General features: G+C 43.4%; 1 protein-coding gene and 1 long non-coding RNA gene across 2 annotated transcripts; one reads left to right on the forward strand and one right to left on the reverse strand.

Annotated features, from left to right (window-relative positions):
* Positions 1-8,732: 8,732 nt before the first annotated feature.
* LOC142771406 (uncharacterized) lies at positions 8,733-32,291 on the reverse strand. The gene is made up of 5 exons (XR_012885897.1): positions 32,219-32,291; positions 11,218-11,322; positions 10,479-10,630; positions 10,112-10,322; positions 8,733-8,999 (listed from the first exon to the last, which is right to left on the reverse strand). It is a non-coding gene; the product is annotated as an uncharacterized LOC142771406 (long non-coding RNA).
* Positions 20,497-53,699, forward strand: LOC142771405 (uncharacterized). The gene is made up of 5 exons (XM_075872888.1): positions 20,497-20,645; positions 35,241-35,377; positions 35,436-35,503; positions 40,203-40,286; positions 53,438-53,699. The coding sequence occupies exons 1-5, from the start codon at positions 20,562-20,564 to the stop codon at positions 53,593-53,595; spliced, it is 531 nt and encodes a 176-aa protein (XP_075729003.1). The 5' UTR covers positions 20,497-20,561; the 3' UTR covers positions 53,596-53,699.
* The last annotated feature ends 18,390 nt before the right edge of the window (positions 53,700-72,089 follow it).

Consider the following 72,089-nt stretch of genomic DNA (forward strand, 5'->3'; position numbering starts at 1 on the left):
CACCACATTGTAGTCGAAGAACACGTGAGACCAGTATGTCAGCATCCATACCGAGTAGCTCCGAAAAAAAAAGGAAGGTGATAAAGCAGCAGGTACAGTAGATGCTCGATGATGATGTCATACAGCCCTCCAAAAGCCCATGGGCATCGCCGGTAGTACTTGTGAAGAAAAAGGAGAACAGCATGCGGTTCTCTGTTGACTACAGAAAACTCAACATCGTCCCGAAGTGGGACGTGTACCCGCTCCATGAGTCGACGATACGTTAGATAAACTGCGCAATGCTCTCTTGTTTTCATCGTTGGACCTAAAAAGTGGTTACTGGCAAATAGATGTCGACGAAAGAGATCGTGGGAAGACGGAGTTTGTGACACCCGATGGACACTTTGAGCTGAAAGTACTCTAATTTGGTTTTTATTCTGCTCCCGCTACCTTCCAGAAGATGATGAACCCTGTGTTCTCCGGCCTCAAACGGCAGTGATGCCTTGTCTATCATGATGACGTAGTAATTTTTCCACAACGTTCGACCAGCGCGTAGAGAGATTGAGAACGGTACTGGACGCTATTCGCACGGCTGCACTTACGATCAAACCTGAAAAGTGCCACTTTGTATTCCGGGAGCTTCTGTCCCTCGCGCACATTGTCAGTTTTCATGGTGTCCGGCCAGACCCGGATATGATCACTGCAGTTGAAAATTTTCCAAGGCCAAGAGACAAAAAGGCTATGCGACGTTTCCTGGGGCTTTGTGCTTACTATAGGCGCTTCGTTGAAAACTTCTCCCAGATTGCCGAACCACTGGCACGGCTTACGAAGGAAGGTGTACCATTCATCTGGCAGCAAGAGCAAGACGCCTTCTTTGGGTTACGATGGCGTTTGCAGTCACCTCCCACACTCGCTTATTTTGATGAAGATGCCAAAAACACACATTCATACGGACGCCATCAACATTGGCCTTGGTGATATTCTTGTTCAGTGGCAAAAAGGGGAAAAAAGGTATTGCTTACTCAAGCCGCTTTCTGCCGACAGCTGAGTGTAACTATTCAGCTACAGAAAAGTAATTTCTCGCAGTTATATGTCCATCAGTAAGGTCCGTTAATATTTACATGGGGGACCATTCCGAAACATTAATGACCATCATTCATTGTGTTGGCTTGCGAACCTCAAGGATCCTTCTGGAAGACTTGCTAGATGTTCCCTGCGTCTACAGGAATATGACATATCCGTAGTCTACAAGTCTGGCCACAAACACAATGACGCGAATTGCTTGTCACGAGCACCAGTCCAGACCTCGTCTCCTCAGCATGAACAAGTTTCCGCATTTATTGGAGCTGTGCATGTGCCAAAGATGGCTCATGATTAGCGAATTGACCCAGAGTTACTTTGGCCTTTGAACACTTAGAGGGGAAGCAAGTCAAAGTACCGCGAGTTTTCGTTCGTCGACTACGTTCCCCCGTCCTCCGCAACAATGTTCTCTACAAGAGAAACTTCGAAAACATCAGTGAAACGTTCCTACTTCTGATACTATCGTCACTGCGAGCGGAAATTCTAGAAGCGTGTCATGATGACCCATAAGCAGGTCACTTGGGCATTAGTAGGACTTGTGCAAGAATCCAGCAGAGATATTACGGGCCAAAACTGATGGATTCCGTAAAGCACTATGTCAGATCATGCCGAGAATGTCAAAGAAGCGAAGTACCGCCCCTAAAGCCAGCAGGTCTTTTGAAACCGATATAGCCATCGAAAGTCCCATTTGAGCAGGTTGGAATAGATTTGCTCGGACCATTTCCTATGTCATCGTTTGGAAAGCGCTGAATAGTTGTAACAACCGACTACATGACTTGGTATGCCGAGACGGCATCTCTCACAAAAGGAACGGCAAATGGCGTGGCTCAGTTTTTTGTGACCCAGATAGTGCTGCGACATGGCGCACGTAAAGTTCTTATAACTGACAAAGGAACTGCGTTCACTGCCAGGTTAGTCCAGTCTGTTATGAAACACCGACCACAGAAGAGCTACAGCGTACCATGCGCAAACTATCGGTTTAACTGAAATGCTGAGCAGGACGCTTGCTGACATGATCGCGATGTATGTGGATGTCGAGCATCGGACTTGGGACACCATATTACCGTATGCTACATTTGCATGACAATACCGCAGTACAAGAGACAACCCACTTCACGCCATTTCAACTTGTTTATTGTCGAACAGTAATAACGACATTAAACGTGATGCTGCCTGGCAAGAGCACAAATGAAGAGGACCCTAAAATCAGCGAATATGTAGGAAGGGCAGAAAGGGCGCGACAACTAGCACGGAACCACGTCATTGAACAGCAGGACCTCGACGCGCACCGTTACAATCTAAGACGAAGGAACGTTCAGTACTCCCCTGGAGACCAAGTGTGGGTCCGGATGCCTGTACGTGCACGTGGCCTATCAGAAAAGCTTATGCGCGCTATTTAGGCCCTTACAGGGTTCTTCGTCAGATACGCCCATTAAACTATGCAGTGATCGCTGAAGGTCAAGTATGCACAACACGACGCAAGAATCTCACGGAAGATGTACTCGTAGTACAGAAGAAACCGTACTGCGACAGAAACTGAACAAGCGAACTGACTCACGTCGTCTAACGCAAGTACGGGTCATACTGTTTAGAAACTGTCAGCCGGCTGTACGCATTGGGGCGATGCGTGCTAGGAGGGAGACTAATGCCACAGTTCAACACTCGCTGAAGACGCGTGCAACAATTAGCGTTCGTAAAAGTCGCCACACAAATAGCAAGATAGCCGCGCCATGGAACGCCATCCTGCACGCGCCACGATGCTACGCCACGGGACCCGCACGAGACTCGAGGCGAAAAGGAAGAGACCGACGACTTTGAAGTCAGCGAGCAAGAGACATTTTGGCTGACCATTTTAGTTTTGAGTTCATGGGCACAGGTTTGCCTTAAATAAATTGTTTGTATGGTACCCGTTTTTATATTTATTGGTAACAGTATTATCAACGATGCAAAAAAAGCTTTTCACGAAATTTCCAATAGTGGCTATATGATATACACTGTTTCGGGAAGTCACATTAAAACAGTATGAACAGACAGAGATGCAATGATGTTACGAGTAACTTGTTTAATGATCTATTTGCAGCGCACAGAACTCGACGAGTAAGATGGCGCCAGACCAGCATCCAACGGAAAAACCCACTTCGTCCTCCTCTTTCATGCAGCCGTGTTTAGCGGCTGTTTTGTATCATAACCCCCGGCGGTAGAAGCACCGTCACGGTGCTAAATTTACGCAGATGATGTCGAAGGGGGGTAATAGGGCTTTAGCCGAGCCACGTGAACAATGTCGCTCGGAGCTGACGATGACTTTGTTGGATCAGTTGGAACAATCTCGTACGTGACGTCTGTCACTTGGCGAACGATACGGAATGGTCCAGTGTAGGGCAACAACAGTTTTTCCGACAGTCCCACACGCCGAGTAGGTGACCAGAGGAGCACGAGAGAACCCGGAGAAAAGTGCACGTCCCTATGGTGAGAATTGTAGAGCTGTTGTTGGCGCGCCTGTGAAGCCTGTAGACGGTTACGGGCGACTTGGCGCGCGTGGTCGGCGCGGGCCATGGCTTCACCAGCATATTCCGTGGCCGAAGGTAGTAACGTGTCTAAAGGTAGAGTTGGGTCCCGGCCATATAGTAGATAGAAGGGCGAATATCCGGCAGTGTTGTGACGAGATGAGTTGTAGGCGAACGTCACATACGGCAAATGAATGTCCCAATCGTGGTGGTCTGGCCCAACGTAATGGCAAGCATATCGGTTAGGGTCCTGTTAAGGCGCTCCGTGAGGCCATTTGACTGGGGATGGTACGACGTAGTAAATTTGTGCTTGGTATGACAAGACCTCAGGGTATCTCCCTGGCAAAAATTACTGCTCTCCAAGATGACCATGTCGAGCCCTTCAGAGTTGGCGATTGCTGCAGCTCAGTCAGTGGTTCCACTCCATCACGTTCTTGGGGTGCCGACATTGAGCGAATGGTGTCATCGGACCTCACGTCTGAGCAAGCTTCAGCGCTTTGCCACGTTCTTGAGGGCTATCGTAGCATTTTCGACTTTGCCAGCAACTCCTTAGGCCAAACTACCATTGTCACCCATCGCATAAATACTGGCCATGCAACCCCCATTCACCGACGCCCCTACCGTGTGTCGGCGTCGGAGCGTGCAATATTACAACATGAAGTCGGCAAAATGCTTGCGAAAAACATTATCGAGCCTTCATGCAGCCCCTGGGCTTCTCCAGTCGTCCTTGTTAAAAAGAAAGTTGGAACATGGCGCATTTGTGTCGATTACCGTCACCTTAACGAAATTACCAAAAAAGACGTTTCTCCTTTACCCCGCACCTCCACCAATAATGTTACGAGTAACTTGTTTAATGTTCTATTTACAGCGCACAGAACTCGACGAGTAAGATGGCGCCAGACCAGCATCCAACGGAAAAACCCACTTCGTCCTCCTGTTTCATGCAGCCGTGTTTAGCGGCTGTTTTGTATCAATATTACACATACAGCTACCCAAAGACATACTTGTGTAACACAACACATCAAAACGCATTCATAGTGCAAACAAACGGGCACTTATGACCCAGCACCATTTTACTATGAGCTACCGCTGCCTTAAAATATCATAAAATAAAAATTCTAAATATTACAAAAGGTTAGCGACAAGAAGAGATAGCACAAAAACACAAAATAAATTGCATGCGAAGAGCAGCCTTTTAACTTTTCTGCACTGTGCCAGATCAGAACTGCAGGAGCTAGCTTTTCGTGTTTCAGAGCAGCCTTTGAAGTAGAAAAAAAAAACGAAAGTTCTGAACACTAAGCTGTTCTGAAGCGTGAAGCGCTCTCTCTGAAAAGCGCTAGTTCAGTCCATTGCTGTAAATGTCGCTCGTTGCGTGTGCTAAAGTTTACAACACAGATAAAACTAGGCGACTTATAAGAAAATTTACAATTCACTAAATTGGAATCTTGCATGCACGGAATTCAACAACACTCAAACTTCTCAGGAGGGCCTTTTTTCATCTGACAAACTAATCATTGCCTACCGAGGTACTACGATTTTAAACCAGCGAACTGCCCCGCCGCGTTGCAGTGGCTAAGGTACTTGGCTGCTGACGCACACGTCGTGGGATCGAATCCCGGCTGTGGCGGCTGCATTCCCGATGAAAGGGAAATGTTGTAGGCCCATGTACTCATATATGGGTGCACGTTAAAGAACCTCAGGTGGTCGAAATATCTGGAGCCCTCCACTACGGCGTCTCTCATATTCATATGGTAGTTTTGGGACGTGAAACCCCACAAATCAATCAAATCAAAAAAATCAGTGAACTGTCACAGATGTATTTGAAATAAAAAAATGGCTTTAGCAAGTAGAAAATATTATAAGGATCACTGACACTAAAGTTTTAACTGTTTTATCTATCACAATAGATATATCTAAGTAGCTTGAAACTCACTTATCACGTCTGGAAATCTGATTTGCTGTAGTACACGATGGTTTAATAATTGGAGACATGTTTCATGCAGCCAGTTACTCTTTCAGGAAACATCGAAGAGGTGTCACCTAGTAAGAGCGTGTTTAAAAATACATTTTGGCAATGTGAGTACACTGAACACTGATCCACTCATGACACATGTCATGCGTAGGATCGTGTGCTTGTGAGCAACGAGAGAGAGGGAGCAAGCAAGCATCGCAATAGCACACACAAAGTAGGTTGCTGATTGTTTACGCAAACAAGGTGGATAGTGACTTGAGCAAGTACTCTGTTTAGAAAGAAGTTGTATAACATATGCAATAAAGTCCATTTTAAGGCTATAATACCCTTCATATTTGTGGATGATAAGTGTTCGTTCAGCTTATTCTACCTAAGAAGTATCTTGCCTCGCAAATGTTTGTCAGAACTCCTTTGACTAAACACTTCGGTGAGTAGAATAAATCTCCTAAAGCCGCAAATAAAGTAACAAATACTACTGAACAATACGTGAAACTGACAGAAAACAATTGTATATAAAGCATTTGCACTGCGAAGCTATGTTTGCACAACTCAATAGGAATGATTTTTACAAACACAGAGGCTTCAAAGTTTTTTTGTTCAAACCATCTGTGCTGAATTTCACAGCATGAAAAACACTCCTTGTATCAAAGTGAGCAACAATGGAGACGGAAATGTTGTAGACCCGTGTTCTCAGATCTGGGTGCACGTGAAAAAGCCCGAGGTGGCCGAAATTTTCGGAGCCCTCCACTGCGGCGTCTCTCATAATCATATGGTGGTTTTGCGATGTTAAACCTCACTTATCAAATTAACAAAGTGAGCAATACTAACCAATTGAATAGAGTATATGGGAATGATGTGGCACTAACCTGGCCAGATGACTTGAAAAATAATTCCACACCTGCTTTTCAGCTCCCTGAAATATGTAGTGCACCAAATATTCGGCTCTACTGCAATGACTAGCGGTGCTCCACTCACGACTGAACAGTCACACGCTATTTCAGTTGCATTTATATTGTAACTTTCGGACGTTATACACCATGAATCATAAGAAAAAGTTTATGTTGGGGAATATACTACATGCTGATGTGTCTTCCTTTCCTCTGTACAATCTCTGCATTTGTAGCATCCATGTTCTTTATTCAAATGAAACAACAGAAAATCTCAGTAGCATCACAACTACCAGTATTCTAGAAATTTTGAGGCAATAAACACCAGGAGAGACAAAAGTTATATTTGCCAAACTTATTTCGGTAAACCAGTTTTTTATGAAATGAGGGTAAATATTTTATCCATCAAAACCAAAAATTGTAACATAGCGGAACCCCAATGCTGCTAAAGTGCTTTATTGGCCGCTCACACATGTCTTCTGCGTGTCTAGAATGTCACCAAGGGGATTTAGACATGCTGCTTTCAATCATAAACATGTGAAGGGGGGTAGAAATACACTAAATGTGTGAACAGGCTAAGAAAAAAGCTATGAGGAGACTATCGGTGTGAAATCTTGCATAAGCTACCTTAATACAAAAGGGAGATATTCTGTTCTTGTGGGAGCACTTACACGATCAACGAACAGCCACCACCCTTTGTGCCAGCTGGTGTGCTGAAAATTATCGACTGTTAGGTGCACTATTCCTTGCACTTGCACAATATGAAGCCTCATAAAGCGAAGCAATGGCTGTAACGAAAGGCTAGATGTTTTAACATAGCAGTGTTGTTCCACATATTCCAAACTCCTCTGCATTATAAACGTATAACTGCATTTTGCAATTTAATCCTCCAAATTGGGTAGGGTCTTGATAGGTTCAGGATTTCGGGTAGATTAAATCATTCAACGCTGCGAGTACCTGACCAAAAATAGAAATTAATTGAAGTTGGGAAAATTCGTAACATTATTGCCTGTCAGACCGATTTTTACTTCTGGGTAAATCATTCAAGGATTACTTGTAAATGTTGAGAGTGTGAACGTATGGTACAGAGAATAGATTGAAAAAAAATCGCGTAATGCCGCAATAAGTCAGACTATATTTTAGAAGAACGAGCTAATATTACGCCATGTAACACAAATGGCCCCGCCACGGTGGTCTAAGGGTTAAGGTACTCGGCTGCTAACCCACAGGTCGCGGGAGCATATCTCGGCTACGGCGGCTGCAATTCTGATGGAGGGGCAAATGGTGTAGGCCCACGTACTCATATTTGCATGCACGTTAAAAAACCCAAGGTGGTCAAATTTTCGGGATCCCTTCACTACGACGTCTCTTATATTTATAGCGTGGTTTTGGGACATTAGACCCCGTATAAAAGTACAATAAATCAACACGATCTAAAGAGACCATGGCTGCTGAGCCCAAGGTGCCTATGTTTCAATCCGTAAGGTTTTTACAATTGCTACATTCATCGCTACAACTGTTTATCAACAAGTATTGGTGCTGACAAATTGACGATTCCAGCAATAAGGTAACTATTTGAATGACAGTGGCAAGAATGTTTAAAGCAAAGGTCCTTTCACAATCTTAAACAGCTTCAATCACTGCATGGCTCTTTCAGCGTGAACTCTGGCTCTAGCTGCCTCCAATGTCTTTGCCACATCTGATGCTGAAAACTGTGTCCGCTTGCAGACAAATGGCAGCTGTACCTTACCAATCGCCATGGCGGTACCTTTGCTAACAATGTTGAAGCCCTTGTCTACCAAGATGTTATCCTAAAGCGGTTCAAACTTACTAATTATGTTTGAATGGTCAATGCAGGCTTTGTCAGATACGTATACACCAAAGCCATCACTAACAAATGGTATTATCCCACGAGGGGCAACCCCAACTAATACCTTTATGGTATGAATGCCTCTGTAGTATAAGTCCGGATGTGGCATGATGCACACTAGAATTTTTTAAACTCTTCTTCAGTGCAGTCAAGCACGATCCTGACGTCGCTGTAGGCCACAAAGCGTTTGGGCCCATTATTTTGCAGTTCAGCCTTACTTCGCCAGGGTATAGCTGCTTTGAGAACAGCTGTCATGAGGTCTAAGTTCCCTAAAAGTAATGATGAACAATACTTTTGGACAGCAAAAACTTTTCTGCCAAGCATCTAAAGGAAAGAAATGTTTTTAGATGAACAAGGAACAGGATCACTCGTTCCAGAACACTTCTCCCCCCTTTCAAAGTTCCTTGTTGAGCCACACTCTCCAAGATGTACACAAGTAGTTCAATTTATTCGACACCCGTAAATGCTTTATTGGCCGAGTCACCGCCCATGAGATCAATTAAACCTAATTTAAAAGACGCTAAAGAATATGTGGAGACTTGCACTTCCTTGTCTTTGGAATCACTATCGTTCTCACGGAGATGCAAGAGAACTTCAACCGCAATGTGCTCATCTAGAACGCTTGCGTGGTAAAACGTGGATGCACTCTCAGCAGCGCACGGCTCCACAGCACGCTCAGCCTCACCAGATTCCAGTACCGGCATTTCCTGGCAGCAAACATAGATAATAGGTAGTAGGCATTGATTTGCAATAGGCAAGATTACAGTAAATTTCATGATTTTGATACAGTGCCACATTACGTCAACAAACGACACAGAACGTGTGGTATCTGTTTATTTAAATTAAAGTCTGCAGCGATAAAACACGAAACATTATGAATATATAGAAGAAAATACATAAAGCTGTCATATTCACGGTGAAAAGTCTCATCTTCACAGTTATTAAAGAATTATGAGCTCCATACTTTGCGATAAAACACAGCGACAAAACAGATAAAGCATTCAATCTGTTTTGTTTGTGTTTTTAAGGAGTTTCTTTTTGTATGAAGTTCCCAATTGCTTACTAAAATTACCAAACTAGTCCTCCAAGACAGCTTTAGTCATAAACGCTGCAGGACACGAGGTTTTTTTTCAGCTCATCAAGCGCACAAAATCTTGCTAACACCATCATAGAGCTCAGATATCTAATTTTCGATTTGTCTTCTTTCTTGGAAAATATCAACCACTCACTGAATCGTATCAATTACAGCCACATAGAGCAATAACATCTCATATAAACATTATCATCGATTAGTGATACCAAAATTTTCTGAAAACTTTTAGCACTACCTACAACTATAGCATTTCCCTGTCAACACTGCAAGGGTAGAATTCACTGCAATGGAAGTCTTATAACTGGTGACAGCATTAAAACCTAGCAATAGCTACATTGTTCTTATGTTTCTAAAGCTCTCAGTTTTTTACTTAGCACGAAAGTGAATAGCTTATTAGTAATAATCTTAGAGCCACATATTTTGAGCTTACGTTATCCTGCTTCTACCAAAGTGCTTGTCTGTAGTATATAGAAGTACATACAAACAAAAGCTTTTCAATAATGAAGGTTTTTTAGATGCTCACCGTATTATATGAGGTGCTGTCTATGTTTACACTATGTGCAGAAATGAAAAACCAAACTATATACAAGCAAAATTTCTTTCAGTGGTGACAATTCATTAGATGCTCATTTTAGGTTTTGAGGTACTGTTGATACTTACTTCATGTGAAAAACTACTTGTGCAATCATTACTTGTTTATTGTACCAAATTTGATTTGACACTTACCAAGTTTATGCTCCTGCTTTGCGATTCATCCAAAGGCATTGCAGTTGACAGTTACGGTGCACTGTTGAGGCTAGAGCTCACTAGCTTGGCAGCAGGTAATTGTAAATTCATACACACACATAAAAAAGTGTAGCTGTGATGATGCATCATCTCCTTGCGTGCACACAGCAATCCAGTCTGCCTAGGAGTAGTTCCATGTGAAAATAATGCCCTTTAAGCAAAACAAAAACACATGCTAATACAACTGAGCATTTATTGAAGTGTCTTAATATTATACGTACCAAAACATGCACAAAACAGCTCCCCCTAGAATCGAAATAATGCTATGAAAAGCCCTAAAGCCAATGGTTATCACACATGAACCTACTTGCTGCCTTTCGTGCCAATGTTCACGAAGCTCTCTCGAGTGATGACTGCTTCGGCTTCAAATCTTCTTTCTCGTGACTTCGTACAGGCAGGCATTCAGAGGGCACCGCCAATTTTTTTAGCATTCTTGTTGAAGGCGTACACTTTCTGGTGCTTGAATATTATGAAAAAGTAGAAATGTTACACTTGAAAAATGTGCCAAAGTATACGTACGTTCTTTTGAATAAAAAAGACTAACAGAAGCGAAATACTGGAAAACGAACCCACTTTTATATTTTCCGTTGTGAATGCTTTTGCTTTTTTTGTTTATACCTGCTTCTTGGCAAAAACAATGCTATGAACAGCAGTGCATAAGTTGGCCCATTGATCACAAGGAGGAGTCTGCGAATGCACAACGAAACGCATGTGCGTACGAGCATTGGATCAAGAGCAGCTGAGAAAAGCACGGGAGCCGGGGTCATTTACAATTCGTGCGAAAATCATGGGCAATCCCGAGCTTAGCTACCAGTATTACTTGCACACTAAGAGGACTCGGAATTCGCTTCTACACATGCAATAAACATCACTGCTACTCTCATCTCCACTTATTGTAATCCGATGAATGCTTCTATATAGTCGCAGTAGTCTCATGGTGCGACAGTACTGTGTTGAGAATTACCTTCGACCTATGTATCTGCTAGCTGTACACTTACCTGTCGTACTGCAAAGAAGTTTTCGTGCTTGAAATGGGCAATGCATACCTTCATAGGCTTCGTAACCGGCTTGTCTTTAGGGAGTTTAGTCATCCACGCCCATTTTGAGACGCTCATCTGAGGTACACGAGTAGAGGCTCACTTCGCCTCGGACTGCACGGTGTAAGCAATAAGGCACACAACACAAACGGTTACTTTTGTGCTTCATAATTTCTGAGATATCAAAGTGTCGTGGACGCCCTAAAACAGTGCCCTGCAGTCGCCTAAATGACTGCGAACACGATTGTACAAGCAAATGCACTGTAATTTCCTACAGCGCGGGACATTTTGGTCATCTCGACAGTGCCTCTAGGTATCGCCGCAAGGCGTCACAACCATCCGTGGAAGTAACGAATATGTAGTCGAGTTTACTGCAATTTCGTGATTGTGTGAAAAGTGCAGTTATGCTTACTCTTGTTATTTGGGGTGGGCGCAAATTGCTTAAAGATTTTGTGACAAGGCCAATAAGAAGTGTTGTAGACATAAATGTTTTATAAATAAAGGTACGTCAGAATTTCGCGTGTACACACTCCTACCTCGTTAACTCTTTTGTTACCATGCCTATTCAAATTGACCACCGGCGATCGACCCTTTGAATCGTCAATTTTGACAAATTTGGTTCACATGCATGCAGCACTTTTTAGTAGTTAGTACAACCACTCTACCTTCGAAATCAAATTGAATTTCGCCGTCTCGACTACCTAATGGTTTTTACAGACCTTTACGCGAACTAATGTGAGTGCGTTTTCGGGGAAAACTTCTTGACTGTTGAACTTGACAGACATTCATGCCCCTCGTGATTACCCTACAGTAATATCAAACTTCTGTAATGAAAAGAACGTTTACAGACCAAATATATAAAGAAAGTGCCAGCTTCGTCAGTTAACACTGTTGAACCTCATAATTGCCATACATTTATGCAGCTATACAATAGAGAGCTGTTGCTAGTAGTCACTTGAAATTTATTCCGCAAAAAATTTTCGAAGGTTCGCTGCATGTTTAAAGTGTCAGGGTGGCCTTCTCTGCCAATTTCCAGCAGCTTTGGTTTTGCCTGTATTGTTATATCAGACACACTTGGGGTCGCATATAGTGTCACTATTCTCTCTTATGGTCTTGTCGTCATGTGAGCATGGATACGCACCAGCACTGCAAAACACACGTGGTGCTTGAAACAGTCTTGAAACCGCACTAGAATTCAATAGGAACAGGTGTAGAGTTTGAGGTTGACACCACCTCAGCCTCAAGGTTTGTGGCGACAATGTTTTGCGTCAGTCCGAGACATCCGCAGTGATTCATGGCTTTGTTTTTTTTCACAGCGTCAAGTTGTCTTCTTCACCGCAAGTGTGTAGCTGCTGATGTTTGTGTACAATGTTAGGCAAGTCTGGCTATGTGCGACGTCCACACGTAACTGGGGTGCAGTGTGCTAGAGCCGGCTGCAGGGGTTCTCCTAAATGCAAGAAGACCACTTGAGTACGTATTGGGCCTGATTACGGAGCAGCACAAAGTGTTTAAGAACTGCTTCGGATATACATTTTCAGATACGATGTGCAAAATGCTAAGAATTATGCTTCGACCTATATATTGGAACGCCAACCTATGCGGAGTGCCGTGGCCCATGAAAAGACATTACGCAAGACGAACAGTGAAGTTCAATAGACATCTGATTTATAGAGGGACTATTCACACCACTGGAATACAACTTTACTAAAACATCTGGAAGCTCTTCTCGCAAGAAATAAATTAGTGAGAAAATTCAACAAGTTCCGCTGTGTCTAACGAAAAACTAAGCAATGCTTCACCGATTGGCACAGGCAACAAAACATCACCTTGGTCCCATTTTTTTGTCTATACATATTTGGTACACCATTTATCATTTTTCATATTGTTCCTTGGTCATTTGCGTTAAAAATGTATAATGATTGTTTATTTGCCTAGAATAATTATGCGTATATAGTGTTCTTACTGTGCTGTTTACCAGCTGGTAACCAAAAGTTACACACGTTTCACATTTTTATTCATTCCAACATATGTTTGATCTACTACGAAGAAGCTCAAAAAAAGTATTTATTTGTGTAAATTGGGTATGCGGCAAAGCGTGCTGAAGTTGTTTACAAACTGGCAAGAGTGCTCTTCCCCAGGCATATGAAAAATAACCATTCTTGCATGATAACGAAGGAGTTAACAGCTTTATGACTCCTAAAATTGCTTTGTTTTATCTGCGGCGACTGCCAGTCACTGTTTTTCGCAAAAGAGTGATATAATGTGAGTAGCATTTAATTTGTATGACAGCGGAAAATAAAACGTGGTCATTCCTTGAATCTCTTTTTTTTCGGCTCATGCTGTCCGGAATCAACTGCTGCGGTAACTACGCCGTGTTACGTTGTGGACTGTTGTGTTGTATGTGTTTATTGCATTTTTATTCTGCTGCAATTTTTATATTGTCACCTATATGTTTATTCTGTGTGACAAGTACTCATGATATGGCAACTGTATTGCCTCGTCTTGCGGTGCAATGAACCTATTTCTTCATGCCCGCGTTCATCAACAGTTAAGAAAGTGGGCATGTGCTTAACAAGAATGTCACATGAAAATGAAAGTTGTTGCTCTTCCAACGATTCAGTCGTTTTATTTGGCTTGTGTGCGTAGACACACAGTGGCACCGTTTGCTTGCCGCTCTGGTGGTCCATCTTACACGAAGCTAATCAGTACAAGAAAACGACGTGTTAAATAAAATAAAAAATATGTGTTGCTTCAGAGACGAGCACGCACATGAAACTGGTCTTAGAGGCTGTATCATTTTTAACCGCAATAAAAGGGCTTTGAAGATCAGCATTTGTTCAGTCACCATTTCTGAGGCATGTTTTCCACAAGCATTTGGTGCGCTGTGAACTAGAATCAACTGCTGGGGCCTATAGGGCTGTCCTTTCTAAACTTTTTATATATTGCTCTATGCTAGCCCGGCGTGAGACACCCACTTGCTGCAACACGCCTGCGATAAAGGACAGCGCCACCACAGCGTTACTGGAGGTTAACGTCATCGACGGTGGCTATAAAACCAAAGTGCCAGCTTGTAAGAACAATTCATTCTGTAATAGTTGGAGCGCATCTTCGGTATGCTTACGCAGTGGCGGCTAAAATGCTGATAAACAGTTATACGTTGGAGTGGGCCCTTCAGTTGGCCAAATTTGGCATATCAGCATCGACACCAAAACGAGGTTACTGGGCTGGTACTTTGCGAAGCGTCGTTGAAGGTTGGAACGGCGGCTGTCTACCACTTGCTGCTTCTTGCTGCATAGCCGTGCGAGTTCTTTGGTTTCCTCAGCGCACTGGAGGTACACAGTCACGTTATGGTTTTTTCTTCGTAGCTGACGTTCGGTAGCATGGCTTCGGGCGTTGTCCCCAGGTTTATTTCGTAGAGCGTCTTGTACGACGTGATCTGTGTGGTTTCTTGAATGGCTGCGACGTATGGGAACGTCCATTACCAAAGCATAATAGTATCTCACATCTGATGATCGACGTCGACACATAGCCAGCATTTCAGTGATAGTTTCATTTACACGCTCGGTGAGGTCGTTTATCTGTGACTGGCAGGCAGTCTTGCAACGGTGAATGGACTGGCTCCACCAGAGGATTGCGTGAGTAATCTCCGCAGTAAAGGCCCCGCCTATGTCGGTAATTGAAGCTTATGGGATGCCATGACGCAGTACGATGTTCGCGTTGAAATGCTTTACAACATCGGCGGCATGTCCTTTGGGCCACGCGCTTGTGTGGTGTAGCGTGTGATTTACTCGGTACATACGATGGTCCGTTTGTTTTCGGAATTGGGAATCTTTGACGCCCGCGATAACCCCATGATGAGTTTCTGGGACGACTGGTGTGGTGGCTTGAAAGGCAGCAGAAAGGTTCGGCTGGCTTAATCAGCCGTTGCGTACGTATTCGACTATTTCAGCTAGTAATCGACTATTTCAGCGTACGTACTCGACTATGTCAGCTAATTTCAGCTAGTTTTTGACGTCATCGGTGACGTCGAAAACGAAGTTTTGCGTTGATAGTAGGGTTTTGCGTCGAAGGCAGGGTCTCGCGACGCGAGATACTTCCGCGGCATCGATAGTTTCGCGTCGCTCTCAGTAAATTTTGTTAGTGGCTCCGCGATGGGTTGAAATGCTAAAATCTGGGATAAGCGTGCAGTCCAAGAAGTCCGCCTTCGGCCTTCTTGTCAGTAGCTGATGCGAGGGCCGCCATGACAGCTCTTTTTTGTGGCTTGGATCGAACTCCATATTTGTTTTCGGGTCAAGTAACTAGCATGATCTCCCACTTCACGATGCGGTACATTCCTGGCTTCAGAGTTACTAAAGAGCTATTGATTACTTCATGTACAACTTCAACGCACCACAGCTGTTCATTCAGGTTCGAGGCAAACACAACGATGACGTCCATGTACACAAGGCAAGGGAGTCTGCAGTTGAAGCTAGTCAGCACTGTATCTTTGATATGATACTTCTGAAAGTCGCAGCCATTCATGCGTTGTTGAGCAAAGAATGAAGCACATAACCTTGAACTCAAAGAGACCATTTGGTAATATTAATCTAGTATTCTCTCTGTCTTTCTCAATGAATTTGATTCGGAAGAAACTGGTCTTCAGTTTCACTGACGAAAATACTTCGCGTTCCGGAGTCTATCATAGAGCCTTGTCTATGTGCACGGGATGGTACACCTCCTTTTTTTTTGTCAAACGGCGATAATCGACCCATTTTAATAAATATAAAAGAAGTGATTCTCCGTCAGGTATCATGGCACTCAATAAAATCCAACCACTACACATTAGACGCCAAATTGCCCGCTTAGCTTTTATGGAATCTCTAATTAAGTGTAAGAATGGATTATCACCCACTCCATTCATTAGTCCGTCCACACGAGGAAAACACGACACACACATAGCCACAGTTTATCCCCATTCTTTGCCCGAACAAATACCTTTAAGTTTTCATATTTTCCACGCACGGTAGATGACTGGAATAAATTGCCAGAAAGAATTTTTAGTGGAAATTTTATGACAGCCCTACAAGATCATTTTAGAAATTTTTAATTACTGACGTTCGGGTTTTAAGCAATGTTTTTTGAAGTTGTGCGTGATTTTCTAGTTTCATTTGAATTGGAAACCCTGCTATGTTTGTGCGAAAAGTCGGTTTCACCGTGGCTTGTTTATTTTGTAGTTCCAAGTGAATTCTGCGTTTTGTTGCTTCATTGTTTTTGTTACATTGCATTGCATTGTATGTGCGTGAACATTCTTTTTTCTGCCCGTCCTGCTTGGACCATTAAATTTGTCTGCAGTATTGTATAAATACAAAAAATAAAAAAACATGATTTTTTATTCGGCGCAATGGCCATTTGATGGCCAAAGAGCGCCAGTTCATAGGACGAGGTGTCATCAATGACTGTGTTTGGTGGCTCTATAAGGGTCTAGGGGTCTTAACATTCCTCGCGCTGCAGCGGGTGAAACATAGAAGTAGTGAAGCCATGACAGTGACGTGAAATACGTAGAAAGAATTCATTGTGGAAGCTTCTGTAAATTAAGCACAGTGGAGATATTTGGCACTAGCAGAGGTGCCTCATCTCTGCGCTTGTACCCAAGGGGTGCGGTGAAGGAGCTTTTCAATGAAGCTACCGCAGCTGCAACCTCTCTTGAGAGGTTGCGCTACGCGATGCCTTGGTATATAACATCACAAGTGTGGACATCTCTTAAAAAAGTCAACAAATATTTATGAGTGAAAAGTTGTTCCCTACCGACAAACATACCTGGGTGGAGTGGTATCTGTTATCGGTAGGGTAATGAAAAGTGTTGCTTTCTTTGAGTGTCTAAGTGTTCACACTGGATTATTATGTTAAGCACTCTTAGTACATCCCCACATCTGTAACACAATGATAGATCCCCACAGGAAAAAAAGGTATGAGTTTATCATGTATGTGTGTCCTATCTTGAGCCTTGTTAGTGTTACCTCTGTAGTACGCGATTTCGATACTGGCTGCCAATTACCAAGGTGTGCCTTAATAACAAGTAGCTTGTTCTGTGTGTTCCTATTGCACATGCTTTATCAATAATCCCTGACCTTTCGTTTGATAGACGGTTTAAGATCAAGGGCCGGGATCGATCTGGGTTTAGTGGCAGTGCTTTCGTGAACAGATGCAGCAAGCTGATCCACCATGACATTGCATTAGTTCTTACCCTGCGCCGGCACCCACCACACTACGACATGTTGTTTGAGTGTGTAGAGTGTGCACAAGATAGAGTTAAGTGAGACAAGTAAAAAGTTTTTGTTTGTTTTTAGGAGTTTGCAGAACCTTTAACACACAGAGAGAGTCCTCTTATATAACTGCTTTTTGTTGTATTTGTTTACTGTCTTTAGTGGCCGCAAGTTTCGCGTGAGCTTCCGCTGTGAATACACTTGTTTCTGGATGTAGATGGCCAGCATCTGAAAATAATGGCCCGACAGCAGCGTGGGACACGGAATATTTAGACTTCGAGGCATCTGTAGAAAACTCAGGACTCGTGTATTCGTGAAGTTTCAGGAAGTATGTGCGGATGTGGGCAATGGGCGCGTGTTTTGTAACTTTTGGGAATGACACATCGCAATCTTGGATCGTCCAATGCCTGAGTGGCATGTTTGCCGCAGGAGCCATGAAGCTGTGTTCAAGTGACATACCAGTCTCCTCAGCGAGACACCACAGGCGAACAGGGCTGCGTCACCGAAGGTATGTTTTGAAACTAAACAGAGTTCGACAAATTATTATAAGTGGAATATGAGGGGTGCTTCCTGTCTGCGTTTACCTTCAATAAATATACCAAGGACATCTGTGTTCTCTGCAGGTTAAATGACCACTCATTTGACTCAATGCAGAGGATTTACACGGGGCTGGGGCAAAAAGATCCGCAGAAAGTAGGATGCCCAGTTGGTGGACAGGTTCAAGCATTTGCAAGGCCACGACCAAACCTTAGTAACATTACTTGCTTTCAGGCACTTGTTATTGAGATGTTTATTGTGAGGAATTAATGTTAGTATCTTGTCAAAAATAATGCCTAAACATTTAGAAGCTTAGAGTACCGTACCAACTAACTTCCTCAGTAGCGCAACTGCTTACAGCCGCGTATTCCTTGAAAGGTCGATGAGGTCGTTGCGTAGCTTTCTCTTCGCTTGTGTATTAATGGCCTCGCGTTGTCACGACTAAACTCAATACGAGCTCGGACGTGAGGACTCGGCACTCTCCTCAGTTATAAAGATATATTTTGCGACGGGTGCGTGTCGAAATCTTGCTCACGACGAAAAGCAGTTCTCGTTGTATTGCCGCAGCAGGGTTTTTTTCTGTTCGTATTTTAAAATACTTAGAATGACGTCAAAACATGGACAGAGAGCATGTTCTTTTCAAGGAAGCTTTGAAGAATTGCTCGTGGCGAAACCATTGGTAACTTGTACAATTTCTTCGATTCAAGTAACTGTCGTACACTTTCTTCACTTGCTTGTACTCGTTACTAAAATTTGTGAGTGACAGTCGTTTTTTCTCTCCGCAGCTCTGCTATTCCTCTTGAGACAGAAATCTCCCGTTTAATGAACTGGCAGGCGAAGTGTTTGTTGCCTTGGTATATCGAGATTAATTGTGGTTTGACAAAGTTCTCACCCTGCTTTCCTTCAAGTTCACTTTCACGGAGTTCAAGAAGAGACAACGTCACGCACAGTATTCATAGATCAGTTGGGCCAACGGACACTTGGTCGTCCCAAAAAGCAACACGTTTTCACAGCTCCTTTTACTGGTGGCTCTCGCTAACTTCCAGGATACGATTGCCGCTTCCCACTTTGTTACTTTGTAGACAGGGTCACTGCCTAGTTGGTGGATCTTGGTACAACGAAAGGGGGAAATTTTTCGGACCGTTTTTTTATGTTTACTGTGTATTACTTGGTATCTGGGAAACGACTCTTAGACTAGGGCAAACGTAAAGATTTATCAGTGCGTCACGTTTTTAGGCGGTAATGAGGCAGTAAAGTTAAGGTGTTTGCCACAATATAAAATAAAACTCAGCCGTGATGGTGGCCCCTCACCAACGAGCCAACAATACAACACTATGAGATAAATCTCACAGCGTCCCCATTCCGGCTTTTACCAATAATATCTACCCAAGGTTGAGGAGCTACTCAAGGTTTGCGCCTGATGCAAGGAAAACTATCGGCAAGTTAAATTAGTGAGAGACGGAACAGAATAGAAGTGAGAGAGAAAAACGAAGATGAGGGGAGAGAGAAACAGGAAAAGACGACTGCCAAATAGCACGTGGCGGTGTAGCCCAGGAGTGCTATTGCGTGAGGCCAGGGCCAAAAGGATGTGTGCAACACCTAGCGCTGGCTCAACGCCGCGGATCCCGCTTTCCCCGAACACGAATCATGCGTGCACGGCTAGGCGTGGAAAGAGACCGACCCCCCCCCCCCCCCCCACCCCCACCTGTCCCCCAATCTTCGTTAGCGCGGGTCCGTGGTGTCACAAAACACATAACGCCTGCTCGCCCAGATGCCCTTTCTTGGTTCTCTTTGTGCTTTCGTTCACGCAGCTGTAATGATAGATTCGTTGAATGCGGCTTAATAGCGGTATCCTTTATGCCTTAAAGGACAGATGTGGCACATTTTCAACACTCAGTTAAGCTAAATTCATGCGCCAATTATGCACCAACCTGTAATCGAGCACTTTATTGATATTTAAAAGACAAAGAATTGTAGTGCAGAGAAGGCTAATTTTACAGTAATTGCTACAGCGCCGAAAGGTCCTAATGTATTGTTAGTGAGTTCTGAGGAATGCGGTAGAGTGTCATTAATGTAACGATCGATAAAATTATCAACCATAGCTTGGTCGAACAATCCTTCTACAGTGATCACACGTACCTAAAAGATGCGGAAGCATTTTAAATGAAGTGATGTCCCTCTGGTTGGGATTGAAGAACGAATCAATATATTTCAAAAACATGTGCTTCACCGTTATCCCTTCTCAAAAGTTTTAGGCATTTTTAGGGTGTTGTGCTAAAAGCATATCGCGCCCATTTTTTTCGGTGTGTTTCCTTTACCACAATGATGTCGAAAGTTTGGTGACGTGCCATTGATTCTGCGGTGGAATCATAATGTAACACATGCAGTGCTGGATATAAATGACATTCAGTGAAAAGAACACAAACAGCGACTCAATGAGATACATCAACGTCACGGAATTGTATAAACGTCAGTAAATTACCTTGCACCCGTTCTGCGCTCTGGTAACTGTCGATCAGGGGAAGCTTCCCATTTGGAGGTGCGCGAGTATTACGAACACTGAGCTAAACCGCCATGCAAACACAGTTCCTCGCAGTCATAGTCGTCCTTATTTCTACTGATGTTGCCCTTCATACGACTGCTAGAGACGTCAAGCAGGTTAGTTATTCAACTGTGCTTCAATGTCTGGTTAATTTTCGACGCCAAAAAGGTCATAAATGTTATCATAAATATGCTCTTCCATATTCACGGTACGTCACCTTTTACTGGTCAATGTCGCCTTTAAGTGGCGTGCAAACATAGACCTTCATAAGCATGAATCACCGAATTTATGACAACGTATACACATGAACTACATGAGGAAAACAAAATATTTATTGCGGTATTTATTCTTATACACATAAGTGAGTAGAGTTGTGAATATTTAGTAATTTAGGCGCGCTGAGCGCTACACAGTGCCCAGACTATTGAGAAGTCTTCATGTGCAGACCAAGGCAGTGTGGTGCTGATATAACTTTGCAGATGGCGACCGTAGAGCAAAAAACTGGCGCATACTCAGTGAATTTATGCTTCGCTGTATTGTAAGCATATGTAACACACAGCACAATAGAGTACGAATTTTCCTAAATATTGTGCCCATTCACAGCAAGCACCTAGGTCAATTCATACATTCAGTGAGGCATTCGTTTTAGGGTGGTAAGCAGATCAGTGACGATAATTAGATCCACAGAAATGTAAGAGTTCGTCCATACCATTCGATGTAAACTGCCCTGCGCGGTCACTAGCCACAGTACGCGAAGTTCCATGCTGGAGATCAACGGAGTGTAGGACGAACATGAAGTCGTCAGCTGCTGTGGCCGAAATGTCTGCCGTGGTTTCGGTGTATCAGGCCATGTAATCAACACACACTCTAATGGAGAGCGAAACCCAGTAAATGAGTCTCAATAGATAAAATTGCAAGACAGGTCAACGCCTATCTTTTTAAAGGGAAGAATTTGCGGTTTAACTGGCTGCAATATACCTGCTGAAGGCATCTTTGGTTTTTCATGACCTTGGCAGACAGCACAGCTGGCAACATCTTGTTCGTTCACCCCGCCGCGGTGGTCTAGTGGCTAAGGGACAAGGCTGCTGACCCGCAGGCCACGGGATCGAATCCCGGCTGCGGCGCCTGCATTTCTGATTGAAGTGGAAATGTTGTAGGCCCATGTGCTCAGATTTGCGTGCACGTTAAAGAACCTCAGGTGGTCAATATTTTCGGAGCCCTCCACTACACCGTCTCTTATAATCACATGGGGGTTTTCGGACGTTAAACACCACATATCAATCAAACCAATCAGCGTACTGTTAGGTCGTCTTCCAGAGCTTAGGCAGTGTAAACGCTGACGTACTTGGTGCAGCGTCCGAGTAAAGCCAAGGTTTGCTGATGTGTTTGAATAGAACACCTGTTTGAACCTGTTTGAATAGACGGCTCAATAAATGCACATGCCATGCGCTCACGGGGGTTAGATGAAATCACTCGAACAAACGCTCCTCTTTTATAAGGCAAACGCACATTATCCAATGGGGAAAATACCTCCTCTTGCGTGGATGGCACATTATAGGATGCATGTGGTATTGTATCAGCTCTCGTGAAAATTTCACCTGCTCTGCATTTCAGCGTCACTGCAGAGGCGCGCAAAAATAAATGCCAAGAATGACGTCATGATTACCACTTACTTGTACGATAAATTCATTTTGAAACGTTTTTTTACCCACTGTACCCATAAGTCAATGCAAACCAACAAGTTTCAACAGCTCGCCGCCAACATCTGAAACGTAGTGTACCCACTTCTTGCAAACATCATTTTCCGTCTGAGACGATTCTTGACCGAAAGAGACATTTCAGACACGGAAGCACCAGTATATATCTACCAAGGCTATAGTGCTAACGCCACCCACACAAGCAATTTGTTTATTGTCCTAATGTCAGATGGAATAATTGAGAAGATGACCGCCTTTCAATCTCACCTCCATCGGTATCACCAGCTAGTTTTGCAGCTGGGGCAGTGTACGTGGGCGGTTATAGAAAGTAATTTCGAGGTTGAGAATAAAAAAGGGCAGATGGAGCACACGGTCGCCAGGGTGCTGTGGCATTCATGCGAGGCGGGCCGCACCATCTCTTGCTTAGCATTGCCGATGACGTCTGCAGTACCTGGAGAAGTGCCCCGGAATTCCGCAGTTGAAGCAAAAAGGTGAGTTGCTGTAGATTTTATAGCTTTAGGACACAGGCCTGCGCGCCATTGCGTATTTTTCAGGCACTCTCCAAGTCGGCACATCCGAACAAGCAAATTTCATTGCTCGAGGCTGTGGCTTGTTGTGACGTTGCGGTTGTGACGTTGCGTAGTTCACCAAACGGTTGTGACGTTGCGTAGTTCACCAAACTTCGGAAGTAGCCACTTTGTTTTGAGTGCTTCAAATGCGCCATAGTTACATGAGAAGTGAAGTCAAGTGGCGTCTTAATGTCTCTCTTGAAGATAAAAAAATTATAGACAACTGAAGCAATTCTCTTGAGCAAATGACCTAACTTATCTTGGTCTATCAAGTTTGGGTCTACTATTCCAAAGAACGTCAAGATCTCTTCCATATAAGTCTCAAATGTCTCTCAAGGCAACTGAGTCTGGTACGAAAGTATTTGCTCAGCCTTTTGTTTCGAAAGTGAGTCACCGAACCACTTTTTATCTCGGCGACAAAGTTTTGCCAAGTTATAATACATTCTCATTGTTGTCCAACTACAGATGTGCCGTTCCAGTGAGGTACAGTACAATGTGAGCGTGTTGTGCTGAGACATTCAATTCATTGAGGCACCTGACCCTGTGATAGTGCTTCAGCCAGTCTTCGACGTGCTCATCCTCTCTTCCTGAGAATGCGTGGGGCTCGCAATAAGTTGTACAGCACACCTCTCTTGTGCGTCCATCCATCACGTCTATCCGTGTCGTTCATGACAACATCTTCCTGTGGTAGACCCGCCAACCGTTTACTGCGTCTAAGAGGTGGTAGATCTCAGTAACCCAGGATGACGTACCCAGCACGTCCACCATAACTGTAACAATTCAATGGGTTTATTTACAAGAAAAGAACTACATGTTCATTCATTGCAGGAAAGGACAGCCAACCCCACTATAACTCTCTCCAAGTGCCCCCTCCTTCCTTTTTCTCTTCATGGCTTCAGCAAATGTATACCACGTGGCAGTACTTTACATATCAGTGGCAGAACACGTAGGCCTAATTAGGCACCTTTCTTATTCATTATTGTGTTGGCAGCCAGCACTGAGATCAGGCAACAGCCCAAGACAGAACGCCTAGAGGTTTGTCGCTTGATCAATTGTTCATCTACTGATGCATAAAGACGCTAAAACTATCCTTAATGGGAGTTGCAGATAACATTCTTTCTGTCATACTAAATGCTTATGGTAGTGTATTTACCCAGTACGAGCTACGATATTTAATTACTGTTTAAACACTACTATTCGAACATAAAAAACTGCGCGCGTACATTTATTTTACAAAATTTAAGCCAGTCTTATGGCCATAGCTTATGTTGCTAACGATAACCCGACTCCTCTACACGACTCTTCAGAGATGTCTGAGCTGGCTTTTCACAACATATTGCATTCTAGCGAGAAGGATTCGTTGATTCGTAATTAAAACGGTTTTGTCGCTGACTGCTCAACCATAATAAATCTTGTCATTTTTTACGGAAACATTTTACAAATTTACCCGGAGTACAGGTTGATGCAGTCTACTGGGATGAAGACGATTCGTGACGCAGTGAGCCACTCACTGATTTTAGTGCACCTTGCACACTTCGTTGTTTACTCTTCTTGTATGCATCTCATGCGAGTCTCTTTGTTGATAGGTGATGCCATGTTGTCCTGTACGACATAAGATAAGATAAGATGTATCATAAGATAAATGACAAATGGTGTGTCTGAAGCTTCGGTATTGGGACCATACTATATGTTATTTGCCTTTTTCACGTTTGTTATGCAATTGTCATTCCTCATGTTGTCAAGTTATGGCATCAACTTATGACACCAAGATAATTAACTCTTTGCGCGTTATCCATATATTCCTTATGATCACCGAAACTATACCTGCAGAATACCTATACAGCGTGGGTAGAAGAAGTAAGAAGCCAGTTTTACCAAAATGTGACCCTTTTATTTTCGAGAAGAAAGTGAGACTTATATGTACTATTGACCCATGAAGTGTATTGAAGAAAGTTGAACAGCAGCTGTCCTATTGTATTTTATCACCAGGGCTTCCAGTTGCATTCATTTTATCAAATTTTAACTAAGAAAAAGCCTCGTGCAAGGGGTACGGAGGAACACTTCAAAACTATGCAAAAATTTGTGGGGTACCTTTTTTTCTTAATGTCATAGGAAATCTGTCCGTCTGCCTATTGTGTTCATTCCAGTGGATCTGTCATAGCTCCTCGCATGCGTTAAACATAATAGTTTCTTTCTGTCTGATCCATTGGTGTAGATAAAAACGAACACCTACACACTACACATTAGTGATATCTATTCCGGTCTCATTTATTAGATTTTCTCATTGGCCTTGTACTTTCTTTCGTGACTGTGTAAAGCATCAATTTCTTCATTCGTTTCATTGAGCCCTTAAATTCAGAAACAGCATTTTAGCCACCATTTTGGTTTATTTGCCCCTGCTCTCGTAGTCTAAAAAAATAAAAAAGAGCTTGAGCGCCTTTTTTGTAACAAAGTGCAGCGTTGAAACACTATGATTCTCTTCGAACACAGAGGAAAGAGCTGTGCGTGCATATTATGCAGGTAGAAAAACTAAGGAATATATTCCTTTTTCGTTTTCACCTAGATATTACTTTAATTCAGAAAGAAAGCAAATAGTTGCAGTCTAAAATTACTTCTCAAAATTCATGGAAGAATGTTATACCTATAATATAAAATTTTAGCTATCTTGTTCACAAGACGACATCACTTTTAAGCAATAGTTTAACAACAAAAAACGAATTCACTTGAACGTATCACAAATACCATATCAAGAAAATGTTTCCTGGAGTTTTCCGATACAGTGCGGTGGAAAATTATAGAGCTCATGACAACACGAAGTGATGGAGGGAAGTTTTTACTGCAGAAGAAAAGGTTTGGCACAATTGTCACGACCCCTCTCAAATGGTTAGAGAAATTCATTCAGGTAATGACTGTCAATGCCTGCACTCAACTTTGTTATTTCTGTGATTGATCCAACAAAAACATTTCCTGAATTGGCACAAAGACAAATTTAATTTTTATATTTTGCAAAGCATTTATCGCGTTATTTACATGCTGTATCAATACCGTTTATTTATGAAAAGTGTATATTGAATACGGATTTTGAATACCTGCTTCATAATACGGGCTAACCTTAAGGGGACGTGGCGAAGTCCCGAAGAAACCACAAGAAATGAAATAGACTTCAGGCTCTGTGCACAGTGAGGCATTGTACAGGATGTGGATGTAGTTGGGAAGATCTGGTACAGTGACGATATAATGGTATGAGCTCGTATTTACCTAGATATAAAACAGAAAACGTACAAACTGATACCAAAGAAGCCACGTAATGAAATAGCAGTGAAAGAGAAAGTAAACGAATTAAAAGTTTCGCGTCAAAATAGATTCGAGGTTTTAAACGAGGTAACCGAAGTTAGCGCTGAAACAGTGAATGATTATCTTGCCAGTAGCACCAAATAGTGTGCAACGATAGTCAAAATCGGAGTCACTAGACAGGACACTACAAAAAATATCTCAGGAGACAAGAAATTTCAATAAATAATGACACACCTTGACAGGTTCAAAAACAACGGAACGAATTGGGCAAGTGCAGCTTTACAAGCGAACAATTGGCTTTAAGGTAGCTGACATCAAAAGGTGCAACTTGGAGAGAATTGAGCAGGCTGTAAAAAGCCGCTAAAGCATTGAAGCTGTGAAGGCAGACTTGTATATAGGCGAAACTGCATCTTTGTAAAAGTGGACAAAGAAGCCAATGTCATAACTAGTATAGTTAGGACAGTTGACGTGATGAAGGAGTTCTACAAAGAGCGCTTTAGACGCCGAAAAAAAACAGGATGATACCGTAAGAAGCAATATTACCCCAGAGCCATTCAACACCAACCAGACACGCCAGGGGAAATAGGGAAAGGCCTGAAAGTAATGCCGAGAGGCAAAGCTGCTGGTAAGGATAAGGTATCAACGAAACTGCTCAAACATGGCGGAAAAATTATGTAAAAAAAATTGGTCACCTTATATAAGAAGTGTCTCTTGACGGGAAGTGTACAAGAATCTCGGAAGAAGACTACCATTGTTTTATTCTAGGTGAACAAAGACGCCAAGGACTTTGAAAACTACAAGCCAATCAACTATTTACAAAGAGATTTTTGAATAGCAATAAGATGGCATTAGAATTCTCTAAACCAGAACACTTGGCGCGATTCTGCACAGCTTGACTTCACAAGAGCCAAGATTCATACTATCACTCAGGAAATAGAGAAATGCTCAGCATACAGTGAACCCCTATACATAGCCTTCATAGTTTACGAGAAGGCATTTGACTCAGTTGAGAAATCAGCAGTAATGCACGCACAATGCGATCACGACACCGACAAACCCTACATAAACATGCTGAGTGAAACATACAGTTCTTTCACAGCCACCATAGTTCTCCATTTAGAAAACGACGTCGCAATAAAGAAGGGTATAAGGTAGGGAGACACGATGTTTCCTATGCTGTTCACTGTTTGTTTACACAAGGTTTTGGGGGAGCCTATATTGTGGAGAGCTAGGAATTAGAGTTTATAAAGTAGGTCTTACTAACGTGTGATTACTGATTTCATGAGTAACTTGCGGGACGGATTACAATTGGTAATTACTAAACTGGAAATGGAGAGCAGAACTGTAGGTCTGAAAATACCATCCACAAGAATAAAGTACCGTGCAACAGTCTCGGTAGAAAAAGAAGGGCTTTGCTATAAGTGGACAGTCGTTGAAAGTTGTGAAGGAATATGTCTAAGGGGTAGAGTAAGTAACCAGAGAGCCGAACGAGGGGTGCGAAATAAGTAAAAAAATAAGGTTAGGATAAATCATTTGGTCAAGCATTCTTAAGTCATGAATGCTAATCGGCCGCTAAGCCTTTGGAAGGTGGTAAATAACAAATGTCTCATGCCGGTACGTACCTACAGAGCAGAAACATGGAGCCTTACGAAGAGGGTTCAGCATAAATAAAGAAGACGCGGCGAGTGATGAAAAGGTATAGGTGCAATCTGAATAGACAATAAGAGGGCAGAGTGGCTAAGGGAACAAATCGGAATTAAGGATATCATGGTTGAAATCTAGAAGTAGAAATTGTCATGGGCCAAGCACGTAGCGCGAATGCTGGATAACCATTGGTCATTAAGGGTAACACACTAGACTTCCAGAGAAGTCGAACGCACGAATGGGAGACAAAAAGTGTGGTGGGCTGACGAGGTAAAAAGTTCGCAGGTATAACATGGCTGTAGAAAATAGAAGACTGAATTTATTATCGAAATATGGGAGGAACTTTCGTCCTGCAATGAGCACTGTCAGGCTGATGGTGATGATGACGTTGATGATGATGATAATGTAAGGAATAAGTGGTAGTTATGTTTTTAATAGCACGTTTGGTTTTGGTTCTCACACTTAGTGAGCGGCCAAGTAGAGCCTTCGTTCTTGCAGCCGTGTTTCCAGCATCGGTCGAAATTTAAGTTCTGCTTGGGAATTTCGCAAGTTCTAAAAAGTATGTCATCCTCAACTTGAATATGCATCTGTTTTCAAATGGCATTCCAAACTTGAGCAAGAGTGCCACACTGAGTGAGTCAAGCAAATAATCACAATTTTTGGAGCAATTGTTTTTATAGAAGTGACTGCAAAACTCTTGAAAGCTTTGGTAGACAGTTATCATTTGCATAACTTTACTACCGACCCACTCGTACTGACCTGTTTTTCATTTACAACCACCACATTTTATCACATTCAGTCCTTATTTATTTATTTATTTATTTATTTATTGTACCTTCAGGGCCCGAGGGAATCACAGAGGGGAGTGGGGATATACATAACGGAAGCAATGTAAAACAGCCATGAAAAAACTCACAGCAGATAAGTAAGTGAAATGAAGTAGGCATAAGTGACAACAATTCAATAAGGAAAAAGGTATACTAAAATATTAAGCTTATATATACACACATATATGTATACATATATACAAACATATATATATCCACAAATATTTAGAGAAGATCAATAGTTTCACGAAAGATAGTATTATCAGTTATATAAGCGATATCTTGGGAAAGATCGTTCCAACTGACACAAGTTCTGGGTATAAATGAGTCATGAAAACATTTGGTGTGACATGATGGAACTCCAACTTCATTGCGGTGATCAATGTGAGCTGATATGTATGATAGCCTTGTTAATAATGTCTGTTTCAGATAGCTGTTGTAATAAATTATGTGAAAAAGACATAATGAAGCTACTGACCTGCGATGAGAAAGAGGAGGGAGGGAAAAACTTAATTTCAATGTGGTTATGCTGCTTGTGCGGTAATAGTTGGAGAATATGAAGCAGCAGGCACGGCTCTGCACAGCTTCCAAATCAGAAATGAGTGATTCAATGCCAGGGCTCCAGACAGATGCAGAATACTCTAATTTTGAGCAAACCAGTGTTTTATAAAGTAATAGTTTTATTGAACTTAATGAATGAGAGAAGTTTCTGCGAATACATCCAAGCATGCGGTCGGCGTTATTTATGATATAATGAATATTCCCCTGAATTAAAAATAAAATTCCCCTGTATTACATTTCGAATTCCGCGAAAGGTAATCAAAGAGAACGGACCGTTTCATGTACTTGTCAGCTTTTTGGAACATTCTTAGTCTATGTATAGAATTCAATTTTCTTCAATTTGGTGCTTTTATTTGTCAATTGATTTTATCCGAATTACTGAGAGAACTCACGGTTTTTTGTATGAAGTAAAAGTTCTTCCATTTTTTTATTTCAGAAAGCCTTACGTACAGTTGTGTACATTGCGCATTTTTACTCCCTAAGCATTAGTCTCGTTTTCACATTTTATTTTACTGCTTTCGCTTTCAGTTGTGTTTCTGCATGCGTTCTTGGCTATTTTATTTAATTTCCTTTACTGAAGACTGGGTATTGCAATCTTTGTGCACATCTACAAAGACCCTATGGGTTAGCACGGATGCAGTGAATGAATGACAGATTACTTCTTGACAAGCACAGAGGGCTTTTTATGCTTCTGCATTATAAGTGTTTTTCGCGCTACTCAGTTAAGACATTATTATCGCTACTCAGTTACAAATTATTATTGCTACTTAGTTAGGATGGATATATCGATGACGATGTCAATGATAGCGTTACTTTTTTAATATTTTTCTATAAATATTTGTGCCCACTTCACGTGAATAAGAAAAGCGTGGGATAAGACTGTACTTAAATTATTGCTACGAAGCGCTGTCTTAGATGAAGAGGAAGATGGCAAAGAGAAACCCAACTCTCGATGATATCCGTGGGGACTTTGCTCTGCCTTGTATGTCTGGCGTTACGTGTAAATACACCTGACCTATTGACCCCACAACCGACTGAGTGTCCCCACTACACTTCCATCACTTCGTATGTTTGTCGTCCATTATAGTGTTCTGTACCGCTACAACATGCATCCTGACGGTCCTGACTTGCTGCTGGTCATACCTACACATATGCATCAGACTGTTCTCGCGCAGCTGCATGACATACGTACTGCTGGTCACCTGGACGTCTCAAGAACTTCGACCGTGTTCGAGTCCTCTTCTTCCGGCCCGGTATTTACCACTCTGTTCGTCGTTGCGTAGCTTCGTGCAAATCGTGTCACCAACGCAAAACAACGGCCACGCTTCCAGCAGGACACCTTCAACCCACACAGATACCATCTCGACTGTTTTAGAGAGTTGGTCGTGACCTCCTTGGCCCTGTTTTTTTCATCCATTAGAGGAAAGAATGAAAAAACTGTTGCCACCGACTACTCGATTCGGTACGCGATCACACGGGCTATGATTACCTGTTGTGCAACCGACGTCGCCGGCTTTACCCTTGAAGGCTTCATACTTCGCCATGACACTCCTCGACATCTCTTTACAGATGAGGATCGATACTTTCTATCAAAAGTAGTGCAAGACATTCTGCACGTTTGTGCTACCAAACACAAGTTTACCACTGCATACCGCCCGCAAACCAACGGCCTGACAAGCGATTCAACAGAACGCTTATGGACATGCTCGCCAGGTATGTTTCGCCCGATCATGGTGACTGGGACGAAGCTTTGGTGTTCATAATATTTGCGTGCAATACGCCTCGGTATGATACAGGTTTCTCTCCATTTATCCTCTTGTACGGACAAGAAAGCACGCCTTTCGGCACTCTCCTTCCACCCGTTCTTGATACATCGGAATACGCTTGTGATCCAATCGCTAGAGCTGAGGAGGCATGTGAAGCTGCCCGCTTTCGGCTAAGCACTTCGCAAGAAAAGCAACGACTAATATACGCCATTTGCCACAGGGATGTCCACTTCAATCCTGGTGACATTGTTTTTCTTTGGACACCGTGACGGCGAGTTGGTCTTTGCGAAAAATTGACTTCTCCATACGTTGGTAAATAAATAGTCCCGCGCCAAGTCACAACCGTCACGTGCGAAATGGAACCCTTGGATACCACCACAGCGCGATCATCTGACATCGTTCACGTCACGCGACTAAAGCCGATTCACTTCGACCAAACGAGAACCAGGTTGGTGCCTTCGCCACCGGGGTGATGCTACGAAGCTCTGTGGGAGAGTAAGAGGAAGACATCAAAGAGAAAGGCAATGCTCGCATATATTCGCGTGGACTCTGCTATGCCTCGTATGTGTGGCGTAACCTGTTTAGACACACCTTGTAAATATGCTTGATGACGCCCTTTCTCCCCATAACACCATCTAGGCGAGAATCGGCACTAATATGACACCCAAATATGCCATATATTTTGTAGAAGTTAACCAAGGTGTACTGATTATGGCTCAAATAAAAATGACTTAAAGTAGATGAAATGTCAAGTTTTCGCAGGTATGGACTAAACTTGTGACAATCAGGTAACGTATCCGATAGTGTACCAATTAAGTTGCAGAGACAACCAAATTTCTAGCCACTTTACTGTATATTAGGGGACCGCCTTAGTCATGGCCTCGGAAAACCTCATTCGACCAGTATATACAAACACTAAAGACGCTTATAAACTGAAAACATCAAAATTCCGTCAGTGCAGTTCGTACGAACGCTAGACGCAATCCTATTTAGGTTTCAATATAACACTGTGTGTTGTGAAGAAGTTAAACAAAAGAAATATATTGCATTTCAAAGATCTAATGCGAACGATAAAAACGAAGGTGCTCACTTCCGTCCACCTGTAAGGTCATCCGTTCATATGTGCTACCCGTATCTCAGCGCCTGTGGTGATACGAACCTGCAGTTTTGTCACTTGTGTATTTTTAACCCCAAGCCGATGTCTTCAAAATCATTTTGAAAGCTTGAACCTTCTGGTAAATTTCATGTATTATTCTAATTTTGTTTATGTGTCAGACAGAACCAAATAACAGTAATGACGAATCTCTAACAATAATATGCATAGTACTTACAATCAGCGACGGGCAGTACTTGTAGTTGCAGCGACACTTGCTTGCATGACCTATTTCACAGTAGAAGAGCACAAGTGTTGGCAAGTTTTTCCACAGCAACAGGTTGCCGGAAGATCCCCAAGAATGTCCATTGTCATGGTACCAAATGCTAGACCAAGCGCTTTACATACACACTAAAACAATGAAACAGCAAAAAAATACACATGGCTTGCTCGAATAATTCAAGATTTCGCAGAATGCGCTTTGAAATAAGAAAATCACAATCACTTTTTCTTGATTTTGTAGTCCCAGGTTTGTTAACCAGCGATTCTCGAATTGCCCTTTTCACTACCGGCGTCGCAAAGCACGATATCTTTACAAACTGGGAGCCGATCAGCCAACGCTCACATGATACCTCAAGGCCGTTTGTTTGTTTTACACCTACGGCTAAAACATGTTTCACTCACACATATACTTTTTCCAGTTTCCCGTATACTTTCTTCGCAACAAAGTATTCAGCACCTAATGCATTCGCTGTTTTGTTCTAGGCTAGAAAAGGATGTTTTTTTTTTGGCTGCCTTAAGGCTGAGCAATCTCTGCTGGAACTCCGGCTCATGCATTTAGCCTGGAACCACAAGGCACTTTCACAATTTACCCACTGTGTGCGTAACCTGGATCTCACTACCTTATAACTCATACGGATTAGAGTAAAGAAAAAAAAGCACGCCGCGCAATCAATACATTTGAGATTTGAGGCATGTGTGCTTAGATTAGGGTGGACGCTAAAAAGCTCCAGGTGGTCGAAAATTTTGATGCTCTCTACTACGACGTCACCCGTAATCATACTTTTTTCTACAATTCTGTGTGTCAATATGGTTGATTGAAGCTCCTCTTCGCATAGCCGTTCAATTGCGGGTTTAGTATCACAGGAACACTATTATCCATGAAGTTCTCGTGGCCGTAATTTTTGTACACCTTCGGGACCACAAGAGCACTCTCTACGCAAACCTCCCGACGAGTTTACACATTAGCATTTATAGGCACACATATTTAAGCCAAAATGTTGGGGGAGATGTTTTGGCTCAGTAAATTGCATACAAAACTAATATTTGAGTTTTCGCGACCGTAACGCGAGTCCTGCGGAATAGGAAAAATCTGATTGAACGAAAGAATCCTAGGTGCTTTTTCAGCCCACTTTCCTTTCAGGTGAGCACTTAAGTTCAACTGCTGCTCAGCGTGCATATTTCAGACAGCTTGAAGTCATAAATGACGAAACGCTGAGGTTTGTTGAAGCTAAACGCAGAACGTTTGTTCAAGCTGCTCATTATTCTTGACTTATTGCACAAAATGAACGCAAACTAGCGATGATGTAGAGTATATCGGTTCACGTAACGCTCAGTAAAATACATCAACCTGCACCCTCTCAACTTATGGCGAAACCAGTTCACAGGGGCCTCAACCTATTGCACTGGACTTCGTGAAAGTAGATTTGATATCACATCCATACTTTGTCAACTACTTGTGTGCGGGTTGCAATATCAGCGTTGTATGGTTGGTGAACAGTAGAATTAAAATAGGTATAACACATTTTCGCTAATCAATTGTTCACTTGCAATATCAGGTGGTCGAATGAGTGCTTATATAATGACGCCTGCTTCAATCTGGAATTTACACAAATATTCATGTAAATGTCGTTGTGTTCTAGTCATGCGCGCGCCTATCAATATTGTATAGTTTCGTGGATGAGTGTTTAGTTGTGCTTGGAATTCATGAATTCAAAAATTCCTTCCACTAGTAGTACGTGTAACAGTGAAGACCTACGAATGTGCAACGCAATAACTTTCAGATTTTGCCACCAACCGTTATAGGAGAGATGTACGTAACGGGTCTGCACATTGTTTTCAGAAAACGCCTTTATATGCAATGGCAGGCTTTCTTTTTATTGACTATTGACTAAAATTCTCGGAATAGTGAACGACATCGATGACATAAACGTATTGTGCGCCTCCCTCAAGTGTGCAGAAGCTGTCAAGCTAGCAACACGCTCTAAAGAAAGTTCTTATAACAATCACATAGTTCACCAGATGCCTCTTTTGAGTGGCCCACACATTAAGGTTCCGAAGATGTAGGATAGCTCAAATCCAAGTAAAGCAAACGAACGATGTTTAAATATTGTAAATGGGAAGAATAATTGCTTTGCTTGAACGATGTTTAAATATTGTAAATAGGAAGAATAATTACTTTGCTTGGGTAACCCATCTAATGTCTACTTTCATCCGCGCAGCACGGGCTTTTGAATGACTTGCGATTACATCACATGGGACTAGTACCAGCGTTCTCAGGCGTATTAGTCACTACAATTTTACTAGTTAAATAACCTGGCTCAACCCGCAACAGATGACGTGTCTATAACTCATGCCTTCAACTCACGCCCTGACGGCACCAACAGTTTTGTAAAGAAAGCAGTGCGAATTCTGGCAACATGAGTCACTGAAAGCTTTTGATACATATTTTCTGCAGTTTTACAACAGGAGAATCACATTTGGCGCACGATTTCAGACTATACCAGTAGCTACACAACACCAATTTTTTCATTAACATAATATTTTATAGTTGTATTCTGTGGTTTATAAACTGTTGAGTGTGTACTTCCAACATAAAAAAAATCGCGGTCCGATTTTATTAACCGAAGCGCACGTCATTTGTTGACAGCCACGAAACTCTATAAATTATCAAACGAAATGTTGAAAATTTTAATAATCCGTGTGTGTTCCAATGATCATAATATTTGTTAACAGATTCAGTTGATTAGAGCATTCGGCAGTGCGTGTTTAGCATTTGTGGTGATGCATCTATGTGTGCAAATGAATAAAAACCCACACGCTCAAGGACGTTCATGAGAACGGAAACAGCACTTTATTAGCATTTTCTTTTTGGGTATGATTATAAGGTTGTGCTCCTTGTACATCCCATCAGCTCGCCGTGGCCTCACTTTGTGAAATTGGCTATATGTACTTTTATATACTTATTTTTATTATTTCAGTTTCTCAACCAGATGGAGCCTATATGGACGTCCCGAACAACTCGCAGAAGGCCTGTTCAGTGTGAGGTAGACAAAGTGAATTATGTTACACCATTGTCGGTTTCATTGAACAGATGTCTATATATCAGAGGAAGTAGGTAAGTTTTTTGTGTTCCGGCTACCTGCCTTTTGCTAATCTCGTGTGTTTATTTGCAGATGTGAAATGGGGATACTTGGAGTGCTTGATACACAGCACAAAGCACGAATGTCTGTATTTCACAATGGTAAGGATATTATATATTGAGAGACGACGTCAGGTCCAACAGAACGATAACTGTATTTAAAACACAGACGCGCGAGCCAGCATTTGAATAGCAGGCCAGAAAGCACGCTGATGATGACGATAATTCTTATGCACAGCTTAAGATTATATTACACTTATACTATAGCGCTCATACTATATCACCTTTTTGTGAGGGTGGTCAGCAACACGTCTATTAAGTAATGGTACGAGTGCGGTATGAAGGACTTTAGGCCAGGAACATGGTCGATCTCGGCACTGCGATGACAGCGGTCGGAAGACAAACTAACGGAGCCACGCAATATTTCATGACAGATCTTCATTTAAGCAAGGTTTAAGAACCCAGATATCTGTGAACGACTGTTTCGTAGAGCCTGGGTGCACAAACAGGTGTTCATGGGACAGTTTCGTCGCCTCGTTGCATTGTTACAACTAGAGGTATCGCATCAGAACAAACTTGCTTCGTGGCCTTAACGATAGAGGTACTGTCACGAGTCTTTCCACGGAAAAGAGTGACGTTGGCAGGGAGCTCTTCATGAAGGAGCGCAGATAGGCCTAGGGACGTGGAGACGAAGCTGGTGTCGAGATGAAAAGACAATGCGACACCATAGATTAGAAAAAACAGGCTGTATTTTTCGTGCTTTCTTTGGCAGTATTCTAGGCGAGCGCAATGAATGATAGAGTTGTGTTCCAGTTTTTTTTATCAGATTGAACACATATAGTAGTTATCTGAAAAAGTTCGAGGAAAACGCTTGGTGAGACAACGTATCTACGGAAGATATCCCAAGGTGGTATTCTGGATGGTGTCAGAGGCCTGTAAGGCTTCTTCGAGGGTACGAAATAAATATTCTCCGCGGTCACTAAGGAGAACACGAGTCGTGCGGTGGTGCAAGAAAGTGGTAGGAAGGACAAAGTCGGTGACTTCAGAGGCATTGTCCCAAAGCAGAGCTTCCGCCTCGGTGCCGGGAGTAAGATGGTCCACAGCAGTAACTATCCAGCAGTAACAGATGATTGTAAGTGAGAAGTTCGTATAAGACTATGGTCACCAACTTTAGCGAAGTATACGGGTTTGATATATGTCATAGAGGGCCGGTAGGAAGAAATATGGAATGTTTTGTGTGCTTGCACGACAAACAGAAATCTATGTACTTATTAACACTAAAGAAAGGACCAGGCGAGAAGCTGTGAGTCCTAATGTGATCGTAGGCTCTAGAAAACTGATGTGGTCAGCCACCGAGTTGTCATAAAAGGCTTCTAAATCTTGAGTCTCAGAGACCGATGTATGACCAGGTCATATCGGCCATCGAGAGTACGCTAAATTGACCAAACTAGCGCTTCTTCGTGAAGCTTAGAACGTGTGAGTTGTCGTCTTAAGCGGCTGTTTGAAGCTTGGGGCAAGCCAGTTGGCCGATCAATGATTGTATGGCGGTGTGCGTCTTCATGTTGGAGTGAAGTGGAGTCTGTCGACCGAATAAATGTACTTGGCGCAGTGAACTTGATATGTCTAAGTCTGGTCGTCTGCGTGTTCGATTCGTTGAAAGGTGCCGCACAGCAGGTAGGTCTGTCAAGGTTTTTTTGCGACAGCGAACAGCGTGACAAGTAGTCTGCATTTGATTCCTCTTACCTGACTGGTATGTTAAACTGTGGTCATACTCCTGCAGTCTGACCACCGAACCCCAAGGTTCCTACGCAGGTTCTCTTGAGAAAACATCCAACTGAGCACATGATGGTGCGTAACTAATATAAAATGGTTGCTTTAAAAGAAGGGCAAAACTTTCGAACAGACCAAAGGATGCCCAGGCATTATTCTTCAGTTCTGCTGCAATTCCATTTGGCCAAAAAAGAAATTATGGTTCGCGTAAGCCACCACTTGCTCTTGGAAAGCATGTTCACCCCACTGAAGGAGAGCTCCAATTACATGCCCACTTTCTTCAGTGTGTAAGGTAGTAGAGGCTGTGCATTAGAAATGGTGAAGTGGCCCTGACGAGAAGAAACAATTTAGGGTTTGGATACAGCTTGACAGTCATTTATTTATGCAAACAATGCCCTCTCGGTCAGAAGTTAGTGAATAAGTGCTCCGTTAGAGGCGAAATCACGCACACACCACCGAGATTGTGATGCAAAGCCGAAAAAGCTGCGAAGGTCATCAAGTGGGGTGCGTTTAGAAAAGTGCCACAGAGCGGCAACCTTGTCAGGATCGGGTTAAATGCCAAACTTGCTGACGACACGACCCTACACTCTGATGCCGGCTCGCCAACCTACGCTTCTTGGTATTAGGTGGGAGACTGGCATTGGCTAGAAATGTAAGCACCTCATCTAAACGTTCCAGGCGTTGCGACACGCCGGACAAAAATATAACGATGTCGTCCACGCAACAATCAATGAAGACAGGTCTTCCTTATCAAGCCGCGCGGTACCATATCAATCAGTCGCTCAAGTGAAGCCGGGCTTTTGCAGATGCCTAAAGGCATCACATTCAATTTAAAGAGGCCACCAGGAATACAAAATGTGGTCTTCTCGCTTTCAGGCTCATGCATCGAGGTCTAACAGTAGCCCGATTATAAGTCAAGACTGGCTTGAAAAGTATTCGACACCCTGAAAGGCGTGAAGGGCCATGACAAGTCCAGACATAGTGCATACATCCTTGCGGATAATTTTGGTTAGTGTCCTGTAAACAGCGCAAAACCACACTGATTCCTTTTTTTTCTAAACTAGGATAATAGGAAGTGACAAACGACGTGCTGAGCGCTAACGTTGCGTTAGCGCTCAGCACGTCGTTTGTCACACGTTTGTACCAACAGAGGAACACCCTGGCCACAGTAGTGATTCTCATTTGTTGTAACTGGTAGGACTGGCACCACGTAAAAAGCGCACAGATGAGCAGGCGATGGTGATACCTGGGAAAATTAAGTGCTGATCCCTATCAACGCGCACAATATGTTCGTCCAAAGTAATCAAGATCTCAATAGCACCAGGACGATGTTATTATAATACAGTGATATTATCTATGAGATGTGACACTACGTACTAGAACCATCAATTTCGCATCCACTACTCATGGCCTCATTGTTTGTTATGAGACAGGCGTTCTACGATGTTATTGGTAACTTCTCTTTTGCGGATACGGCGCCATGGACATTTACGTCCTTTCAAGTCATATTTTCCTCGTTTTGAGAAGGCCTTGTGCGCAGACAGTTAGGTTTGTGATTGCTAACCGACTTTGAAACGTCTAAGAAGCACGCATTTGTAACCAAGATTGACAGTGTTATCAATGTAGAAGTCGGTCAACGCACTTGTTTCTTTACCGCGCACCAGGAATTGGTTAAGGGCCGGTTTTTCCCGTGAATGCCATTTAACACAAAGCCATTTAGCACAAGGACAAGTGTCATAAAAACCAACTTCAATCTCTCATACAAAGTTATCAGAGTGCTTTCATGCGATACGCGACCATGGCGTATATTAGTCGCCATCAGCCGATGGCCAACGAACATTACAAAAAGATCGATTAACACTAACAAGTAAACAATTTCAGCTCACTTCAAGCGATCACGTATAAGCGGTAGACTGTAAAAGCCGATGCGAGACACCATTGTCGTAAGTATAAGAAAATAGTTGACAGTTATGTCACAATAGAAAATGCTTTACCCGCTACGAGCCACTACATTTGGACGTTAGTTATGACCATTCTACAGTAAACTACAGGCAACACATTTTAGCTTCGGCTTATCGAGCACTAGCCAATATAATAAAAATGTGAAAAATACTTATTCTGTACCGCAATCCTCGAGTATTTTTTTCGGAAAGCCCGAAACCATACCTCCTAAAACACTTTGTACGAAACTTGTTCTTCCTAAATTAGGTAGAGACAATTTTTTATCTTTAGAAGAATTGTGGGCATTTGACTTCGAGTAAGTTTTACGACCTTTTATTTTTTTGAGGGTTCTTATGTCGCCAAAAGTATGGAGAACATGGTCCGTATTGGAAATACTTTCATAGAAAGCCAAGATTAGGCAAAAGTTTATGGTTCACATTAGCATAGTGTCACAATGTTTTTCTAAAGACCAAAAATATTTTCAGTCATCCACAGTGCAAGAAACGTTTACGAGTGGCGACAAATTGCGGAAAAAATGCTCATTTTCACAAAAGATCAGCTGTTAATTCAAAACTGAGGCTGTCCTACAAAGTTATGCTCAATAGTTCATTAACTAGTGACTTTTATTGGTGACTTACTCAGAAATTTTTATCAAATAAACTTTGTTTAAGCAAGAAAATATTTTTGGATTTGTGTGCTACCCCTCTGCGGGTTTGCACGTGTGTACACGCTGTAACAATGCGTCTTGGTGGTGGGTGCAAGCTGAATGGACGTCGGGATCACCTGGACGACGTAATCTACTTTGTATGTGCCTATTTCAAACATTTTGGAGCTGGTACTACCCTTAATGAAGGAGAAATGCGAGACCTACTGACTGTATTTATTCGCGTGCAGCTGTCCAGTGGCAGCCTGTGCAGTATGCTTACGCAGCACCGGGAGTGGTAGCGATGTTTGAAACACACGCCTACCTATATGCTAACATTGAGAAGTAAGATTATATATTCAGCAATAGTTAGCTTTTCTGCACATGCAAGCTATCACTGCAATTTTTACTGCGATGACTGCAATTGCTAATTGTCCCTTTTTTCAGACATCTTCAGAACAACTGAAACTTTACTTTTCATGGCATCTGACCATTCCTGTGCCATTTTCAAGGTGGAGTCACTGGAATATTGTACGTGCTTTCAAGCCATTCTTACGCTGCAGAACGCGTTTCAGTAATGACTGTGGTTGTTTAAGTTCGAAACACATACAACCTCCACCTATGATCATCTCTGCCCCACACAAAAAAAAATTTGCAGATGCGCTTCATCCAATCATTTGGGCTAGATTGAGTGATCAATTTTCGCCTCAATTTCGCAATCAATTTTCGCCTGCTTCACAGTGCTGTTTTCTCATGCAAAACTTGTTTGTCTATTTTTCTGGTTTTCTACAACTTCAACACATTAACAAATTCCGAAATAATGACATCAATTTAAAATAAAAGAGGCACTTTAGACAAGAGGGACAAATTATTGTTTTTAATAGGCGTTTGCGCACAGTAGCATGAAACAGATGCGTACGATTAGAAAAGACACATCTTTTGCGGCTTTCTTACCTAGGTAATAACAAACGTTTCATTGTATTCCACGCCGAGTTTAATAAGGTTGCAACTAAATGTTCTCAACTAAGCCCCAGGGATCATCTGTACACGCATTATGCCTTAGAAGTAATAAAGTTGCCGTTCAGATTCATATCAGCACAGGTCAGTATTCAGAGTATAGCTAGCGTAGTTTTTTTTTAGTTCACTGCGACGGCACGCCTTCATGAAACGAAGAACATTATAAGAAAATATCGGGGATCAGCAACACGTTTTTTGATAGCTACTCTTTCAATGTTTACACTTTTTTGCGTTTCAGTGCTGCTATCTCTTTTTCTGGTTTAATTCCGTCATACATATTCTCAATTTTTTCTCTTTCGTTATTTGCAGACTTGTCCTCATTCTTTGCGACAGTACAAAGCAGTCGTACCTCTTGCTTTGTTTTCTTTCTTTCATGCACCGGCATGTTTTAACACGGATCAGGATATAAACATTTTCATCGTCAAGCTTGGCCTGGTCATGTAAATGACGTGAACCAGTGATGATAAAATATGAAATGCGGTCAGCGCTGTTAGTGAGCTATGCACTCAAAGGTGGTGTGGGGCTGCAAGAAAAGCTAAAGCTTGCTTCCGCTTTCAAGTGTCTTGAACACAAAATACCGCTCAGAAATATACACAATACACAATATACACCACAGTAAGGCAAACTTACCAACTTCAAGCCGCACTATTATTCACAAATATTCACTGTTGCCTTCGAAAATTGCTCAAAAAACATGTTACCAGATATTGCGACGAATTGCATTACTGTAAAATCATTAGTTTTTTTCATATGATATTGACTTCTTTTTAATTCCTTTTTGAACAGCTTTATTTTTCTTTTCTGTGTAACCACTCCTGCAAGGGCTGATTGAGCCGGCAGTATGCATAAAAAATTAAGAAATTGAAATGTTTACTGATGGACACTACCACAAATCATCCGATGAGAAGATTTACAGCAGTAATCTTTAGCAACTCTACTGCAGAAACAAGAATCAAAGTTTTCGAGTCCTTCAACTCGTTAGGCTGACTCATTAGATTGTCGGCAGAGTAAGCACTTGTAATTGCCCATGTCGCCATACTGCTAGAAAAGGCATCTCACCTGTTCTACGCCATATATTGCTGCATGTCAGGCAATTAGATACCGTAGTGTCTCAGGAGCATGTATGGCGATAAAAAAATTCCCATATTCAGAGATAGTCAATTGTAAAACAAAGCAGCGTGGTGTTTTGTTTCATTGAAAAAATTTGCCGCGATGAAAGAACAATGGCGCAAATTGTAAGACAGAAAAGTCAACATACGGGCTTGTTGTGAAACATAAGTGAACCGACTTCACGTAGTGTGGCATCTGACAGCGTTGAAACTACGGCCTTGCGTGGGAAGTGATCATTTGCGGCAATCCGCAAGCGGTTCTCGTCAGCCTTGCAGAGAAAAAAACCGTACAAGTTGATTCAGCTGTGGTATAAAGGACTCAAGGGGCAGGCAAAAAGTAGCAGTTGTCGAATGACAATGTGCAATGGGCTGTCCGGCTTTGACACTGGAACACCAACGTGATACTGTTGGACAGTGGTACAATGCGCGCCTGTAGCACTGCCACACGAGCCACACATACAATTTTATCACACCGGCCTGGCTGTATTCGGGATCCACGAGAAAGGAGTGATGGATATCGACACGCAAGTGACGGGAAATTACAAGCAACAACTTGTGGCAGCCAGAAGCGTAGCTGCGTTAGTACAAGAGTCCATCGCAGATTGCGTAATGTCGAGCTGTGCGTCGCTGCGAATGAGTGATGGTACTTTCGGGCAGCTGAGAAAGGACCTTCATTGGAAAGCTTATCCAAGTGTCTTGGCGCTGCTCGGAAAGCAAGTCAGTATACGAGAGCGCCACATCATCGTAGCTGGTAACAGACGCAGTTCTATAATCTTGACACTGTGCAGAGCAGGAAATAGCGTCACCATCTTGATGGCTGCTGCTTGACCTGCTGACGACACGGATATTATAATCTTGGAGCCGTGATTTCCAACGAGCGAGTTCATCGCTTTGGTGTTTTAGTGACGATAACCAGCAGAGGACGTGGTATTCAGTAACGACATCAAATGGCTGGCCATATACGTAGCATCAAAATTTTGTGATTGCCGGAAGGGTGCAGACATTCCTTTTTTTGTCGCGATAGATCTCTTCAGCTCTAGAACGAGTGCGACTGGGATGAAAAACGACGTAATGGTAGAATCCAGGCTTGCGTTGAGCGTAAAAGCCCCAAGGCCGACTCCACTAGCGTTGGTGCGAATTTCAGTTAGGTCATCTGAATTGAAGTGACGGAGTATCTGGGTCGATGTCAACAGGTGGTGTAGTTTTGCGGATGTGTCGTCGCAAGCACAAGATCAGGCTAAAATGTCTTGGCTGTAAGAAAGTTGCAATAATAATGGAGTGATTATGTTAGCGAAATTACGTATGAACCAATGGTAGTATAAGCTGACTCTAATGAAATTATTTGAACATAGGACTATGATGCTCGGCAATTTCGTTAAAGTAAATGGCTTAGGAGTCTCGTCTACGGCATGGTTTCATAGTATCAGGTAGAAGGCCACCCTTACTGACAACATGGTCTAAGATAGTGAGCTTCCGGGTGGCAAATGGACATTTTCTTACTTTGAGTTACAGCACTGCTTGCCTGAGAAATTTCCGGACACTTACGAAGCACGAAAGATGGATGTCGAATTCTTTCAAAAACAAGACAACGTCATGCCGATATCAAAGGCACGCCCTTCGAGGCCTCAAAGAATGTTGTCTATCAGACGCTCGAAAGTGGCAGGGGCGTTGCGAAGCCTGAACGGCGTGACGCTGAGCTCGTAGAAGCGGTCCGTAGTTATAAACGCTGTCTGGGGTTGGTCAGCCTCATTCATGGGTAACTGCCCGTACTCCGACCGAATTTACAGCGAGTAAAAAACTGTTCTTTGTAAACAGTCGATAGTGACGTTCATTCTAGGGAGTGAATAAAATACTTAACGCGTTGGGGCTAGTATATACAGAAGGAGGTCCAGAGCACAAGGCTGAAAGGGGACCTCCTGTGAGAAATACACATGTTGACGAGTACAACTGAATTGCAACTAAAAGCGGTTATAATTATGACAGGAACAAAGAAGTGGTAAACATGCAATACATATTTCATAGATATGGTAATCACACATGTTTCAGTAGTTATACATGACTAAACTAAAATTGCAGTAGAATCTTGAACAAGAGACACTTCATCTAAAGAGACAGCAGACAACTAAAATCTACATGAGTAATGAATGTAAAAAAAGCTTTTACATATATAGCTCAAAAAAAGATAACACTCAAATAGAAATGCGAATTAGTTATGATTGCGAAGTAAGGTAAACAAGTTCATTTTTAAAAATGTTGAATGTGTAATGTGTAGTGCATACTGGTATTGAATGTCAAAAATTTACGGCGGTGAATGTGATGATCTGTTTGCAGTTAATATTGCGTGAATGCGGTAGTAAAAGAATATCGCAAAGGCTGACGTGGTTGAACTAGCGTGTACATATGAAAATTTGTTCAAGGCATTGGCTGTTACGAAGCCGTTACGGCAACTAAATGCGAAATCCCCAACTTATATTAAAATAACTGACACACTCTTAGTACACTATGTGGTTTAAAAAGTGAGGACTCGTTGGTGAAAGAGTATTGAATTTACGTTGTGAATGACTTAGGTTTGGAGATGATAAATTGGAAGGACACGAGAATAATATGTGTTCGCCCATCAAGTGATGTATTACATAGTACACCTGTAGAGAAAGGCGTAGTATAGCGTATGCAATGTATGCGATTTAAAGAATGGTCATGCCTAAATACTGCTCTGATACCACGAACTGTGCTCTGTCGTATAAGTTTAATGTGATGATAATAATTTAGACGAGAATATAGGACTTCTTTCAAGAACGTGCCCTTGATGGTACAAAGATGTCTGTGGGCGTCGATAGTAGTAGCGGAGGTAGGTGAAGGAGCGTTATGACTGGAATGGAAGACACAGAGCTGTGTTTTATTTGTATCACTGTTAAATCGATACCTGTGCACCTGTTCTCAATGTTGTAGAATTCAGAAGACAATCTATTAGTTAGCGCATCGTTGAACTTGTATTTTGTAAGAATAGTTGTATCATCTGCATACAAGAAAAGATCACTGCTGGGTAAAGCCGAGATTAGGACAATAAAATAGATTAGGAATAAAATCTGGTCCAGCAAAAGTTTGAGGACACTTTCGTCTATAGATTTATATGTTAAGACCATGTTAGTTACAGAAACAGCTCTTTGCCTATTAGATAAGTAGTTGTTAATAACCTCTTGTGCAATACCCATGACAACTAATGTGTTAAGCTCAGCTAATAGAATCAGATCTTTTGGGCAGGCCAATAAATAGAGCAATGAAAGAACAACCAAAATCAAGCCGTCTTTAATATGATTGGCAAATAAGAGTACTGCGAAATCCCCTGAATAGCCAGCATGAACACAAAATTGTGGAGTGAGTTTCTTATATATATAAATAATTGTTGTTCAATACGTTTCTCGGTGATTTTGCTGCTTGATGAAAGAATGACAATAAGACGGTAATTACCTATGGACATTTTATTGCCTTTTTAAAGACAAGAAAACTTTTCTTTTAAATATGAAAGATGCCTGTTTTAAACCTATGATTAGTGAAATAGGATAATGGAGTCTAGATGACGTGCGAGATGCATTTAAGATAGATGCTGCCATTTTTTTGGAGGAGTATCACAGGGGAAGCCTTAGGGCTGTCGGACGTGTCTATGACTCCACGACTGAGCATATCAGTCACCTTATTATCGATAACGTGGCGTTCAGCGTGAGAGATAGGTGATAAACGCTTACGCACTGGTACGTGGGTGCCTTTAAATACAATGAAAGGTTGAGATGCTTAGTCGCAGTAGGTTTGTTTGAAGTCGAAACACACCAGAAAGCGATCGAGAAGCGCGAAAAATGGGGTCCGGTGGGCAGCCGGAAGGTACGAGTCAATGAATAAAAGAGGCGTCTAGTGAAGATCTGGTTAACGTGGGAGTAGGAGTAACACTGGCACTTTGAAGTATTATTGCGGGATCCAGATGCTGATTGGCGCAAACAAAATCGATGTTCTCAAGGTAGCTGAGAAATTCTCCACAGAAAATTGTGGTGGTAATGAAAGATGATTCTTGGTGTATATGAGTGAGTGAAAGTTTTCGATTGCAAAAAGAGCAAACCGTAGAAGTATGTTCTCTCAATAAGCGAATTCTTTTAACAGTGTCAACATGGCTTTTCAGAAGGGCGCCTGGTCTCAGGTGATTCACACAGGATTAGAATATAGGTGAGACATCCGTTTCTACGACAGGGACGCCGCGAATAAAGAAGGCTTGTTAGATTAGTCCACGGCGGTTGATGATAATGTAGTTCCGGACTGTCACGATGAACAATGGCATGATGTGTAGAAAGAAAGTCTCAGCCCAATAGAACATCGTGCGAGCAGTTTATAACACGATGAATTGAACCACGTATAGAATGTTCTTAATGAGTAGCCGAGCTCTGCACGCCATAAAAGACTACAGCATACGGAGTTGCCGTACCCAGAGAGACACCAGAAGGTGTAATCACAACATTTTCAGCTTGCGACGCAGTGCTTCACTTAACAGACACAGCAATACCAGTATCGACCAATGCATGAACGTCCACACCTTCAGTGATCCCAACTATTTTATTAGTTGGTTGAGACCAAGGACTTGTAAAGTTCGACAATGGCGAAGTGCTTTCCTCCTCAGTTGCGATGCTCAGTTTTATGTTTAGGCAGGTGGTGCACAGTGAAGCATTGGCGAAGGTGAATGTCGGCGTTATGATGGTGATCGTTAAGGGTTGAAGGCGCAGTAGCTCCAGAAAGGGGTTTTCGAAGTAGCATGAGGAGGCATCTTTTGTGGTGGTTCTGTGTGGGCTTAGCTGAAGGTTTCATCAACTGTACCTGGACGAGAGACGCGAAGGCGACAGTACTGCTGAACATGCCCACGTATACGATCGTAGTAACAGAAAGGTTGGGGATCTGATGTGTGCCAAGGGTTTCTGGAAAGCGTGGAAGAACGGGGGTAAAGTATAACGTGGGTGCCTGCAGGCGCGTGAGTTCCGTAGAAGGTGTTGAATTGGTAAGGAGAGTACGACGTTTGGCGGCACACGTGCCTGCTTTCGCGCGACGTTAGCCTAGGTCAGGAGAGCGGACACAGGTGGTCTCTGGTACATGATTAAAAGTGCCTCAGAGATTGGCTCTTCCATGGCTGGGTGCAGCGATGAGATGAGCTCATGAGTATTGTTTGGGAAGAAGGGCACCAGGATCCCCTGGTGAGCCACTTTCTTTTTCATAAATTGTTAAATTTGTGTCGTCAATACCGTCGGTTCCGGCGAAAGGGTACCAAAGATCAATGCTGACATGCTGGTCGTTGTGAAAGTAGCACACCACGTTTAAATACCCTATTTTCGCATCTCTTTATAGCTTTAGAAGTGCCATATATCGTCTGCAACTGTTTTCAGGTTTTTCACGACCGTCAATGTGGAATGCATCGTCCTCGATGCCCTTCATGACATGTCTGACCCTGGTGGTTTCATACATATTAGAATTTAAGAGACTGAAGCGAATATATATATATATATATATATATAACAAATGAGCTTTAGGCAGTATCACGCTGGCTCTGTTACTCTAGCAAGGAAGGTATTTGACACAACGAATGTTCTAGCCCTATTTGCTCCCCCCGTCAGCCCCGTTCTAGCCCTATTCGTCAGAAGACTAGTCCCACGGCGCCAAAACGTCGAAGCAAACGCTGCTACAACATCAGTTTTATGCCCAATACGTGGCTTCTTGTTCGTTTTGAAGGTAGCACATCGCGTTGAAATACGTTGATTTTGCAACTCACCATAGCTTTGGCAGTTATATATAATATATATATATATATATATATATATATATATATATATATATATATATATAAGGGAGAGAATTGTATATTAAGGACTTTTTTACGCATTTTGCCACAGTAGTAATGAGATCTAACAGACAATAATGCCAAGGAATGTATAGAGGAAGTAATTAGACCAATTGAAATGTATTTATGACGAAAGAAATGTGAGTAACACATAACTTGCCGTGAGCAGGAACCGAACCTGCGACCTTCGAAAGAAGCGTTCGCTATATATATATATATATATATATATATATATATATATATATATATATATATATATATATATATATATATATATATATATATATATATATATTGTTCAGGCGTTTATTAGCCGGCAACGAGCGAGAATATACAATGGCGACAGTCACAGCCAAGCACGGGCTCTCAGCGCGAGCGGCGTCCTTGTTGGGTAGCCCCACTAGAAGGTACTCAAGAGTTCGACCCATTTCATAGTTCGGAGGCTTCGCTACAATTACCCCCAGGTCAAAGAGGGAGCCGCCTGGAGACCTAACAGCTTGTTATTACGAGCGGGTCATAATAAGGCTTCAGGCGCTCCACGTTGACGATGTCTCGCCCACGGCGGCGCATGTCCGAAGATTGTTCAACGGGTTCGATCAGATAGTTGACGGGTGAGGTGCGCTCGATGACACGGTAGGGGCCTTCGTATTTTGGACGTAGTTTGGAAGAGAGGCCAGCGGCAGAGGTCGGGATCGAGAGCCATACAAGCGCACCAGGAAGGAACGTGGGCTCAGAAGTGGTGGAGCCATCACGGATACTCTTCTGCCGCTCTTGCTCTTGCGTCGTAAAAGTCTTGGCAAGCTCGCGACACTCTTCAGCAAGCCTGGCTGTCTCGGAAATAGGTGTACACTCAGATGGATCCGGCTTGTACGGGAGTATCGTGTCCATGGTGTGCGACGGGTGCCTTCCGTACAGCAAGTAGAAAGGTGAAAAACCAGTCGTGCTCTGAGGGGCGGTGTTGTAGGCGTAGATGACGAAGGGCAGTATATTATCCCAATTAGTGTGGTTGGCAGCGACGTACATAGAAAGCATGTCGCCGAGGGTGCGGTTAAAGCGTTCGGTGAGGCCATTCGTCTGTGGGTGGTAAGCAGCAGTTTTGCGGTGGACAGAATGGCACTCCGTCAGAATGGCTTCGACGACTTCCGACAAGAAGACACGGCCTCGATCGCTGAGAAGCTCTTGGGGTGGTCCGTGGCGCAGTATAAATCGATGCAGCAGGAAGGACGCAACATCGCGCGCAGCAGCCGCAGGGAGAGCGGCGGTTTCGGCGTATCGCGTTAAATGGTCAATGGCAACGATGGCCCAGCGGTTACCAGCCGACGTCAGAGGAAGTGGTCCATACAAATCGATACCTACGCGCCCAAAGGGACGGTCAGGGCAAGGTAACGGTTGTAGACTGGCGTGCGACATGTGGGCTGACGGTTTACGGCGTTGGCAAGTGAGGCAAGAGCGAACGAACTGCTGCACATAGCGGTACATCCCGCGCCAGAAGTAGCGTTGTCGAATGCGATGGTAGGTTTTGAATACCCCAGAGTGCGCGCATTGCGGATCAGAATGGTAGGATTCACATATCTCTGACCGCAGACGGCGGGGTATCACGAGTAACCACTGCCGGCCGTCGGCGTCGTAATTGCGTCGGTGTAGGAGGCCGTCACGAATGGCGAAATGGCGAGCTTGACGACGAAATGCACGCGTGGATGGCGTTGCGGATGGATCAGAGAGCATGTCGATGAGCGGGCCGATCCAATTATCCTTTCGCTGTTCGGTAGCGATGATGTCAACATCAATGGCAGAAACAGCAGCCGAGGATACTGAACAGAGCACATCACCTTCAGGCAGAGGGGAGCGCGAGAGGGCGTCGGCGTCAGCATTCTGGCGTCTGTTGCGGTACAGCACGCGGATATCGTAGTCTTGTAAGCGAAGAGCCCAACGGGCGAGACGGCCTGAGGGATCCTTCAATGATGAAAGCCAGCATAGTGCATGATGGTCGGTGACGACATCGAATGGGCGACAATACAAATAAGGTCGAAACTTTGTAAGAGCCCAGACGATCGCCAGGCACTCTTTCTCCGTGACGGTGTAGTTTTTCTCGGCTCTCGTGAGCGTACGGCTTGCATATGCTACGACATATTCAGGGAATCCGGGTTTTCGCTGTGCCAGGACAGCGCCGAGGCCTACTCCGCTGGCGTCCGTGTGCACCTCCGTTGGGGCTGTAGGGTCGTAGTGGCGTAGAATGGGAGGCGACGTCAACAAATGGCGGAGCTTCGCGAACGCGTCATCGCACTCGGATGACCACGAATTGAAGGGCCCGTTGCTTCCAAGGAGCTTCGTCAGCGGTGATATGATCGTGGCGAAATTTCGTATGAAGCGTCGGAAGTATGAGCACAGGCCCACGAAACTACGCAGTTCTTTGACAGATGCAGGTTTGGGGATTTCGGCCACCGCCTGAAGCTTGGCAGGATCAGGAAGAATGCCGTCTTTCGACACGACGTACTCCAGTATGGTGAGTTGCCGTGCTGCAAAGCGGCACTTTTTCAGATTTAGTTGTAAGCCGGCATTGCTCACACGTGCGAAAACTTCTTTCAGACGTTGGAGATGCGTGGAGAAATCCGGAGCAAAGACAATGACATCGTCGAGGTAACACAAGCACGTGTACCATTTCAAGTTGCGCAGAACGGTGTCCATCATGCGCTCAAAGGTCGCAGGTGCATTACATAGACCAAACGGCATGACGTTAAACTCGTACAAGCCGTCTGGCGTGACGAAGGCGGTCTTTGGTCGAGCGTCATCAGCCATGGGTACTTGCCAGTACCCCGAGCGCAGATCGAGAGAAGAAAAAAAATCGGCTCCATGAAGGCTGTCAATCGCGTCATCGATGCGTGGCAGTGGATAAACATCCTTGCGAGTGATCTTATTGAGCCGTCTGTAGTCCACACAGAACCGCACAGAACCGTCTTTCTTCGCAACAAGAACAACAGGAGACGCCCATGGACTGTCGGAGGGCCGAATAACGTCGCGTCGGAGCATATCGTCAACCTGATCATTAATTACTCGACGTTCAGCAGGCGACACGCGATATGGGCGTTGCCGCAAAGGTGGATGGGCACCAGTGTCGATGCGATGCGTAACAACGGACGTGCGACCGAGAGAACTTCGCCCGACATCGAAAGAAGAACGATATTCTTGTAACAGGTCCAGAAGTTGGGAACGCTGTACGGCCGTAAGGTTGTCAGCGATGGAGGAGCCAAATACATCAGCAGACGACGAACCAGAAGTGGAAACAGCATTGATGGTACACGACCTGGGAGCGCGCGTGTCATCGGGTACGTCCAGGACTTGTGCGTCGTCGACTGGTTCCACTCTGCCGAGACATTCCCCTCGAAGCAAGGTAACAGCGTACGGGAACGGGTTGGTTACAAAAATAGCAGTGTTGCCCTGGTTGACCTGCACGGTCGCGAAAGGTACTAGCAATCCTTTCCTGCTGCAAGCGCGGTCAGATGGCGAAACAAGTCCAATGGTGTCGGAGAGACCAGCGCAGTAGACAGACACAGCCGTCGTCGAGTTTGGAGGCACTGTTGTATCGTCTTTCGTTAGAATCTTGCTCAGTGTCGGGGGACTGTCTTCTGGCGTAAAATGCGAGAAGGGTGAGAGCTCAATTTCGGCGGCGGCACAATGGATGACGGCGTCATGGCGGGAGAGAAAGTCCCATCCCAGGATGACGTCATGAGAGCATGCCTGAATGATTATGAACTGGGCGACATACAGAACGTCCTGGATGACAACGCGAGCTGTGCACCCTGCTGTAGGATGAATCCGGTGCAAACTTGCAGTACGGAGGGATAACCCAGAAAGTGGCGTCGTCACTTTTCGAAGTAAGCGGCAGAGTTTTTTGTCCATAACTGACACGGCAGCTCCAATGTCAATAAGAGCCGATGCACAAACACCGTCCACAAGCACGTCAATGACATTCGAGGGGCTGCTCTGAGGGCTTTCACATTGCGATAGCGTCGCAGTCCTTGCCTCAGGGACTGCGACGACTAGTTTTCCCGCTCATGAGCTGCCGCACTTGGCCGCATGGGAGACAGGGAACGGCGTCGTGGAGACGGTGATCTTCGAGATGGACCTGGGCGAGATCGAGGTGGCATAGACGGCGGTTCTTCGCGATAAGGACGGCTGAGTTGGCCAGCAACAGGTGAAGAAATTGGAGCCGGCTGTACGCGATGGCAATAACGGGCCACGTGACCGGCGTAACCACAGGCAAAGCAGATGGGCCGGTTGTCGGGTGTGCGCCATCTGTTCACCGGGGTAGGTCTCACCCATGTCGCAAGGGCTGATGGACGGAACGGTGGCTGCATGGTGGACTGAAGCTGAGGTTGAGGGGTTACGTCAACATACGTAGCGGGCATACCCGCTGCAACGGACGGAGGTCGTGCAGCAGCTTCAGCGTAGGTCAGAGGGGCGGGTGCTTGAACGACTTGGGGTGGCCTGGAGACCACTTGCGCGTAACTCAGGGACGCAGGAGCCGGAGGCTGTTGGGGGTGGTAAGCAGGCATTACCTCCGCTATTTCCTGTTCAATCGCTCGGCGGATGGGAGGGAGAAGGGTAGTAGCCGATTGTTGAACCGCAGGTTGGTGGGAAAAGGGCAGGAGGGAGAACTGACGCGCGATTTCCTCACGGATAAAGGACTTCAGTTCTGCCATCAACGCCACTTGGTCACAACTGGCCTCCAAGCCAGCAAGCGTTGCAGCTCGTCGTGGGGAGCGTTAGGTCATTGAACGCTGCCGGCGGAGCTCCTCGTAGCTCTGGCACAGTGTGATGACCTCAGCCACCGTGCCGGGGTTTTTGGCGAGCAGCATCGTGAAGGCATCATCGTCGATGCCTTTCATGATGTTTCGGATCTTGTCAGACTCGGACATGGTGTGATTGGATTTGTTACATAGGTCGAGTACATCTTCAATATAGCTGGTGAATGACTCACCAGCCTCCTGAGCACGTTCACGCAAGCCCTGCTCGGCTTGCAGCTTGCGAACAGCAGGGAGGCCGAAGACGTTGACGATTGCGGTCTTGAAATCGGACGAGGTGGCAAAATCAGACGCGTGGTTGTTGTACCACAAACTGGCGACACCGGCAAGGTAAAACACCAAGTTGGTCAGCTTGTCGTTCTCGTCCCATTTGTTGGGGACGCTCACGCGTTCGTAAATGGCGAGCCAGTCCTTCACGTCAGTGCCATCAGCGCCAGTGAAGATGGGTGGATCGCGGATTCTGGGGACACCGGAACAAGGGGGTGGCATTGGAGGAGGCGTTTGCTGAGAAGCGTCTTGGTACATAGTAGATGGCAGGGTACGTGATCGTAGCTCCAAAGGCATAGACAGGGACCGCAGCACTCTCCACCAAATTGTTATGGCGTTTATTAGCCGGCAACGAGCGAGAATATACAATGGCGACAGTCACAGCCAAGCGCGGGCTCTCAGCGCGAGCGGCGTCCTTGTTGGGTAGCCCCACTAGAAGGTACTCAAGTCAAGAGTTCGACCCATTTCATAGTTCGGAGGCTTCGCTACAATATATATATATATATATATATATATATATATATATATATATATATATATATATAGATAGATAAATATATATATATATATCATCAGAAATTAAAGGTTGGCATGTTTTAATCGGCCTTTTTTTGTTTCTAGGGGGCTTTACGTACTACGATCTGCGTTTGAGAAATTCAGCTGTTGGCACTGGTCCCCGTCCATCTTGTCAAACTCACTTTCAACGCCTCACTGGAAATCGACCTTCTTTTAAGGTCTATTTTTCGCGATGTCAGCGGCTACTTAGGCAAGGAAATTAGGTGTATGAAGGTTTTCACCTGAGTGTTTTATTTTCATGCTGGTAATAAATAAACAATGCTCAGCTTGGCCTACTTTAGAACTGTCAATAAATCTATCAGCTTCATGCGTTGTTCGATGCCTTTCGCTTATGGGTAAACATACTATGCCGATTGTAGTGTAAATATGACAATCACATTCATATAACAAGCTTAGTTTTACTCAACTATTTAGCCATTCTAACAAAAGTTAAAATTTGTGACTTGCTGCTTGAACATGAAGATATACACACGAAAGGCACACAAAAACAAAGTTGAAATCTTTCCACTGTGGGTCTGGTGTTTTCTACGTGACCTGGACGATACACCAGAACACACTATTGTGTTGTGGTGTATACATCAGCCTGGTGTGCTACGTTCTGACCCGTTCTAGTGTGTCCTAGTGAGATATTCTGGTGTTAAAGGTTGTCCAGTTTGGTGTGTCCCAGTGGGAACGCCGACCCAGAGTGGTGTGTTCTGGTGGGACATGTTCTGGTGGGGTGTGATCTGGTGAGGAGACCACTGGTGTTGTGTGTTATCGTTTAATGTGTTCTGGTGGACTCAAGAAATATATGTTTCTTCTTGAGACCAAGAATTTCATTCAACAGAGTGCACTCGAACTGACACTCTTTAATATTTTTCTCAACCAGACTCACTTGTACTTAAACTCACCAAAATATTGCTCAGCCGGTGTCTCTCAGACTCGTAGCTCAACCATTTTCGATGAGTTGAATCATGAATTCGTTAACCTAAAATTAGATTTTCCAACCATGGTGTCAATGTGCTTTACTATCTTTGGCATTAATCCTTGACACTCACAAATAACACCCGTAACGCGGAAACACGCATAACAAAAGTTAATTTCAATTCGGAGTTTTTGTTGCCCTAGAGAGTATCCTAGGCCTTTTACAAAAAGTACCAAAATCATCGTGGCTCATGCAGCTCATTGAAGCGCTGCCGCATTATGGAAAACATGATGTCAAGCTTCTCGCAGTATTATTTCAGTGTATAAGGCATACCCGCATTGTTTCCCAATCATTGTTAAATTGCCGACTTCCCCGCAGAGGCACATGCACAAGTAGGCGTTTGGTGTGTAGCGACACCACGGACCCGAGCTAATGGGGGAGTTTTGGCTCCCTGCCACACCTACTCATGCTTGGCTTTGCCGGTTCCGGAGAAAAAGGGATCCTTGTGGTTGAGCCGACGCTGCGTGATTGGACCTTTAAGCCCCCCCCCCCCCGGCCGATCCAACGCACCTCTTTGGCCCCGGCTTCACATAGACTGCACCCCTGGACCTACCACCCAAGAGAAATCGGCAGTCGCATTTTCCTATCTCTCTTACCTAGAACTTCGTCTTTATCTGTCACTTTTAGTCTGTCCTGTCTACTTCCCTCTTCTGTTTACTTCCAAACTTCCTGGTGGCTAGGGTTGACCCTTTGAAATTAGCATACCTTGGTCTAGGCGCATTGGGTTATAGTTGCGTTGTACGCCTGGCGTCTGCAGGTTTTAGCATCTGCAAACATGTAGCGTCCCCTCGTTGGGCTCCATGGTGGGTGGCCGCCAATGCTTCTGAAGAAAATTAAACTGGTATACATACAGCTTTTCTCTTTATAAGTGATCGTACCGCCTTAAAGCGCGTACGCACCTAAAACTTAGGCTTTTTTAACAGATCATATGAAAACTTCGCCCATTTTCATGTTATACATGGTGAGATAAGTGGCAAGCAGGCCAGAACTGTATCCCCCTTTTTAGTATCTAGGTGTCTTGGAGAAACTCTTGAGGCCGGGTACAAAGTTACCAAAATGACCAGCGGACACCTCCTCCTTGGAGTTCAAGAAAAGGAACAATTTCAGAAGCTACAGAATCTTTCAACTTTTGGTGACACTTCGATCAATGTAACACCACACAAATCAATGAACGCAATTTGTGGAGTGGTGTCTGACTGTGATTTGCTTGGTCTGACCAAAGCGGAATTTCTGAAGGGTTGGAAGAGTCAGAATGTGACCAATGTACAGAGGATTTTCATCAGACGAGACAACAAGCAAACACCAACATAACACCTTATACTCACATTCGCCTCCAGTAATCTACCAGAAACTATTCAAAGTGGGTTCACAAAGACGTCGATCAGACCATACCTACCTAGCCCAAGTCATTGTTTTAAATGCCAGAGGTATGGCCACATCTCACAAAGCTGTTGTGGTCACCGAACTTGTGCACAATGTGGAGTGTCAGGCCACAATTCTGACAACTGCGAAGAACTATCACACTGTGTGAACTGTGGCGGAAATCATACCGCATACTCACGGTCCTGTTCGTTTTGGAAAAAAGAAAAACAAATCATCACAATAAAAATAAAGGAAACATCGCATTCAAAGAAGCGAGACGAAGAGTGTGGCCATTTTACGACGCTACATATGCTGATGCGGCGCGTCAGTGGGCAACGCCGCACCAGCCCTCGTCACTCCTTCGGCCAGCGCAGAGTAAGCCGTCGGCTGTTGCGACTGCCCCCAAGGTGGCAGTAGTTCAGTCTACTCCGCCTCTTAGCGAATCGAGACCAGAGACTACAGGGTCCTCTGGTGTCAAGGCCTCACCTCATCGGGTGAAGCCTGAAATCCGAACCACCAGCTCGCATGTGTGGGCACGCAGAGCCTCCAAGAAGGCGATAGATGCAACGGTATCCTTTGTGTCGAAAGAGTGGCGCGGCTCCTTGCAGCGCGCCAAGAACAACAAAAAACCATTAACGGGGCCAGATGACCGTCCTGCCACCTGAATGAACAAGTGATCTCCAACACAGGATACTCTCTGTACACAAAGCAGCATCTTTTCTGTATTATGCAGACACAAATATTGCAGTTCAACATCCGAGGCCTTCTTTAAAACCTCGATGACTTACAAGAAAGTCACCACGAACACAAGCCTAGAGTGCTGTGTGTACAAAAGACACACCTAAAACGATCAAACACAAACTTTTTACGTAACTACGTAATTTTCCGAAAGGATAGCGATGATGCCATGCCTCAATCCGGTGGTGTAGCGGTTATAGTTAGTCAAGGGACAGCATGTACACAATTACCCCTTCAAACTTCCCTCGAGGTGGTGGCTGTCCGAGCAGTTATTCTAAACAAACTCGTCACCGTCTGCTCTTTGTTTGTACCTCTGCACCAACGTCTAGAAAAAATTCAATCCCAGTCTTCAATAGACGATCTACATGAACCTTATCTGGTCCTTGGGGACCTGAACGCACATAATGGTCTGTGGGGTTACTTTAGCTGTAATGCACGAGGTCGTCTGATTCAACAGTCGCTCATTTCGTCAAGTGCTTGTCTGTTGAATAAGAAAGAGGCAACCTTGCCAACAAAACTTACTCTTCCATAGACCTTAGTATCGCATCTGCTTTGCTTGTACCATTACTTCAGTGAAAAGTCATAAATTATCTATACGGAAGTGACCATTTTTCTTTTGTTTTGAGTGCACCAACATTATATGAATGCCCTCCACGTGTTCCCAAATGGCTGGTAAACAAAGCCGACTGAGAACAATTTCATAAAATCACTCACTTAAGTTGGACTGACTTATGCGGATTAGGCAAAGATAAAACTGTGCACTACTTCATGGCTTTTCTTACTGACGCAGCACCCAAGTGCCTCCCACAAACATCTGGACTGCTCGGCAAGCGACGCGTCCCATGGTAGAACACTGAGTGTTGTAATGCGCGAAAGGAGCAGAACAAGGCATGGAGGTCGCTGCTCAACTCGCCGACAACGGAAAACCTTGAGAGCTTTAAGAAAATAAAATCTCTAGGCAGGAGAACACGTCGGCAGGCCAGCAGGGAAAGTTGGCACAAGCTTTTAAGAGGGATAAACTCGTATACACAGGAGAAAAAAAAGTCTGGAACATAGTTAGTAGAATAGCGGGAAGACAAGTACACTCACTCCCACTCTTTAACACACATGGCGACCGCTTGGAATGTCAGGCGAACTTCCTCGGCGCACACTTCGAACAGGTGTCCAGCTCATCAAACTACTAAAAAAATTGAGAAGCAGAAACTAGAAGACAAATGTATAAAACACGAAGGATACAAACAGGCTTTCGGCTTGGTCGAGTTCCAGACATCATTAAACTTCTGCAGTGTTTCGGCAGCAGGTACTGATCAAGTGGTGTACGATATGCTGAAAAACCTGCCAGTCGAAACGCAAAAAAATCTTAGTGTGTTTGTAGAATTCTATCTAGTTTTCTGGCGTTATCCCTACTTCCTGAAAAGAGACCCTTATTAATCCCATTTTGATAGAGGGCCAGGACCCTTCTTCAGTTTCGAGTTATAGGCCTACTCCACTTACAAGCTGCTTGTGCAAGCTTTTCAAAAAAATGATAAACTGCCGACATGTACATTTCATTGAAACAAACAATATTCTCGACACTTTTCAGTGCAGGTTTCGAGAGGGTAGGCTCACCACCGACCACCTTATTTGTATTGAGGCACAGATGAGAGATGCTTTCGTCCACAAGCAATACTTCCTTTTTGTGTTCGTGGACATCGAAGAGGCATATGATACAACACGGCGCTTTGAAATATCAAGAGACCTGTTCCACCTTGCGTTGCATGGCAAAAAGTTTACTATATTCGAAAGTTACTTGTCAAACCGGACAGTCCACCTCGAGTAGGCAGTGTGCTTTCACAAACATTTGTCCAAGTAACAGGTGTGCCACAAGGCGGTGTACTTAGTTGCGCACTTTTTATCATTGGAATGGATTCTTTGCGCTTGTCCTTTCCTCGCAATTTGTTTTATTGTACCTATGTCGACGGCGTCGAGCTCAGTTTCAAATCTTGTAATCGGGCCATATGCGAGAGGCAGGTTCACCTTTGTTTGCACAAAGTATCTAAATGGGCAGAAGAAAACAGGTTTCGACTGAACGCACAAAAAACACGCGTGTCTTGTTCTCCAGAAAGAGAGGCATTCACTTGGAACCCGATATTCAGCTGCATGGGCAACGTCTTTGTGTTAACACTGAACACAAATTGTTAGGCCTAAACTTAGACACCAAGCTAGCCATCATACCACACAACAAATATTTAAAAAAACAAGTGCATAAAAGCTATGAACTTTCTAAAAGTGTTGTCACGCACTACTTAGGTAAGCGACAACAAGTGTTAATGAATTTGTGAAAAAAGCCCCGTACGTACCCGCCTAGACTATGGGGCAATAGCATATCAGTCTGCGACACCTACTGCCTTAAAAACGCTTGATCCTGTTTATCATCTGGGCATCCATCTCTCCACGGGGGCTTTTCGCACTTGCCCGGTGGTAAGCCTGTACGTGGAATCGAACGAATGGTCGCTCCACTTACAAAGATGGTACATGTCTTTTAAATATTATCTTAATGTAAATGCAGACGAGAATCACCCATCACATTCTACAGTTAGAGACATGTCAAGCGTTGCTGTTTTTGAGAAACGGCCTTCTATTAGACAGCCCTACTCACTCCATGTGAGGGCCTAGCCAAGAAAACCGGAGCGCCACTCGAACACCGTTTGATGGTTCCCGCAGTATGCCTGTTACCGTGGCAGTGGCAGGCGATAGAATGCGATGTGTCTTTCTAAAGGTCACCAAGCACGCGCCAAGCACACATATTCAGACATACTTCTTAGAACTACAACATAAATACGCATGTCCTGAGTTCTTTATGGATGCTTCAATGTCTAACACTTCTGCCTCGTACGCAGCCATTGGCCCATCCTTTTCGGAAGGTGGCGTTCTGCACACGGATACAAGCATTTTCATCAGCGAAGCCTATGCGATACTTGCGGCTGTTAACCATATGAAACAAATAAAACTACAGAAGGCAATAGTATATATACCGATTCCCAAAGTGAAGTAAAAGCTCTGAAAACACCTAGAAGCACAAAAACTCTGTCCTTGTCTCACTTCATTCACTCCTTTGCAGTGTACTCATCCAAGCAGCATGTTGTAGTCTGCTGGGTGCCAAGACACCGTGAATTACAAGACGACGTTTGGGTGGACCAGCTAGCTGGATTCCGCAACAAACGGCTAGAAATATATCGATACCAGTTCCTGCACTCAACTTGAAAGCTTTCCTAAAACGAAAAATAAAGGGTTATTTGCAGAGCACATGGGCCCCACACACAGGTAATAAATTGCATGTCATCAAGCCGCAACTCATTCATTGGCCACCAGTATCGAAATCACGCTACACAGTAGTATTACTTACAAGGTTAGGAACAGGAGTTACATAATCTACACATACATTTCTTTTGTCTGGTGGCGACCCACCTTTGTGTGAATGATGTGGAGAAGCGCTCACGGTTCTCCATGGCTGACTTGAACTCATCTACGAAAATTTTCTGAACCGGACTTTTGGACAAACTTTTTTTCCTAAGTGTTACTCACCAAAAATCACTCTGACTCAGACTTGCTGCTTGATTAGAATATGAGTTAGTTGGCTCATCAGTATGTTTGTTGATCAATGTATATTTCTCTGGTATGCCACATTCTTTTGCACAAATTGCACAAACCACATCTTTATGTAGCACAACACAGCTAGCCTGGTCAGGTGATTTCCAGAACATCAAAGAACACAAGAAGTCCCTACAATTCACTGAGAACAAGAAGTCTGTACCCCTTGTGGAACTAATAAACGACAAAAGGCACAGAAACCGAAGCTATGCAGTAGTGTGCATACTTTATTTCACAATCCATGGTTCATTACAGTGACACAAAGGTTCACTGCAGCCCTGAATATGTACAAGATATTTCATATTCTGCCGTACTTTACTTGCCTAACAGATACTATTTGTGATATATCAACAGCAAAGCTCAACAGAACACTGTGAAAATTTGGCACTTGAATATGGTAGAACGAGATTCTGCATTGTATTGTTTTGTAGCCTTCACATAGCAATAAATACAAAACTAGATTTAGATTGATCATTAGTACCAAGCTGATGTGTATGTCTGGTGCACGAAAAACGCATCTGTATATATGTGCGAGGGACAATTGGACATAACATCTTAGGTCCACTGGCAGTAATTTATATGGTCCTAACCAGTGCAGCACATTCCACAATGTGAAGAGTCACACAAATATTGTAAATATGTATTACTTTCTTTCTCTACGTGATGATTTGACTTCCATGGGCACCAGGTCCTTCTGTCTGCAATGTTTACAGGTGATGCAGATTACAAATTGAAAAGTTTTATAAATTTCATCCACTTATACTGGGCTTCAAATCTTACCAAAACTTTAAAAGCATAAATTAAATGACTTGGAGTTTGCAAAATCTGTGTTCAAAGCTAATGATGCAAAAATTACCAGATGCCTTTTTAGCATCAAATGCATGGCCAAGCCTTCAAGGGCCCTAGATTGTGCACTAGTAGGTATCGGTTCATCTTGAAAATTAGGTACACATTTGTGTCCATTCCTACTGTACCCTGACACTTCGACATCATGCCAGCTTTTCATCACATTCTCACGCAAGCTCAAGATATTGACACATTTTCACGGTTGGCTCTGTTAGTCATGTACAAACAGCCATTTTGTTTGTTTCGTCCCTGACATCATCAACACTGTCCATATTAGTGCACAAGGCCAGCAGAACCACACCATTGGGTCAGCATCACAACGTTCACCTAGAGAAGTTAATATTTTCCGCCTTTCTCGTGATTCACACAAACTGATAGTCATCTCCAAATAAAGGATATTTGTATTAAAGGGTTAAGTGAGCATTTCAAACTAGTGCTTGTACCCCTTTCAATGGATGCAAGAAATGTTTTGAAGATATCGCGTTATGCAGCTTCAGCAACCCAATCACCTCTGTTGATTGCACTCTAGTTATTAAAACAAGGTCAATAACTAGCACATGCTTCCAATCTGCTTACAGAGAGACCACAAGGCCCTACAGTTGAATTTTTATTACAAAATTTAAGATCGGCATCACCTTCTATGAATTGAGCATCTCTCAAAGCTTTTTTGGCTACTTTTTGAATCACCGTGAACTTCGCTGACTTAAAAAAAATCATCCCACGGACTGGGTTCAACTTCGAGCCAAGTAACGTCTTTAACCAGCTCATTTGAACTTGTCTGCATAGCAAAAAAAGTGAAACAAAACCGCAGTAAGATAATAATAAGGGTTTATCCATTGAAATGTTAGATCATGAAGTGCAAGCACACAGGCGAATTTGTAGACAAAGCAACAATTGGCATTATAGTGACATTAAAAAGTCAGCCAGCACCTATAGAAACCTAAACATACGACAACGGCAGCTGTTGCATGTTGTCGGTGTGAAGGCAGCAGTACACACTGAAGCTGGCATGACACATGCTCTAACAAGTTAACCATGCTTGTTTTTTGCTCCTTCCATTTGACAACCAGCATAGCATGTTAATAAAAACTACATACTATTGAAACTTCCTGCTACTGACAGGTCTCTCACAGCAATTCTGGACAACAAGCAATATAATCTTGATTTCAGGAACTAAGCAAATTAGCAAGGGAAACGAGCTAGAGATCAGGTCATTCATGCATTTTGTTGCATGCCACTACTGCCTTTACAATTGCTCTTGTGATCTTTGGGCTTCAATTGCACTCACAGCATATCAGCCGATGTGAAACTGAAAATGAGGACAGCAAATTGATGCGATCATACAGAGATCACAGAAGCTGTAATACCGGACAAGTCATGAGAACTTACCATTCGTGGTTCCGCCAAAAAAAAAAAAAGTATTTTTCTTATTAACACAATATACTGTATCACTCTATTTTCAGATGCTCAGCGGTTTCAATAACTAGCAACACCAAATGAAATGGATAATATCACAGCACAGCTTATTTATTATTCTTCAAAATGATTCCTTATTAGGCTAGCTTTTTTTCACGAAAAGTACACAGTACCTTAAACGGAAACATTTCACGCCAGAAATGCTTTCTGTCTGAGCTTTCACTAATTAGTCATATTTGCTTCATTAGTTTTTATATATTAAACTTCACTAAAAGTTCTATATATGGGCTGCAGAATTTTCATTCTTACGACAGAATTCCCAATATTGTACTACTGCAACCCCCTCACCCCTGCTCCTCGTATCCTCGCGCTGGGCGCCCAGCTGAAGCATAGACGTGAAACAGCTGACTGCGTCGTCCCGTGGAGGAAAGTTCTAAGTTACTGAAAAAAAGTGGTTACCTCACATGAGCGCAAACGTAACGGCCCCATGTCAAAATCGACATTTCCAGTTGACAATAGTTACTTCAAAATAGAACTTACTGAAGCAGCATCTTAAGTAGCAGACGATCGTTTTTCTGGCTCCACACATTTCTCGGAGAAATTCTGATGAGTTGCTTCGCGTCGACTATTAGGACTGGCAAACACTGCCAACACTTTTATGGGCCTATCATTTGAACTAGCGCATGGTACTGACGCAACCAGAAAATACACCTACGCACGCACGTATAAACACACACACACACACACACACACACACACACACACACACACACACACACACCATTCTATATCAATGAAGCATGGGTATTTCGTCGTGCAATGATACATGTGCTGTTACTGCCCTATCCTCCCCTCCCTGCTGCGATATTTCAGTCTGTTAACAGCACTGCCACCAAGTAAGCTACTTTGCATGTCACAAGTTCGAATCTCAGGGGTGATAACATTTGCTTTAGGTTTTTTTGATGTAACATTACGGGAGCATTAACCTGACTGCTTGGAATAACTTGTTTTTTTTTTAATTTTGACGGAAGGCTGAAGCTGTATTTAATAGGCCCTACAAGTACGTCATTATTGGTTTTTCCGCTGGTGCGTAGTTTGAATGAGGCACCAGCGTGATCTTGCTGGCTTAATTCATTACTAGGAGAAATAGTCCTGAGCCCAGAAAAAAAACATATAGTGGATTTTCTTAGTGCAGTAAGTGAAAACATAACTACCTTTGGCGTCATTTGAAACCGAAATTGAATACACAAAAACTGGGACAGCCTTTTCGATTATTGATAGTGTTTTTATGCTTGTTACTGCTATAATTATGGCTTAGAGTTCCAGTTTTTTTTTCATTTTTAACTGCAAACATGATAGGCTATAATGATTTATTGGTAGAATACCTTTTCTTAACTGTGAAACACTTTTCTATGGATCTCTTATCAACATTTAGGTGCTTACTTTTTTATGGCTTTCACAAAAAAACGTGCGTGCGTGAACGATCGCTCGCATGTCAACTGTTGCTGAGAACGTACCAGTTTGACAAGGTAAATAATGTTATAAGTGCGAAGAGTGTGTGGTTGTAATGGTCACCTTATTGCGGCGTTGATTTAGCCGTAAGGATGTTGACAACTTCACCCCTGCGGACGCCAACAGTGTTTACAGGGAGCACCGAGGAGAAAAGGAAAAGCTTCGGCTACGACACCGTACTTCTGCATACAACAGGTGAGGTAAAATTCCTAATTCCTCGTTACATGGTCCACGTATTTTGTGCGAATGTTCAATGTATTTTCTCGCTTGCCTCATTCAAGAAGAGAATCACAAACGCGAAGCTTTGCGTGCGCTGTTCTAAAACTGCATATACAACAGTATGTGCTCAAGCTGAGCTGCTGTCCACGCGCGAGAGCCATGTCAGTGGATGCTAGGCTTTGCGTAGTGTGCAAATCTATGGAACCATAGTTTGCAAAGACATTTTTAATCGTAGTGAACCTACATAGTATTCAAGTGGCTTGTCAAATACCGCAGTTTTTTGTCACGAGTTTTGTCCTAAATTGAGTGAACGCGACAAGTGCAAGTGACTGCTTTCTTGTTGTATGTCTCATTTACAGCTTTTCGGGAACAGGTGTACACCGCTATGGTCGGCAGCCCTTTCTGGTAGCCGTACGTTGTGACCGTCTTATGGCTCCGAAGCTATAAGCCCTTTCACTTGTTAGTGTCTAAAACGACCGCCTCTTTTGCAGCACATCCCCCAAATTAGGAAATTTCGTTTTTTTTCTACTATCTGAGAACATTTTTGAATCACTACCACCGGACTTGAAGTGAAGCGAGGACTGCACTTCTCTGCTTCTTAGTATTTTGCTTTTCAAAAGGCGATCATTACCAGGGACACGCGCCCTCACTATGAGATGACGCCACCACTAACCCCTTTATAACTAACACGCCAAGCAATACACGGCGTCTCTATAAAAGATTGGTCCTCGTATCGAAACGTCGACCAGCCAGTCTGACGCAATTCACCTGCTCATCCTATGATTATTTCACTACGTTGTTTTTGTTTGTCGGCGCCTGTCAAGATAAAAGAGGGTGTGATACAGCGAATTACGATCACCCTTAACACGCGCTCACAGAAAATTTTCAGAGGTTTAAAATGAGAAGAGTTGCGGATAAGAGTTAATGGAGAGTATCGTAGTAGCATGCGCTTCACCGATGACATTGCATTGCTGAATAACAACTCTGGCGCCCTACTGCAATTCATGATTACTGAATTGTTCAAGGAGAGAACAAAGGTAGGTTTTAAAATTATTCTGCCAAAAACGAGAGTACTTTATACCATCCAGTGAACTTGAAGTTGTAAAGGAATAGGAAGACTAGAAACAGGTAGTAATCGCGGAGTCTAACAACAATAATAATGTACCTAGAAGATTAATAATGATAGTGGTACACTCAGCAATCATTTTCAAATCAACACTGGTAGATTGCCACTGTCTCTATAGAGGAAGGTATATAGTTGCTGCAATTTGCTCTTACACCCCATGCAGCAGAAACTTGGAGGTTTACAAGGAGGGTTCAGCTTAAATTGAGGACGGCGCTGCCAGCGAAGGAAAGGAAAATGATAGGTGTAACCTTAAAAGAGAAGAATAGAGCAGAGTGCGCCAGGCGTTGAACCGGGGTAAAGGACATGATAGTGGAAATCAAGAAGAAATGAACAAGGGCCGGGCACGTAGCTCGTAGTAATGATAACCATTGTTGATTGACTTCCTATCCGTTTCTCTCAATAGATCTTCGTCTTATCTGCTACTTTATGTCGGTCCTGTCATCTTCTTTCTCTTATTACCTTCCGAAACTCTTGGTGGGGAGAGTTACCCTTGTGTAGGTGCTCAAAATCGGCCAGTTATATTTGATTATAGTGGCAACGTATGGCTGGCGTCTGCAGTCGTATACAAGCGCTACAGCATGCCCTATTTAAGCTCCATGGTGGGTGGCTGCCTGCCAAAACAACCAAACTATTATGGGAACACCTTCTTTGCCCCAAATACTTCATTGTCTCTCTCGAAAATTGGTGTGTCATCGATCTAGAATTTTTCGACCACCCCAGCCTATCCTTCCAAAAATTTCTGGTAATTCACTGTGAAACTTCGAACAAACAAGCAAGCTCAAATTCTCCATATCTTGTCTCAAGTTCACTAACCAAAACCTTTGGACCAGGTTACAAGTTTAGTATGATGCCTAGTGGGGAACTCCTGCTCGAACTGACTGAGCGGCAAAAATTTCAGAAACTTTGCGACCTCAATATATTCGGCAGCATCCCAATATCCACTTCACCTCGCCGCTCGTGGAGCTGTATAAGAAACAGCCCTCCTCGGGCTGTCTGAACAGGAACTCCTGGATGGTTGGAAAGAGCAAAATGTAACTGAAATATAAATGAATCATCATCAGACGCGCCGGCAAAGAAACACCCACCAAGCACCTCATTTTAATATTTGCATCTAGTGTACTACCTACAGACATTGAGACAGGTTACATCAAACTCCCCGCTGGCCCATCCGAACCCTAGGCGTTGCTACAATTGTCCAAATTCCGCCACAGCTCCCACATCTTCTGAAGTAGAAACATTTGTGCAAAATATGGGGACCAAAGACGCACACACCTCTGATAAGTGTACACACCTTACTGCGTCAACTTTGATGGTGATTATGCAGCATACTCTCGTTCCTTCCCAAACTGTAAGAAAAAAAGAGGTTATCACGCTTAAACTAAAAGAAAATATCTGATTTAAGGAAGACCGTATTAGATGTGCACCATTCTACACAACCCGTGTACTCAGATTTGGGTGCACGTTAAAGAACCCCAGGTGGTCTAAATTTCCGGAGCCCTCCACTACGGCGTCTCTCATAATCATATAGTGGTTTTGGGACGTTAAACCCCACATATCAATCAAACCATTCTACACAACACCTTACGCCGACACGGTGTGCTGGGGTAGGGGGGGGGGCAACATGGGACCAGCCCCGCCACTCCTTCAGCCAGCGCAAAGTCAGCCATTGGCTTTGGCACCTGCTTTCTTGGCTATAGCAGCGCAGTCTGTTCTGTCGGCTCATGAAGAGGTACCAATGATCCCAGGGTCGTCAGGTATCAAGGCCTCGTCTCACCAGACGAGGTCCGAAACCTGGATCATTGACGCCTACGATCTGGGCATTGAATGCCTCCCAGAAGGCAATGGACACCACGCTACCCCTGGCCCCGAAAGATCGGCTTGGCTCCTTAAAACGCGCCAGGAAGACAAAAAAGCCCATAACAGGGCCCGATGATGGCTCTGTTATCTAAACTCAGATCTCATTCTAAACAACGGAACCCCATTTCTCGTACATACAGAGCTTATTTACTTTCACGATGAACGCACATATTTCACATTGGAACGGTGGGTTTCTTTACGGCAGCTGGCACAGAGTGAGGTTGTTGTGAATGTTCGCATTAGTGGCCATCAGAAGTTCTTGCAAAGGAAAATTCTACGCCCCCTAAAGAACTTCTCTTGTATTTATATGTTTTTTCTTAATCTCTAGTTTGTGAATAATAAATCAGGCAAAGCGTGGATACAGATTAACTTACGTTTGTAGAATTTGCCTCCACTCCTTCTTGCCTTTTGCTCAGCGAATATAGAAGCTGGATCTCGCTAAGTTAACTCGGTTGGTTGCAGTGTCAACTACAAGAAAGATAAAGACGGCAAGTTGTGGCGGGCAGAGAATGGATCACAGTGAGCTAGCCGATCAAGTAAACCATGCATTCGTTGAAGATGACTTAATTGGCAACACATGTTTTTTGCGACTTCGTGGTATGCTAACCTGGGGATTTCTAGTTCCGCGAAAACTTTTTAGCGTTTTTTAAAAGCAACGGGTGAGAACAAGAACTTCAACCAATTATTGGAGCAGGTAATAATTTTGCATGAGTACATATGAGTAAACCGAGTTCTCTGGAAGCCTGACTGGAGAGAAGTGCAGTGTCACTTGACTAATTGGTGAAGACGGCAGCCAAGCTCCTGTCGAGAAAATGGGTTTATTGAAAGGCTTCAGTTCGAGTTGGGTCGGCTAGATAGCTTTAGCTACTCTTAGTTTTGGCAACTAGTTTTAATGATATCAAATAATTATAGGCCTCTTACTGCTTATGATGTTTCTGTAGCCGTGGTTTCAAATTTCGTGAGTCGTTACTTCTAACAGTGTAACTCGAATACACGTTATGGAATAAATATTATTATCGAGAATATCGATGGAGGCAACGTTTTGACAAGTGAGCTTTCCTTCTTCAAGGCAACGCTGTTGCTCTCATGAGGACAAGTGAACTTGCCGAAACACACTTTCCAACGACGTTTTTTCTCAAAGAACTTTTGACCGCTTCAAGACTCTTCGCGCCTACGAACTCCAGCCTGGTTTGGTACTCCATTTCTGTGCCCGTCATCATAACAAACGTGCTTGAGTCAAATACGTTACTATCCGCCATCGGTGATAATTTTAACAATAGTTCGTATATTGGCTCCAACGTTTGCTCATTATGTCAATTTGTCAGTTTAAATCAAAGCTACATCTATACATTGACACTTTCACACTACGTGCATGTACCTGTTTGTTATGCAAAACATGCAATGAAAATCATATCATTCGTGTCGATTGAGTTTTGTTTTACCGTGAATTGATCAGCTTAATTTCTGCCTGTTCAGAAACAAGAACCAAATTTTTAAAAAACATTACAAAAATTTCATGGTCGCATTGCCCAAGCGGTTAGCAAACCTGCAAGAAGGCACGAGTGCATTCCACTTGCATGCGAAGAGGGAAAGGAGGGCTTCTGTGGCAAGCCTCCTCCTCTGAATTTTTTCGTCCTTTCCCTCTAAATGGGGACGTCCCCAGTAACGTCGTGAAAGAAATTGTTTGTGTTATATTTCTAGTAGGATGCCCGGCAATCGCCAGTGTTAAAATCAGCACTTCCGCTGCTGAGAGCGAATAGATGGGAGGTGCAAGAAAATTCCGCACACTGAATATATTGTGGAATACTAAAAGAACCAATGCATTCTGCCACCTGTCGTTCCAGCTTTTCCTAGAAAAACGAGGAGCTATGACGGATGCAGTTGGTGACTTGCTGATTGACCTGGCAGGTGATGGGTGATGGGACTCTTCTGGCTACAGCGCCAAGTGTGTCATGTACTGTGTGCTTACCATGCAGAGTGGCTGCATTTTACACACTGGTCAGGTCAAGTCGGAGAGGTAAACTTGCAGTGCTACTAGTATACTTTTCAAGTGCTAAGAAGAGACCTCGTGCTACAGATTTGTTGAGAGTCACTCAGTCTCCTACAATGTCTCCATGGAAAAGCAAGGACTTGCTAAAGTGACTGACTGCTGCGGAGAATCTAGGCATCCACATAGGCTCGTTGACAACAAGTACCATATGTTTCTGCGAAATTTGCAAGTGAATCTAAGAAACATCAAGTAATGAAAGTATAACCTTTTGTGAAATTGTTAAATTACTGTTTCAATCAGGAATGTTGGATGCAAGGAGGGAATCGGAGCTTTATTATTCTTGTTGAAAGCACTGTGTGTGCTCATGACAGCAGGTCCAAGAAACCTATTAGGCATAATTTTTCCTAGATCGACATCCTAGTGTCAAGCTATACTGCCGCAAGCACAAGCCAAACATGCCATACTGGTATGATGCTTGGCTCGTTCTAGGTGTAAACATACACACTGTTTATAAAGTTAATGCAGCATATGTAGAGTTTGTCGGCCCCTTCTAATAAATTACCTAGAAATGGTAATATTTACACATCGGTAAAATCTTAAAAACTGGCTTTGTAACTTGTAATTAAGGTGGACGCACTTGCAACTTGCAATTTTCTTCTTGCATACATGGTCTAATAACAATATTGAAGACAACCAGCAATAACGTACTAGCTTATAAGAAATCCTAGGAATAGTGTAACTTTGAAACAACTTGCACCGAAAATTTGCTGAAACATTTGTATTTCATTCTTAGTAACTGTAGCAGAAAAAAACAGGCGCAGACACAATTAAGAAACTCATACACAATACGAGCAATGCTCCTATGTACGTGTTCCTTAAGACTGCATCACTTTTGTTTTGTTGTTTGTTTTTACGAATATGAACACAAGTGACTCAAAACAATCAGCCCCCCTTACCGCTTAGGCTGCTCAAATATGTTTTGACAATTCAAGCAAGGGCGCAACCAAATAGTTTAAGTAGAGACAGTGCTCTCAGAACAACTTTCCTATTTTACAGTTCACTCCACCAAACGGTGCTGACTCCGAAATTTCTGTCATCTGAGCTTCGTTGCGCTACCATATTAAAAGCAAGTTCCTGTACTGAACATTAAGATCCAATACATGGCAGTCTAGTTTAAATAAAACAAATATTCGGGCATGTAATCTCAGGGTTGTATGTTTGGTTACTGAAGGTACGAAGTTGTTTTTTGTCTTTGTTACTCCTTTCACATTTATGTCACAATTTATACCACAGTGCCAATAAAAGAGCACAATGAACATACTCTATACCCTCCTTGGCTTCTGTATCAGCTAGTCTTCAATAATTTCGTAAAAGAAGGCTTGAAGGTGAACCTCTACTTTCTGTTATGTCACCACTGCAGAGGAGCTTTCAGATGGTGCAGCTAGTAATAACAGTTTAAAAATGGTTGCTGCCCGGCATACACAACGGAGAGGCGTCACCTTTGCAGTGTTTTAAATCAACTGGACAGGAGTGATTTCACTGTGGAGAAAGTAATTGGTCCATAGCACTGCCCATTCAATTTACGAAAGTCAACGAAAGCACTGTTGCGTTTGCTCAAAGACACCGGCCTGTTTCATCATTTGTGATGGTGAAACTGTTACGCGTCGGCCCAGTCAATGACCTTTCGTCTCCTTCTGTATAACTTTCCCTCCCCCTCTACCCTTCTTCAGTGCAGGGTAGCCTACCGGGGCTCATCTTTGATTAACCTTCCTGCCTTTCTCCTTGTGTTTTCTCTCTTTTTCTTTTTTCAAAAAAAGGCGTGCGCATATGGTAAAGAGTGTTGGCTGTTAATTGAACAGATGCGCTTCCAACAAACTGTGGCACTTCAGAGGACAAGCAATAGCAAAGTAATAGTTAAAAGAAGTTAAGATTCTTATGAACAAGCGTGCAATAAATATATGCTGAAAGCAAAGCCTGAAGGGAAATATAAGGTTGTAACCATGCCACAACATGCGTGTTTCTCATTTTACTGGTCGTCACCAGCTGCACCAGATAATTTTTTATTGTCAAATGAACCCCCCTCGAAATATGTATTTATATACTTCATAAGGTATGTGGACCTATCATCAAGTAAATATGGTACGTACTTTTATCTTGTAATGTGTCCTGGCATGATAGTGACTTTGTCTTCCTTCACCTTGCAGGCTATGTTGAGAGCTGTTGGAACATTCCATGGACCTTCGTGAATTCTCGTCATGTAAGGAGAGCTTTACGAGCAATGAGACAGCAAAGTCATGGCATATATCCCTCACTTATGAATGGCCATCTAAGGACTATTCCATTGCTCCAAGTCGCACACGCTTTCCAACACCATCGACCTCGAACAGTGCCATGCATTTATTCTGATAATGCTGGTTTGAGTTCAATGCCCCAAAACCCTGACGCAATAATAATGAGGTACGCTATGGTGGAGGGCGCCGAGAATTTCAGGCACGTCATGTTCTTCAACATGCACCTAAATATAAGTACCAAGCCTCAACCACTTTTGCCTCCACTGAAAATGCAGTCGCCATGGCTGAGATTCGATACAGCGTACTTCGAGTTATCAGTTCAGTACCACGACGACTGGACCACCGTGGCGGGCAGTCACCAATACTCAGCGCAGCATCAAAAGCTTACAGTCAAACGGGCCTCACATCAATTTTCACGTGTGTGCGCTCTAGCTGGCAGAACACAGACAGCCACTGTGAATCGAGGGAGAGAGCTTCACTGGATTGAAGCAACGTCGAAAACTCTGTGAAACAGAGAGAATACAACCGTAGAGATGACACAGCTGAAGGCTTCTCCCACTGGTGAACGGGGCAACGTGAGAAGGATGGTTAAGCAGAGAGAATGCAACCATAGCTATGACACAGCTAAAGTCTTTTGACACAGGTGCGATTAAACAAGCCCTCTTGGCAGTAAGGGAGCCATGCAACTATGACTGATTTGCGGAAAGTGCTGTCAAATGATATTTTAACGTGTGTGCTTTACGGCT

This window comes from Rhipicephalus microplus, chromosome 9 (genome assembly GCF_043290135.1).
Source record: "Rhipicephalus microplus isolate Deutch F79 chromosome 9, USDA_Rmic, whole genome shotgun sequence".
NCBI classification, from domain to species: Eukaryota; Metazoa; Arthropoda; class Arachnida; order Ixodida; family Ixodidae; genus Rhipicephalus; species Rhipicephalus microplus.

Bases quoted from the DNA above. Each gene is read 5' to 3' on its own strand.
- LOC142771405 (XM_075872888.1), top strand. From the start codon at position 20,562: ATGCAAACACAGTTCCTCGCAGTCATAGTCGTCCTTATTTCTACTGAT. The intron at 20,646-35,240 runs GTTAGTTATTCA...TTATTATTTCAG, and splicing joins CTGCTAGAGACGTCAAGCAG to TTTCTCAACCAGATGGAGCC. The intron at 35,504-40,202 runs GTAAGGATATTA...CCCTTTTTTCAG, and splicing joins AATGTCTGTATTTCACAATG to ACATCTTCAGAACAACTGAA.